Here is a 69,915-nt window from a genome sequence, read left to right as displayed (position 1 = left end):
CATGGAGAAAGGCCACCTCGGTAAGCAGCGGCAGCCGCTCTGCGTGACCGAGGCGCGGGTGCCCCCCCCCCCCCCCAGGAGCGGCGAGGCAGAAGGGACCGTGGAGATTATTTCCAGGTGAAGCCTTCCTGGTCAACCCCGCCAGTCTGCTGCAGGCCGCGGCCTCGTGCCGGCTCAGGGCCTCCATGGCCGCCGCCCGCCCCGCGTGTGCGGATATTCGACTGTGTGGGGCATCGCAGCCGAGCCCGATCCTGCCGCGCAGGTCCGCGGGCTGTCACCGTTCCCGCAGGCATCGCCAGATATCAATCACACTGATTCTCTGCTGCTCCCGATGCGCTGGGGGCCTATATTAATCGCTCAATTTATCCCTAAAACAGATGATCCAGTTATTATCACATTGCTGTCTGTGGGAGCTTGCTGTGCGCAAATTGGCCTGCCGCGTTTGCTACATTACAACAGTGACCACACTTCAAAAAAAATAGTCTGTCACTGGCTTTGCGACCAATGTTCCGTACAATTTGCTTTTGGGACCGCACAATCCATTCAATTTAAAACTTAAGTTTATTTCAATTTAAAAGCTGGCTCGCTGGCTGCGCGGGATCCCTCAGGGTGCAGCGAGGCCGCTACGCTGCGCGGCCATGTATGGGACGTCCTGAGGCGGTGACGGACGCAGCAGAATTACAATTTCTCCCTTTCTACTAATAATCTGTTTCATTCACAAGACCACGATCAGGTGGGCAGCGTGGGACACGTGGAGATGCTACACAGGTCAAACCTGCTGGCCATCGTAGGCGGAGGGAGCAATCCCAAGTTTTCCGAGATCTCAGGTACGCACGGATTCTCAAATCCCGGTTTACATTCAGCTTCGAACTGCTTAAAATTAGTAACAGGATTGCCAGGGTGTTAAGAGACAGGGACACACGGGGTTAGATACAGAGTAAAGCTCCCTCTACACTGTCCCATCAAACACTCCCAGAGCAGGTACAGCATGGGTTAGATACAGAGTAAAGCTCCCTCTACACTGTCCCATCAAACACTCCCAGGGCAGGTACAGCACGGGTTAGATACAGAGTAAAGCTCCCTCTACACTGTCCCATCAAACACTCCCAGGGCAGGTACAGCACGGGTTAGATACAGAGTAAAGCTCCCTCTACACTGTCCCACCAAACACTCCCAGGGCAGGTACAGCATGGGTTAGATACAGAGTAAAGCTCCCTCTACACTGTCCCATCAAACACTCCCGGGGCAGGTACAGCACGGGTTAGATACAGAGTAAAGCTCCCTTTACATGAGTCCTGTGTTGAGTGTGTGTCTCTCCCTCTCTTTTCCATGCAGTGTTAGTGTGGGATGACGCCCGTGAGGGGAAAGAGTCGAAGGAGAAACTCGTCTTGGAGTTCACCTTCACGAAGCCCGTGCTCGCTGTCCGGATGCGACACGACAAGTAAGTCTCCGTGCTTTGCCTCCTTTGAGATGCGTGGCTGTCCCTGAGTGGCCTTCACATCATTCAGTTACTGCGGGACTGCACACTGCGTCTGCGCTCACTCGGAGGCCGAACTCCAAACCATCGTCAACACCTTCACCGAAGCGTACAATAGCATGGGCCTTGCACTAAACATCCGTAAGACAAAGGTCCTCTACCAACCTGTCCCTGCCACACAGTACTGCCCCCCAATTATCAAAATCCACGACAAGGCCTTGGACAACGTGGACCACTTTCCATACCTCGGGAGCCTACTGTCAACAAGGGCAGACGTCGATGACGGAAGTCCAACACCGCCTTCAGTGTGCCAGTGCAGCCTTCGGTCGCCTGAGGAAGAGAGTGTTTGAAGACCAGGCCCTCAAACCCGGCACGAAGCTCATGGTCTACAGAGCAGCAGTGATACCCGCCCTGCTGTATGCCTCAGAGACATGGACCATGTACAGCAGGCACCTCAAAGCACTGGAGAGGTCCCACCAACCCTGCCTCCGCAAGATCCTGCAAATCCATTGGCAGGATAGGCGCACCGACGTCAGTGTTCCCGCTCAGGCCAACATCCCCAGCATCGAAGCTTTGACCACGCTCGATCAGCTCCGATGGACGGGCCACATTGTCCGCATGCCCGATACGAGACTCCCAAAACAAGCGCTCTACTCGGAGCTCCGACACGGCAAGAGAGCCCCAGGTGGGCAGAGGAAACGCTTCAAGGACAACCCTCAAAGCCTCCTTGGAAAAAGTGTAACATCCCCACCGACACCTGGGAATCCCTGGCCCAAGACCGCACAAAGTGGAGGAGAAGCATCCGGGAAGGCGCCGAACACCTCGAGTCTCTTCGCCGGGAGCAAGCGGAAGCCAAGCGCAGGCAGCGCAAGGAGCGCACGTCAACCCAAGCACCCCACCCACCCGCCCCTTCAACCACCGTCTGCCCCACCTGTGACAGAGACTGTAGGTCCCGCATTGGACACACCAGTCACCTGAGAACTCATTTTTAATGTGGAAGCAAGTCATCCTCGGCTCCGAGGGACTGCCTAAGACGAAGAACGTGGGACTCCAGCTCAGCCCCCTTGAGTATGAAGACCTTTCTCCCGTGACATGAGGGGGGGATCACAGCTTAAAGTTCGGTTGCCACTTGCCCCACGAGCGGTGTGATCGAGCCTCGCTGCTCGGTGTTGCTGTCTGAACGTCCCGTGTTGGTGGGGCGAGGTACGATTAGCGTCAGAGGAACGAAAGATTCACATTTCTCCAGCGCCTTTCCCCACCTCAGGACGTCCCAAAGTGCTTCACAGCCAGTGAAGGACTTTTTCTGAAGTGTGGTCACTGTTGAAATGTAGGAAACGCGGCAGCCAATTTGCGCACAGCAAGCTCCCACAAACACCAATGTGATAATGACCAGATCATATGTTGGTTGAGAGATAAGTATTGGTCCCAGGGCACCGGGGAGAACTCCGCCCGCACCCCGCCCTCCCCCCCCACCCCGCTCTTCTTCCAATAGTGGCCGTGGGATCTTTTACATCCACCTGAGAGGGCAGACGGGGCCTCGGTTTAATGTCTCATCCAAAAGTCTCATCTCGTTAGTACCGCCCCTCCGACAGTGCGGCGCTCCCTCAGTACCGCCCCTCCGACAGTGCGGCGCTCCCTCAGTACCGCCCCTCCGACAGTGCGGCGCTCCCTCAGTACCGCCCCTCCCACAGTGCGGCGCTCCCTCAGTACTGCCCCTCCGACAGTGCAGCGCTCCCTCAGCACCGCCCCTCCGACAGTGCGGCGCTCCCTCAGTACCGTCCCTCCGACAGTGCGGCGCTCCCTCAGTACCGTCCCTCCGACAGTGCGGCGCTCCCTTAGTACCGCCCCTCCAACAGTGCGGCGCTCCCTCAGTACCGCCCCTCCGACAGTGCGGCGCTCCCTCAGTACCGCCCCTCCGAAAGTGTGGCGCGCCCTCAGTACCGCTCCTCCAACAGTGCAACGCTCCCTCAGTATCGTCCCTCCGACACTGCGGCGCTCCCTCAGTATTGCTCCATCCAACAGTGCGGCCTAGAGTGCTGGTATGGCTTGAGTCTCTGGAGTGGGGGCTCGGACCCGCGACCTTCTGACTCGGAGGAGAGAGAGTGAGACCAAGTGATCCCGGGCCAGGGGCAAGTGGTCAGAGGTCGTTCGGACTGTATCAGGATTGCTCCGCCTTTAAGTCCCCTTATTTTCTCCCTTCTGAATTGCAGGATTATCATCGTGCTGTGCCACAGGATCTACGTGTACACGTTCCCGGACAACCCCACCAAGCTGTTTGAGTTCGACACCCGGGAGAACACGAAAGGTAGCGACCGGCGACCCACAGCCCTGCGCACGGGGGTCAGAGGGCGAAGTTTAATTGGGAACCGGCGTTGGTTTGCAGTGCGGGGCTGCTCGTTAGAAATCTAGCCACAATCTGTTACTCTCTCCCTGCCCGCCCCTTCCAAAAAAGGCTGTGGTTACTGTGGGAGAATTGGAGGGAAATCTAACGGAGAGGATTTCGAATGTTGCACTCGTTCCAGGAGCGGACCCCATTCACCGGAACGACACCAGGGGGCTGAAGGGGTTAAATCCCGAGGACATGCTGCACAGACTGGGCTTGTGTTCCCTTGAGTGTAGAAGATTAAGGGGCGATCTGATCGAGGTGTTTGAGATGATTAAAGGATTCGATCGAGAGAGAAACTATTTCCTCTGGTGGGGGGAGTCCAGAACCTTCAAATTAGAGCCAGGCCGTTCAGGGGTGATGTCAGGAAGCACTTCTTCACACAAAGGGTGGTGGGAATCTGGAACTCTCCCCCCCAAAGAGCTGTTGAGGCTGGGGGTCAATTGGAAATTTCAAAACTGAGATCAATAGATTTTTGTTGGGTGAGGGGATTGAGGGTTATGGAACCAAGGTGGGTGGATTGAGTTACGATACAGATCAGCCGTGATCTCACTGAATGGTGGAACAGGTTCGAGGGGCTGAACGGCCTCCTCCTGTTCCTAATGTAACAGGTTCGAGGGGCTGAATGGCCTCCTCCTGTTCCTAATGTAACAGGCTCGAGGGGCTGAATGGCCTCCTCCTGTTCCTAATGTAACAGGCTCGAGGGGGCTGAACGGCCTCCTCCTGTTCCTAATGTAACAGGCTCGAGGGGGCTGAACGGCCTCCTCCTGTTCCTAATGTAACAGGTTCGAGGGGCTGAATGGCCTCCTCCTGTTCCTAATGTAACAGGCTCGAGGGGCTGAATGGCCTCCTCCTGTTCCTAATGTAACAGGCTCGAGGGGGCTGAACGGCCTCCTCCTGTTCCTAATGTAACAGGCTCGAGGGGCTGAACGGCCTCCTCCTGTTCCTAATGTAACAGGTTCGAGGGGCTGAACGGCCTCCTCCTGTTCCTAATGTAACAGGCTCAAGGGGCTGAACGGCCTCCTCCTGTTCCTAATGTAACAGGCTCGAGGGGCTGAATGGCCTCCTCCTGTTCCTAATGTAACAGGCTCGAGGGGGCTGAATGGCCTCCTCCTGTTCCTAATGTAACAGGCTCGAGGGGCTGAACGGCCTCCTCCTGTTCCTAATGTAACAGGCTCGAGGGGCTGAATGGCCTCTTACTGTTCCTAATGTAACAGGCTCGAGGGGCTGAATGGCCTCCTCCTGTTCCTAATGTAACAGGCTCGAGGGGCTTAACGGCCTCCTCCTGTTCCTAATGTAACAGGCTCGAGGGGCTGAACGGCCTCCTCCTGTTCCTAATGTAACAGGTTCGAGGGGCTGAACGGCCTCCTCCTGTTCCTAATGTAACAGGCTCGAGGGGGCTGAATGGCCTCCTCCTGTTCCTAATGTAACAGGCTCGAGGGGGCTGAACGGCCTCCTCCTGTTCCTAATGTAACAGGATCGAGGGGGCTGAATGGCCTCCTCCTGTTCCTAATGTAACAGGTTCAAGGGGCTGAACGGCCTCCTCCTGTTCCTAATGTAACAGGCTCGAGGGGCTGAATGGCCTCCTCCTGTTCCTAATGTAACAGGCTCGAGGGGGCTGAACGGCCTCCTCCTGTTCCTAATGTAACAGGCTCGAGGGGGCTGAATGGCCTCCTCCTGTTCCTAATGTAACAGGTTCAAGGGGCTGAACGGCCTCCTCCTGTTCCTAATGTAACAGGCTCGAGGGGGCTGAACGGCCTCCTCCTGTTCCTAATGTAACAGGCTCGAGGGGCTGAACAGCCTCCTCCTGTTCCTAATGTAATAGGCTCGAGGGGGCTGAACGGCCTCCTCCTGTTCCTAATGTAACAGGCTCGAGGGGGCTGAACGGCCTCCTCCTGTTCCTAATGTAACAGGCTCGAGGGGCTGAACGGCCTCCTCCTGTTCCTAATGTAACAGGCTCGAGGGGCTTAACGGCCTCCTCCTGTTCCTAATGTAACAGGCCCGAGGGGCTGAATGGCCTCCTCCTGTTCCTACTATCGGAAGGGAATAAGCTAGCCACGGAAAGAGCGACAGCCAAGATTCAGTCGAGAGGTGTCAGGCCGAGAACGAGAGGTTAAAGTTAAAAAAAAAGAGGCTGAGACGGAGGATTCTGGGAGAATCGAATCGCGGTTTTCCAAGGTCTGAAAGGTTTTGATAGTGAGCGATTGTTCCGATTGGTTGGTGGATCAGTAGCGAGCGGGCGCTGGAGGATTGAAGGGGGGTGTAGTTAGAACCTAGGGCAATTCGAACAGGGGTGCTTCACTGCCTCATTAACGGGGCCCCTGAGGCCGGGGGGGGAGGGGGCGAAGATCGTTTACAAAGGGGAATGGGATCAGTGTTTGAAAAAGTGTTTTGTAAAAGGGGCGGGGAAGATGAGAGCGGAGCCGAGGGCCTCCGGAGGGCGAGCTAGCACAGGCGCCGCTGCGATGGGCTGAATGGCCTCCTTGTGTGCTGCTGATCGACTCGGAGGAACGTGGATGCGAGGGAGAGGAGACGAGTGAACGCTGGAGACTCGCAGCAGGGCAGTCGACCTCGAGGGAGGGTGTGGTGGGGGGGGGCCAGGTGGGAGACGAATCTCAGGCGTGTGGGCTTTGAGCGGAGACACTGTATGATTGATTGGCAGCGATGTGGACACTGTGCCAAGTTAAACCGTTGACCGGAGGATGAGGGGGGTGGGATTGCCTTGAGGACCCAGGTGTGAGGCCGGCTGCTCGACTACTGGGGGCATCACGCCGGGTGTGAGACCCGCTCGCTCGGCACGGGCGGCCCAGGGACGGAGCCTGGGCCTTTCCCACTCTGGGCGTGCGGGGCTCAGTCCCACACCGGCGGGGGACTGTGGCTGGGCCTGCGGTGTTGCTGACGAGCCGGGGAAGGGGGGAGCCCGGGGTCGGCCGTCCGGTGTCGCGCTGTTGGACTCTGAGATCTTGTGTCTGGTTACAGGTCTGTGCGACCTGTGCCCGAGCGTGGAGAGGCAGCTCCTCATCTTCCCCGGACACAAGTGCGGGAGCCTTCAGCTCGTGGTAAGTGAGGTTGGGACCCCCCGCCCTGCCCACTCTCACCCCTTTCCCTCCCCTCCCCTCTCCACCCTCACCCCTTCCTCTCCCCTCTCCCTCTCCACCCTCACCCCTTCCCCTCTCCCTCTCCCTCTCCACCCTCACCCCTCCCCTCTCCACCCTCACCCCTCCCCTCTCCACCCTCACCCTGACCACCCTCACCCCTCCCCCCACCCTGCCCACCCTCACCTTCACCCCTTGCCCTCCCCTCTCCCTCTCCACTCTCACCCCCTCCCCTCACCACTCTCACCTCTCCCCTCTCCCTCTCCACTCTCACCCCTTCCCCTCTCCTGTCCACCCTCACCCCTCCCCTCCCCTCTCCACCCTCACCTCTTCCTCTCCCCTCTCCTCTCCACCCTCACCCCTCCCCTCTCCCTCTCCACCCTCACCCCGTCCCCTCCCCTCATCCTCTCTACCCTCACCCCTTCCCCTCTCCCTTTCCACCCTCACCCCATCCCCTCCCCTCATCCTCTCCACCCTCATCCCTTCCCGTCTCCCCCTCACTTCCTCATCCCACCCCATCCCCCTCACATTCCACCCTCCATATACTTGAGCTCATCCAAAACTCTGCTGGCCCGAGTCCTAACTCGCACCGAGTCCCGTTCACCCATCACCCCTACTGACCTACATCGGCTCCCGGTCCGGCGACGCCTCGATTTCAAAATTCTCATCCTTGTTTTCAAATCCCTCCGCGGCCTCCTCGCTCCTCCCTATCGCTGTAACCTCCTCCAGCCCCTACAACCCTCCGAGAGCTCTGCGCTCCTCCAATTCCGGCCTCTTGCGCACCCCTCCGATTTTGGCGACCGCGCCAGGGCCCCAAGCTCTGGAATTCCCTCCCTAAACCTCTCCGCTTCTCTCTCTCCTCCTTTAAGACGCTCCTTAAAACTGACCTCATTGACCGAGCTTTTGGTCACCTGCCCCTAATATCTCCTCATGTGGCTCGCGGTCAGATTTACTCTCCAGTGAAACGACTTGGGATGTTAAAGGCGCTATATAAATGCGGGTTGTTGATGGGAGTTCTGCTCTGTGCACTTTTGAACCATCGCGTCAAGGTTTGTGACCCGGGGGAATCCCAACCTGGGGAGGGGCACAGAGGTGGGGGTATGGGGCGATACCAGGGAGAGAGAATCTCGGGGAAATGGGCAGAACTGGGCGAGCTGCAGGACCTGAGAAATTAGCCCGACCACACGCGCCCCCCTGCCTCCCCACACCCCCCCCCCCCCACAACTGGCCATTCCACATTCACCAGCTTAGAAGCCGCTGCTCGACTATGTGGGGCATCGCGGAGCGAGGCTGTTCCTGCCTCCTTGCCTGATTGGATAGCAATCGGGGCTCGGGGAGGGGGGGAGTGAAGGAGGGTGAGGAACCCTGCCTGATTTCTCCACCAATCCCCCCGCCCCGCCGCTCCCCTTTTCCTAGCCCAAGGGCCCCTGCCCCTTCTACTGCCCTCCCCCCGAGAGTTTTAAGATGGAGCGAACCTTGGGGGCACTGGGCGGGAAGGGAACGGACGAGTTAATCCTTAAAATGGAAAAATTTGCAAGACTTTGGGGAAAGAGCAGGGGGGGAGTGGGATTAATTGGAGAGCTGGTTCAAAGAGCTGGCACAGGAACGATGGGCCAAATGGCTGTGATTGTAAGTCTCTCTGTGTGTTTGGCTCCTAGGATTTGTCGAACACTAAACCCGGCACCTCCTCGGCCCCCTTCACCATCAACGCCCACCAGAGCGAGATCGCCTGCATCGCCCTCAATCAACAAGGCAATGTCGTCGCTTCCGCTTCCAAGAAGGTATCGGCGGGAGAGCGAGCAGCTCCAGAGACGGGCCTCGCCCGACGGCGCGCCCACCAGATCCTCGACTGTCGCCCCTCCCTGCAACCGCCCGGGGACACTGACTCCGCTGGGGGGCGGCTTCCTGCCTCCACCAGCTGGCTGTCCAGTGCGAGGCCCAGGAGGATATTTGATCACACTCACACACTCGCACTCTCACACACACTCGCGCACTCTCCTGCGCACTCTCCCGCGCACTCTCTCGCGCACTCTCTCACACTCTCACACACTCTCTCTCTCGTGCACTCTCACACTCTCTCTCTCACTCTCTCTCACACACTCTCACACACTCTCTCTCACACTCTCTCACACACTCTCTCTCACACACTCTCTCACACTCACTCTCTCTCACACACTCTCGCACTCTCTCTCCGCACTCTCAATTTCAATTCAATTCAATTCAAATCGCTTTATTGGCATGACAAGTTACATCTTATGTTGCCAAAGCATCGAAAAACATTCATGTTTGTACACAAAAATACAGATCTATCCATACTCTCTCTTGCTCTCTCTCTCGCTCGCTCTCGCACTCTCTCTCTCGCACTCTCTCTCTCGCACTCTCTCTCTCGCACTCTCTCTCTCGCACTCTCTCTCATGCACTCTCTCTCTCACGCACTCTCTCACGCACTCACACGACAGATCCGTTTCACATCTGTGCGTTCAGTTCCGAGGAGAGCAGGAATCGGCGAGGGTCCCAACGGTGAATGCGTGAGAGGAGCGACAGACGGGGAGGCGGACGCGATGCACCTCCCCGCCCCCCCGGTCGAACAGCCCGCTGACGCTCACTGCCGAGAATGGCGAGCTGAGCGAGGTCGCGGAGTGCGGGGGGGGTCTCGCTGGCGAAGGAGGGGAGGCCGGGTGGGCCGGGGAAGGAGGCCGTCGCCCTGGGGGAGTGGAGCGGGGAGTTGTGTGAAGCCTCCCGCAGTCGCAGGTCACAGTCTCCCGTTGTGTTTTACAGGGCACTCTGATCCGGCTGTTCGACACCCAGACCAAGGAGAAGCTGGTGGAACTGAGGAGGGGCACGGACCCCGCCACCCTGTACTGGTGAGAAAGGGCGGCCTTGGATGAATATTCGGGCTGCGGGGAAAGTGCAGGGGGAAGCGGTGACCTAAGAAAACTACTAGGCACTTGGTCTAAGCGTTAAACAAGGCTTTAATCAACTGTTTTACAACATGGAGATCGAGTTGTGTCCTTCAATCGTTCCTGTTAAGGAATGTCCTGAGCAAGCTGGGCCCGTGCCTGAGTATTTATACTCTCCCTGGACAGCGCCACCCGCAGGCCGCCCAGTTTTATTTCATAAGTAATTTCCCATGAATGACCAGATTCATATCGAGCGGGATTAATCGGACAGCTCCTTCAAGGAGCCAGCACAGGCGCGATGGGCCGAGTGGGATCCTCCTGTGCTGTGCGGTTCTGCGATATCTGACCTGCCGGGATCGGCGCCCACCCGGAGCTGTCCCCTGAGGGCGGGAGGGAAGGAGAAGTCATTCTGGAGCGCGGTCCCGGGATTTATTTAATTTATTCATTTTCATTTCCTGATTGGCAAGATGTAACGAGTGGTGTGCCACAGGGTTCAGTGCCGGGGCCTCAACTTTTTTACAATTCATAGAAATGACACGGAAGAAGGGACCGAAGGTCTGGTGGCTAAATCTGCTGATGACACAAAGATAGGTAGGAAAGTAAATTGTGAAGAGGACATAAGGAGGCTACAAAACGATATGGATAGGTTAAGTGAGCGGGCAAAGATCTGGCAGATGGAGTATAATGTGGGAAAATGTGAAGTTGTCCATTTTGACAGGAAGAATAAAAAAGAAGCATGTTATCTCAATGGGGCCGAGTGGCCTGCTCCTGCTCCTAATTCTTATGTTCGTATTTTTTTATTCAATCGTGGGATGTGGGCGTCGCTGGCAAGGCCGGCATTTATTGCCCATCCCTAGTCGCCCTCGAGAAGGTGGTGGTGAGCCGCCTCCTTGAACCGCTGCAGTCCCGTGCGGTGAAGGTGCTCCCACAGCGCTGTTAGGGAGGGAGTTCCAGGATTTTGACCCAGCGACGATGAAGGAACGGCCGATATATTTCCAAGTCAGGGTGGTGTGTGTGACTCGGAGGGGAACTTGGAGGTGGCGGTGTTCCCGTGCGCCTGCTGCCCTTGTCCTTCCAGGTGGAAGAGGTCGCGGGTTTGGGAGGTGCTGCCGAAGAAGCCTTGGCGAGTTGCTGCAGTGCATCTTGTCGATGGTACACACTGCAGCCACGGTGCGCCGGTGGTGGAGGGAGTGAATGTTTAAGGTGGTGGACGGGGTGCCGATCGAGCGGGCTGCTTTGTCCTGGATGGTGTCGAGCTTCGCGAGTGTTGTTGGAGCTGCAACTCATCCAGGCAAGTGGAGAGTGTTCCATCACACTCCTGACTTGTGCCTTGTAGATGGTGGAAAGGCTTTGGGGAGTCAGGAGGTGAGACACTCGCCGCAGAATACCCAGCCTCTGACCTGCTCTTGTAGCCACAGTATTTATGTGGCTGGTCCAGTTAAGTTTCTGGTCAATGGTGACCCCCCCAGGATGTTGATGGTGGGGGATTCGGCGATGGTAATGCTGTTGAATGTCAAGGGGCGGTGGTTAGACTCTCGCTTAGAGTCATAGTCATCGAGTCATAGAGTTATACAGCACAGAAAGAGGCCCTTCGGCCCATCGTGTCCGCGCCGGCCATCAAGCCCCGTCTATTCTAATCCCATTTTCCAGCACTTGGTCTGTAGCCTTGTATGCTATGGCGTTTCAAGTGCTCATCTAAATGCTTCTTGAATGTTGTGAGGGTTCCTGCCTCTACCACCCTTTCAGGCAGTGAGTTCCAGATTCCAACTGCCCTCTGGGTGAAAAAGTTTTTCCTCAAATCCCCTCTAAACCTCCTGCCCCTTACCTTGAAACTATGCCCCCTGGTTATTGACCCCTCGACTAAGGGGCAAAGTTCCTTTCTATCTATGCCACTCGTAATTTTGTACACCTCAATCAGGTCCCCCCCTCAGCCTTCTCTGCTCTAAGGAAAACAACCCCAGCCTGTCCAGTCTCTCTTCATAGCTGAAGTGCTCCAGCCCAGGTAACATCCCGGTGAATCTCCTCTGCACCCTCTCCAATGCAATCACATCCTTCCTATAGTGTGGCGACCAGAACTGCACACAGTATTCCAGCTGTGGCCTAACTAGCGTTTTGTACAGCTCCATCATAACCTCCCTGTTCTTATATTCTATGCCTCGGCTAATGAAGGCAAGTATCCCAAGCTTGTTGGAGACAGTCATTGCCTGGCACTTGTGTGGTGCGAATGTTACCTGCCACTTATCAGCCCGAGCCAGAACGTCGTCCAGGTCTTGCTGCACGCGGGCATGGACTGCTTCATTATCTGAGGAGTTGTGAATGGCGCTGACGGTGATTCTCCCTCCTTGTATCTGTAGCATTAACTTCAGCCACGACTCGTCCTTTCTCTGTGCATCAAGTGACAAGGGAACCGTCCACGTCTTCGCCCTCAAGGACACCAAGTTAAACCGCAGATCGGCGTAAGTCACTCGCTCCGCAGCGGGCGATGGGACACGGACACCGCGGGGGGGGGGTGCGGGGTGGTGGGGAGGGAGTTACGTCGAGGGGCTGCGGCACACCCCAAGTGGCCAGCGCGCGCTCTGCTCTCGCGGGTGTCGGCGTGAGGAGCGCGAGACTTTTTAACGCCATTTTTTTTTGGTAACTTTATTCGGCAGGCTGGCGAGAGTGGGCAAAGTGGGCCCAGTGATCGGGCAGTACGTGGATTCACAGTGGAGTTTGGCCAGTTTCACCGTGCCGGCAGAGTGCGCCTGCATCTGCGCCTTCGGGAAGAATACCTCCAAGAACGTCAACTCAGTGATAGGTACGGAGGACGCGGGGGGGAGACCGGGGAGAACGCCCCCCTGCTCTTCTTCCAACAGCGGTTGTGGGATCTTTTACATCCACCAGAGAGGGCAGACGGGGCCTCGGATTTAACGTCTCATCCAAAAGACGGCACCTCCAACAGTGCGGCGCTCCCTCAGTACCGCCCCTCCGACAGTGCGGCGCTCCCTCGGTACCGCCCCTCCGACAGAGCGGCGCTCCCTCGGTACCGCCCCTCCGACAGAGCGGCGCTACCTCGGTACCGCCCCTCCGACGGTGCGGCGCTCCCTCGGTACCGCCCCTCCGACGGTGCGGCGCTCCCTCGGTACCGCCCCTCCGACGGTGCGGCGCTCCCTCGGTACCGCCCCTCCGACGGTGCGGCGCTCCCTCGGTACCGCCCCTCCGACGGTGCGGCGCTCCCTCGGTACCGCCCCTCCGACGGTGCGGCGCTCCCTCGGTACCGCCCCTCCGACGGTGCGGCGCTCCCTCGGTACCGCCCCTCCGACGGTGCGGCGCTCCCTCGGTACCGCCCCTCCGACGGTGCGGCGCTCCCTCGGTACCGCCCCTCCGACGGTGCGGCGCTCCCTCGGTACCGCCCCTCCGACGGTGCGGCGCTCCCTCGGTACCGCCCCTCCGACGGTGCGGCGCTCCCTCGGTACCGCCCCTCCGACGGTGCGGCGCTCCCTCGGTACCGCCCCTCCGACGGTGCGGCGCTCCCTCGGTACCGCCCCTCCGACGGTGCGGCGCTCCCTCGGTACCGCCCCTCCGACGGTGCGGCGCTCCCTCGGTACCGCCCCTCCGACGGTGCGGCGCTCCCTCGGTACCGCCCCTCCGACGGTGCGGCGCTCCCTCGGTACCGCCCCTCCGACGGTGCGGCGCTCCCTCGGTACCGCCCCTCCGACGGTGCGGCGCTCCCTCAGCGAGACCCAGACCCTTTGAGCTGACGATCTCCCCTCTCCTTGGTGAACACCTGCTAGCCGTGTGGGGCGGGAGGGTGCGGGTGAGAGGGGGGCTTCCTCGCCCCACACCCCACTTGACGTCGATCCGATCTCCGTCTTCTAACCTCCTCTTTCCTCCCCCTCCAGCGATCTGTGTTGACGGAACTTTCCACAAGTACGTTTTCACTCCGGACGGGAACTGCAACCGTGAGGCTTTCGACGTCTACCTGGACATCTGTGACGACGATGATTTCTAGAACACGCCCTAGGACCCTCGACACCCATCCCCCCCCCCCCCACCAACCCCCCACTCCCCCCCCCCCCGCACTGTGTCAACAGCAGCTACTCGAAGGATTGATGTGAAATGCAGAAAGACACACGGAGGGGGACGACAGCTCGACGATGCCAGCCACGACCGACGTCTCCTTGACTGTCTGGGGTCCTACGACAAGTGGGCTTGTAGAGGGAGCTTTACTCTGTATCTAACCCGTGCTGTTCCTGCCCTGGGAGTGTTTGATGGGACAGTGTAGAGGGAGCTTTACTCTGTATCTAACCCGTGCTGTACCTGCCCTGGGAGTGTTTGATGGGACAGTGTAGAGGGAGCTTTACTCTGTATCTAACCCGTGCTGTACCTGCCCTGGGAGTGTTTGATGGGACAGTGTAGAGGGAGCTTTACTCTGTATCTAACCCGTGCTGTTCCTGCCCTGGGAGTGTTTGATGGGACAGTGCAGAGGGAGCTTTACTCTGTATCTAACCCGTGCTGCACCTGCCCTGGGAGTGTTTGATGGGACAGTGTAGAGGGAGCTTTACTCTGTATCTAACCCCGTGCTGCACCTGCCCTGGGAGTGTTTGATGGGACAGTGTAGAGGGAGCTTTACTCTGTATCTAACCCGTGCTGTACCTGTCCTGGGAGTGTTTGATGGGACAGTGTAGAGGGAGCTTTACTCTGTATCTAACCCCGTGCTGCACCTGCCCTGGGAGTGTTTGATGGGACAGTGTAGAGGGAGCTTTACTCTGTATCTAACCCGTGCTGTACCTGCCCTGGGAGTGTTTGATGGGACAGTGTAGAGGGAGCTTTACTCTGTATCTAACCCCGTGCTGTACCTGCCCTGGGAGTGTTTGATGGGGTCAGTGTAGAGGGAGCTTTACTCTGTATCTAACCTGTGCTGTACCTGCCCTGGGAGTGTTTGATGGGACAGTGTAGAGGGAGCTTTACTCTGTATCTAACCTGTGCTGTACCTGCCCTGGGAGTGTTTGATGGGACAGTGTAGAGGGAGCTTTACTCTGTATCTAACCCGTGCTGTACCTGCCCTGGGAGTGTTTGATGGGGACAGTGTAGAGGGAGCTTTACTCTGTATCTAACCCGTGCTGTACCTGCCCTGGGAGTGTTTGATGGGACAGTGTAGAGGGAGCTTTACTCTGTATCTAACCCGTGCTGTACCTGCCCTGGGAGTGTTTGATGGGACAGTGTAGAGGGAGCTTTACTCTGTATCTAACCTGTGCTGTACCTGCCCTGGGAGTGTTTGATGGGACAGTGTAGAGGGAGCTTTACTCTGTATCTAACCCGTGCTGTACCTGCCCTGGGAGTGTTTGATGGGGACAGTGTAGAGGGAGCTTTACTCTGTATCTAACCCGTGCTGTACCTGCCCTGGGAGTGTTTGATGGGACAGTGTAGAGGGTTCTTTACTCTGTATCTAACCCGTGATGTACCTGCCCTGGGAGTGTTTGATGGGACAGTGTAGAGGGAGCTTTACTCTGTATCTAACCCGTGCTGTACCTGCCCTGGGAGTGTTTGATGGGACAGTGTAGAGGGAGCTTTACTCTGTATCTAACCCGTGCTGTACCTGCCCTGGGAGTGTTTGATGGGACAGTGTAGAGGGAGCTTTACTCTGTATCTAACCCGTGCTGTACCTGCCCTGGGAGTGTTTGATGGGACAGTGTAGAGGGAGCTTTACTCTGTATCTAACCCGTGCTGTACCTGCCCTGGGAGTGTTTGATGGGACAGTGTAGAGGGAGCTTTACTCTGTATCTAACCCGTGCTGTACCTGCCCTGGGAGTGTTTGATGGGACAGTGTAGAGGGAGCTTTACTCTGTATCTAACCCGTGCTGTACCTGCCCTGGGAGTGTTTGATGGGACAGTGTAGAGGGAGCTTTACTCTGTATCTAACCCGTGCTGTACCTGCCCTGGGAGTGTTTGATGGGACAGTGTAGAGGGAGCTTTACTCTGTATCTAACCCGTGCTGTACCTGCCCTGGGAGTGTTTGATGGGGACAGTGTAGAGGGAGCTTTACTCTGTATCTAACCCGTGCTGTACCTGCCCTGGGAGTGTTTGATGGGACAGTGTAGAGGGAGCTTTACTCTGTATCTAACCCGTGCTGTACCTGCCCTGGGAGTGTTTGATGGGACAGTGTAGAGGGAGCTTTACTCTGTATCTAACCTGTGTGCTCCTCCATGGCTCGGGGAGGTTTGATCTGTTGATGTGATTTTTGTTTCTATTTAAACCTTCCTTTCCCTTTGCAATCTGAGTTGGCCTAGTCCTCCGATAAGCCTAACTCTAGTAGTTAGCTCTGCTCCCCTTATCGTGTGTGACGGCCAAACTCCCGATGCTGTGACTGCGCTGTTAATAGAATTGCAATTGTTCGTCATCTTCTGATGTGTTTGTCTCTTGGAATGGAATGAATCTTTTCAACAAAATGTTTTGAAGCACATTATTTGAAAGATTAAAAAGGCCATCAATATAAGAGAGTCACCAATAAATCCAATAGGGAATTGAGAAGAAACTTCTTTCCCCAGAGAGTGGTGAGAATGTGGAACTCGCTCCCACAGGGAGTGATCGAGGCGAATAGTATCGATGCATTTAAGGGGAGGCTGGACAAACATCTGAGGGAGAAGGGAATCGAGGGTTACGCTGATAGATTTAGATGAGGAAAGACGGGAGGAGGCTCGAGTGGAGAATAAACGTAGGGATGGACTGGTTGGCCTGGTTCTGTGCTGTAAACCATATGTAATCCCATGTAATCATTGTTCACTCAAGCAGACTATCTCCCAGATTACTTTGCACAGACTTGCCTGTACTACGGGGACTGAGCAAGGGGTTGGAGTAGGCTGGGTGAGATATTAAAAGGTGCAGAGAGTGAGCGGGAGAGTGGGATTAGACTGGGTGGGATATTAAAGGGTACGTGGATTGAGGGGGAGAGCGCCTCACTCTCCGAGGCGCAGTACTGATGAAGCGCCGCACTGTGGGAGGGGCAGTACTGATGAAGCGCCGCACTGTGGGAGGGGCAGTAGTGAGGGAGTGCCGCACTGTTGGCCGGGCAGTACTGAGGGAGCACCGCACTGTCGAAGGGGCAGTACTGAGGGAGAACTGCACTGTCTGAGGGGCGGTACTGAGGGAGCGCCGCACTGTTGGCCGGGCAGTACTGAGGGAGCACCGCACTGTCGAAGGGGCAGTACTGAGGGAGCGCCGCACTGTCGGAGGGGCGGTACTGAGGGAGCGCCGCACTGTCGGAGGGGTGGTACTGAGGGAGCGCCGCACTGTCGGAGCGGCAGTACTGAAGGAGCACTGCACTGTCGGAGGGGCGGTACTGAGTGAGCGCCGCACTGTCGGAGGGGCAGTACTGAGGGAGCGCATCACTGTCGGAGGGGCAGTACTGAGGGAGCGCACACTGTCGAAGGGGCAGTACTGAGGTAGCGCGCACTGTCGGAGGAGCGGTACTGAGGGAGCACCGCACTGTCGGAGGGGCAGTACTGAGGGAGCGCCGCACTGTCGGAGGGGCAGTACTGAGTGAGCGCGCACTGTCGGAGGGGCGTTGCTGAGTGAGCTCCGCACTGTCGGAGGGGCGGTACTGAGTGAGCGCCGCACTGTCGGAGGGGCGGTACTGAGGGAGCGCCGCACTGTCGGAGGGGCGGTACTGAGTGAGCGCCTCACTGTCGGAGGGGCGGTACTGAGTGAGCGCCTCACTGTCGGAGGGGCGGTACTGAGTGAGCGCCGCACAGTCGGAGGGGCGGTACTGAGTGAGCGCCGCACTGTCGGAGGGGCGGTACTGAGTGAGCGCCGCACTGTCGGAGGGGCGGTACTGAGTGAGCGCCGCACTGTCGGAGGGGCGGTACTGAGGGAGCGCCGCACTGTCGGAGGGGCGGTACTGAGGGAGCACCGCACTGTCGAAGGGGCAGTACTGAGGGAGCGCACACTGTCGAAGGGGCAGTGCTGAGGGAGCGCGCACTGTCGGAGGAGCGGTACTGAGGGAGCACCGCACTGTCGAAGGGGCAGTACTGAGGGAGCGCACACTGTCGAAGGGGCAGTACTGAGGGAGCGCGCACTGTCGGAGGAGCGGTACTGAGGGAGCGCCGCACTGTCGGAGGGGCAGTACTGAGGGAGCGCCGCACTGTCGGAGGGGCAGTACTGAGTGAGCGCCGCACTGTCGGAGGGACAGTACTGAGTGAGCGCCGCACTGTCGGAGGGGCAGTACTGAGTGAGCGCCGCACTGTCGGAGGTGCCGTCTTTCAGATGAGACATTAAATCGAGGCCCTGTCTGCCCCCTCAGGTGGACATAAAATATCCCATGGCCACTATTTCAAAGAAGAGTTCTCCCCAGTGGCCTGGGGCCAATATTTATCCCTCAACCAACATCAATAAAGAATGATTATCTGGCCATCATCACATTGATGTTTGTGAAAGCTTGCTGTGCGCAAATTGGCTGCTGCGTTTCCGACATTACAACAGTGACCGCACTTCAAAAAAAAAAGTACTTCATTGGCTGTGGAGCGCTTTGGGACATCCTGAGGTTGGTGAAAGGCTCCGGAGAAATGCGAGTCTGCATTCTGTGTTTGTGCTGCTTGTAAGTCTTTTTGTTTTTTGCACTCCGGGTGGTATTGTATCATTTAAAAAACAAACCTTTATTTGGTGGTGAGCAATATAATGCTGAGCTGGAATTAAAAGCAGCAAGTGCTGGGAGCAGCCTGTGTGTGTGTGTTGGGAGTGGATGGACTGCCTGCTGTGTTCGGTGGTGGGGCAGGGGGCGGGGCCTGGGTGGCCGCCAACGGAAGTACGTCACGGTGAATAGGCTCTATCTACCGGAGCGGGCGGCGGAAGTGATGTAATTGCGAAGGCGGCGGTTTGGATTTGGGCGCGGGTTGCCGTGGCGACCGAGCCGGGGTGGGGGCGGCCTGGGGCAGGGCACTGAGGCCAAGTGGGTGGGGGTACTGAGGCCAAGTGGGTGGGGGTACTGAGGCAAAGTGGGGGGTGCCGAGGCAAAGTGGGTGGAAAATGGGGGTGCCGAGGCAAAGTGGGGGGTGCCGAGGCAAGGTTGTGGAGGGCAGGATCAGTGAGACCGCTGGCGGGTCCCCCCCTTCCGGAGATCCGGAGCCACCCGAGATTCTAGGGACTTCATTAGGAACAGGAGGAGGCCGTTCAGCCCCCTCGAGCCTGTTCCATTAGGAACAGGAGGAGGCCATTCAGCCCCTCGAGGCTGTTGCACTAGGAACAGGAGGAGGCCGTTGAGCCCCTCGAGCCTATTACATTAGGAACAGGAGGAGGCCATTCAGCCCTTCGAGCCTGTTGCACAGGAACAGGAGGAGGCCATTCAGCCCCTCGAGCCTGTTACATTAGGAACAGGAGGAGGCCATTCAGCCCCTCGAGCCTGTTACATTAGGAACAGGAGGAGGCCATTCAGCCCCTTGAGCCTGTTACATTAGGAACAGGAGGAGGCCGTTCAGCCCCCTCGAGCCTGTTACATTAGGAACAGGAGGAGGCCGTTCAGCCCCCTCGAGCCTGTTACATTAGGAACAGGAGGAGGCCGTTCAGCCCCCTCGAGCCTGTTACATTAGGAACAGGAGGAGGTCGCTCAGCCCCCTCGAGCCTGTTACATTAGGAACAGGAGGAGGCCGTTCAGCCCCCTCGAAGCTGTTACATTAGGAACAGGAGGAGGCCATTCAGCCCCTCGAGGCTGTTGCACTAGGAACAGGAGGAGGCCGTTGAGCCCCTCGAGCCTATTACATTAGGAACAGGAGGAGGCCATTCAGCCCCTCGAGCCTTTTGAACAGGAGGAGGCCGTTCAGCCCCCTCGAGCCTGTTCCATTAGGAACAGGAGGAGGCCATTCAGCCCCTCGAGGCTGCTGCACAGGAACAGGAGGAGGCCGTTCAGCCCCTCGAGCCTATTACATTAGGAACAGGAGGAGGCCATTCAGCCCCTCGAGCCTGTTGCACAGGAGGAGGCCGTTCAGACCCTCGAGCCTATTACATTATGAACAGGAGGAGGCCATTCAGCCCCTCGAGCCTGTTGCACAGGAACAGGAGGAGGCCATTCAGCCCCTCGAGCCTGTTACATTAGGAGCAGGAGGAGGCCATTCAGCCCCTCGCGCCTGTTACACAGGAACAGGAGGAGGCCGTTCAGCCCCTCGAGCCTGTTACATTAGGAACAGGAGGAGGTCGTTCAGCCCCTCGAGCCTGTTACATTAGGAACAGGAGGAGGCCGTTCAGCCCCCTCGAGCCTGTTACATTAGGAACAGGAGAAGGCCATTCAGCCCCCTCGAGCCTGTTACATTAGGAACAGGAGGAGGCCGTTCAGCCCCTCGAGCCTGTTACATTAGGAACAGGAGGAGGCCATTCAGCCCCTCGAGCCTGTTACATTAGGAACAGGAGGAGGCCGTTCAGCCCCTTGAGCCTGTTACACAGGAACAGGAGGAGGCCGTTCAGCCCCTCGAGCCTGTTACATTAGGAACAGGAGGAGGCCGTTCAGCCCCCTCGAGCCTGTTACATTAGGAACAGGAGGAGGCCGTTCAGCCCCTCGAGCCTGTTACATTAGGAACAGGAGGAGGTCGTTCAGCCCCTCGAGCCTGTTACATTAGGAACAGGAGGAGGCCGTTCAGCCCCTCGAGCCTGTTACATTAGGAACAGGAGGATGCCGTTCAGCCCCTCGAGCCAGTTACACAGGAACAGGAGGAGGCCGTTCAGCCCCCTCGAGCCTGTTACATTAGGAACAGGAGGAGGCCGTTCAGCCCCTCGAGCCTGTTACATTAGGAACAGGAGGAGGCCGTTCAGCCCCTCGAGCCTGTTACATTAGGAACAGGAGGAGGCCGTTCAGCCCCTCGAGCCTGTTACATTAGGAACAGGAGGAGGCCGTTCAGCCCCCTCGAGCCTGTTACATTAGGAACAGGAGGGGGCCGTTCAGCCCCTCGAGCCTGTTACATTAGGAACAGGAGGAGGCCGTTCAGCCCCCTCGAGCCTGTTACATTAGGAACAGGAGGAGGCCGTTCAGCCCCCTCGAGCCTGTTACATTAGGAACAGGAGGAGGCTGTTCAGCCCATCGAGCCTGTTACACAGGAACAGGAGGAGGTCGTTCAGCCCCTCGAGCCTGTTACATTAGGAACGGGGAGGCCATTCAGCCCCTCTAGTCTGTTCACCATCTTGAAAGGTCCAATTGACCCCCAGCCTCGACAGCTTTTTGGGGGAGAGTTCCAGATTTCCACCACCTTTGTTTGCCTCCCTAAACCAGACTGATACCTGGGATGGCAGGAATGACGTATGAGGAGAGATTGGGTCGATTGGGCTTATACTCGCTGGAGTTTAGAAGAATGAGAGGGGATCTCATTGAAACTTATAAAATTCTAACAGGACTGGACAGACTAAATGCAGGAAGGATGTTCCCGATGGTCGGGGAGTCCAGAACCAGGGGTCACAGTCTAAGGATAAGGGGTAAGCCATTTAGGACAGAGATGAGGAGGAATTTCTTCACCCAGAGAGTGGTGAACCTGTGGAATTCTCTACCACAGAAGGCAGTGGAGGCCAGTTCAATAAATATATTCAAGAAGGAGTTAGATATATTTCTTAAGGCTAAAGGGATCAAGGGATATGGGGAGAAGGCAGGGACAGGGTACTGAATTTAGATGATCAGCCATGATCTCATTGAATGGCGGAGCAGGCGCGAGGGGCCGAATGGCCGACTCCTGCTCCTATCTTCTATGTTTCTCTCCGCCTCTCTCTCTCTCCTCCTTTAAGACGCTCCTTAAAACCTGCCTCTTTTGACCGAGCTTTTGGTCACCGGGCCCCAATATCTCCTGATGTGGCTCGGTGTCGAATTCTGTTTGATAATCGCTCCTGCGAAGCACCTTGGGACGTTTTACTCTGTTGAAGGCGCGGTATAAAACGAGAGAGCGTCAGTCCACGCCCGACACCGGGAAGTGTTATCAGACTGATAATAAAAGTGCTGCAATAAAAGGCTCCTGGCAAAATCCGAGCAAGATCAATATTATTTCACACATATTGGAACGAGCGCAACAGTTCTGAGGCAGTGAAAGGCGTCGTAGATAAGCAGAGGGAGGGACGGAGTCCACCTGTTGGCAGAGGCCGGGTTAATCTTGTGACTGTTAAACCGAAACTAATTTAGAAAGGGTGCGGCAGCCTGAGCTTCTTGAACTTCAGTGTCGAGGAGCCGATAGAGCTGTTGGAGGGAGCATCCTGCTTTCCAATGGCTTCCACCGCTCCAGGTAGGGACCCGCGGATCGAGAGTAGATACAGAACACGTGCAATTTATATAACAAATATGGGCCGATACTCTCTGGAGTTTAGAAGAATGAGAGGTTGAGACATAGAAGTTTCTGAGGGGGGGGATTGACAGGGTAGATGCTGAGAGGCTGTTTCCCTCCTGGCTGGAGAGTCTAGAACCAGGGGTCACAGTACAGGGGGCATAAGATCAACGGAGAGGACTTATAAATTGGCCAGCAAAAGCAGTAATCCAGAGGATTGGGAGCAGTTTAGGATTCAACAAAGGAGGACAAAGGGATTAATTAAGAAAGGGAAAATAGAATATGAGAGTAAGCTTGCAGTGAACATAAAAACTGACTGTAAAAGCTTTTATAGATATGTGAAGAGAAAAAGATTGGTGAAGTCAAGCGTAGGTCCCTTGCAGTCAGAATCAGGGGAATTTATAATGGGGAACAAAGAAATGGCAGACCAATTAAATACATACTTTGGTTCTGTCTTCACAAAGGAGGACACAAATAACCTCCCAGAAATGTCGGGGAACATAGGGTCTGATGAAAGGGAGAAACTGAAAGAAATCAGCATTAGTAGGGAAATGGTGTTAGGGAAATTGATGGGATTGAAGGCCGATAAATCCCCAGGGCCTGATAATCTACATCCCAGGGTACTTAAGGAAGTGGCCCTCGAAATAGTAGATGCATTGCTGATCATCTTCCAACATTCGATGGAATCTGGAACAGTACCCATGGATTGGAGGGTAGCGAAAGTTACCCCACTGTTCAAAAAAGGTGGTAGAGAAAAAGCGGGGAATTATAGACCGGTAAGCCTGACATCGGTAGTGGGGAAAATGCTAGAGTCCATTATAAAAGATGTAATAGCAGAGCACTTGGAAAACAGTGACAGGATCGGACAAAGTCAACATGGATTTACAAAAGGTAAATCGTGCTTGACTAATCTGCTGGAATTTTTTGAGGATGTAACTAGTAAAATAGATAAGGGAGAGCCAGTGGATGTGGTGTATTTGGACTTTCAGAAGGCTTTCGATAAGGTCTCGCATAAGAGATTAGCGTGTAAAGTTAAAGCACATGGGATTGGGGGCAAGGTATTGACTTGGATAGAGAACTGGTTGGCAGATAGAAAGCAAAGAGTTGGAATAAATGGATCTTTCACCGAGTGGCAGGCAGTGACTAGTGGGGTACTGCGTGCAGGATCGGCCCTTGGACCCCAGCTAGTCACAATATATATTAATGATCTAGACAAGGGAACTAGATGTAATATCTCCAAATTTGCAGACGACACAAAGCTGGGTGGGCGTGTGTGCTGTGAGGAGGATGCCGAGAATCTCTAGGATGATTTGGACAGGCTGGGTGATTGGGCAGATGTATGGCAGATGCAGTATAATGTGGATAAATGCGAGGTTATCCACTTTGGTGGCAAAAACAGGAAGGCAGATTATTATCTGAACGGCAATAGATTGGGAGAAGGGGAAGTGCAACAAGACCTGGGTGTCCTTGTGCACCAGTCGCTGAAGGTAAGCATGCAGGTGCAGCAGGCGGTTAAGAAGGCAAATGGTATGTTGGCCTTCGTAGCGAGAGGATTCGAGTACAGGAACAAGGATGTCTTGCTGCAGTTGTACAGGGCCTTGGTGAGACCACACCTTGAGTATTGTGTGCAGTTTTGGTCGCCTTATCTGAGGAAGGACGTTCTTGCCATGGAGGGAGTGCAGCGAAGATTCACCAGACTGATACCTGGGATGGCAGGAATGACGTATGAGGAGAGATTGGGTCGATTGGGCTTATACTCGCTGTAGTTTAGAAGAATGAGAGGGGATTTCATTGAAACTTATAAACTTCTGACAGGACTAGACAGACTAGATGCAGGAAGGATGTTCCCGATGGCGGGGGAGTCCAGAACCAGGGGTCACAGTCTAAGGATAAGGGGTAAGCCATTTAGGACTGAGATGAGGAGGAATTTCTTCACCCAGAGAGTGGTGAACCTGTGGAATTCTCTACCACAAAAGGCAGTTGAGGCCAATTCATTAAATATATTCAAGAAGGAGTTGGATATATTTCTTAAGGCTAAAGGGATCAAGGGGTATGGGGAGAAAGCAGGGACAGGGTACTGAATTTGGATGATCAGCCATGATCTCATTAAATGGCGGAGCAGGCTCGAGGGGCCGAATGGCCGACTCCTGCTCCTATCTTCGATGTTTCTCTCCGCCTCTCTCTCTCCTCCTTTAAGACGCTCCTTAAAACCTGCCTCTTTTGACCGAGCTTTTGGTCACCGGGCCCCAATATCTCCTGATGTTGCTTGGTGTCAAATTGTGTTTGATAATCGCTCCTGCGAAGCACCTTGGGACGTTTTACTATGTTAAAGGCGCGGTATAAAACGAGAGAGCGTCAGTCCACGCCCGAGACCGGGAAGTGTTATCAGACTGATAATAAAAGTGCTGCAATAAAAGGCTCCTGGCAAAATCCGAGCAAGATCAATATTAGTTCACACATGTTGGAACGAGCGCAACAGTCCTGAGGCGGTGAAAGGCGTCGTAGATAAGCAGAGTGGGGGACAGAGTCCACCTGTTGGCAGAGTCCGGGTTAACCTTGGGACTGTTAAACCGAAACTAATTTAGAAAGGCTGGGGCAGCCTGAGGATCTTGAACTTCAGTGTCGAGGAGAAGATCGAGCTGTTGGAGGGAGCACCCTGCTTTCCAATGGCTTCCACCACTCCAGGTAGGGACCCGCGGATCGAGAGTAGATACAGAACACGTGCAATTTATATAACAAATATGGGCCGATACTCTCTGGAGTTTAGAAGAATGAGAGGTTGAGACATAGAAGTTTCTGAGGGGGGGGGGGATTGACAGGGTCGATGCTGAGAGGCTGTTTCCCCCCTGGCTGGAGAGTCTAGAACCAGGGGTCACAGTCTCAGGATAAGGGGTCGGCCATTGAGGACTGAGATGAGGAGGAATTTCTTCACTCAGAGGGCGGTGAATCTTTGGAATTCTCTCCCCCAGAGGGCTGTGGAGGCTCAGTCGTTGAGTATATTCAAGGCTGAGATCGAGAGATTTTTGGACTCTCGGGGAATCGAGGGATATGGGAATCAGAGCAGACTCGAGGGGCCGAATGGCCGACTCCTGCTCCTAATTCTGATGTTCTTACGCGAGAGACATTCCGGGTGTTCCTGGGGCGCGATGTTTTCGAAAGTTTCAAGTGCAGAGTCTTGGACGCTGAGTTTGAGGGACACGGGAAGATTAGGGAGAGTCCTTGAGCTGGGCGAAGACGAGGTGAGTGACTGCCTCATCAAGCACGGTGCCCCGAGCCTCAACATTGAGCTTCTGCACAATAGAAGCCAATGGCAAATGGTGTCTGGTCTGGAGAGGTCACTTGCAGCACTGGGACCCCAGCAGAGCCCAGGTAAGAACCCCCCAACCCCGCACCCTCTGTGCCGCTGGATTTAGTCAGGAGCCCCCTCGGCCACGGGCCAGGTAATACACAAATCACTAAATGTAGGCTAACAAGCCAGTCAAAACAAGCAAACCAGGCACTGGCGTTTATTTCTAGAGGGATAGAATTGAAAAGTGATGAAGTTATGCCAAACCTGTATGGAACCTTGGTTAGACTGCATTGGAGCACCGTGCACAGTTCTGGTCTCCATATACCTTGGTTAGACCGCACTTGGAGCACCGTGCACAGTTCTGGTCTCCATATACCTTGGTTAGACCACACTTGGAGCACTGCGCACAGTTCTGGTCTCCATATACTTTGGTTAGACCACACTTGGAGCACTGTGCACAGTTCTGGTCTCCACATACCTTGGTTAGACCACACTTGGAGCACTGCGCACAGCTCTGGTCTCCATCTACCTTGGTTAGACCACACTTGGAGCACTGTGCACAGTTCTGGTCTCCATATACCTCGGTTAGACCACACTTGGAGCACTGCGCACAGTTCAGGTCTCCATATACCTTGGTTACACCACACTTGGAGCACTGTGCACAGTTCAGGTCTCCATATGCCCTGGTTAGACCACACTTGGAGCACCGTGCACAGTTCTGGTCTCCATATACCTTGGTTAGTCCACACTTGGAGCACTGTGCACAGTTCAGGTCTCCATATACCTTGGTTAGACCACACTTGGAGCACTGTGCACTGTTCTGGTCTCCATATACCTTGGTTAGACCACACTTGGAGCACTGTGCACAGTCCTGGTCTCCATATACCTTGGTTAGACCACACTTGGAGCACTGCGCACAGTTCTGGTCTCCATATACCTTGGTTAGACCACACTTGGAGCACTGTGCACAGTTCTGGTCTCCATATACCTGGGTTAGACCACAGTTGGAGCACTGTGCACAGTTCAGGTCTCCATATACCTTGGTTAGACCGCACTTGGAGCACTGTGCACAGTTCTGGTCTCCCTATACTTTGGTTAGACCACACTTGGAGCACTGCGCACAGTTGTGGTCTCCATATTACAGAAAGGATATTGAGGCACTGGAGAGGGTGCAGAGAAGGATGATAGTGGCTACATATCAGGAAAGGATGAACAGGCTGGGTCTCTTTTTCTCTCGAAAAGAGGAGGCTGAGGGGGTGACCTAATAGAGGTCTTTAATATTGTGAAAGGTTTTGAGAGAGTGGATACAGAGAGAGTGTTTCCACTTGTGGGGAAGAGCATAACTAGAGGCCGTCAATATACGGTAGTCACCAAGAAATCCAATGGGGAATTCAGGAGAAACTTCTTTACCCAGAGAGTGGTGAGAATGTGGAACTCGCTACCACAGGGAGAGGTTCAGGCGAATAGTATAGATGCCTTTAAGGGGAGGCTGGACAAGCATCTGAGGGAGAAGGGAATGGAGGTTATGGTGATAGAGTTAGATGAGGAAAGACGGGAGGAGGCTCGAGTGGAGCATAAATGCCGGCATGGACTGGTTGGGCCGAATGGCCTGTTTCTGTGCCGTACATCCTGTGCAATCCTATGAAATGGCAGTGGCTTCACTGGGTGAGGAACCGAGCGTTCATGTCCCAGGGTGCCGCACGCAGTGGCAGGAATGGGGTCGGGCGAGACTCGGAGGATCTGGCTGGAAGGGAGGTCAGAGGGCGACTTTCCAGAGAGTTTTAAAGGAATCTCTCTCTCTCTCTCTCTCTCAGTTTCTGTCTCTCTCTCTCTCTCTCTCTCAATCCTGGCAGCTGTGTCGTGTCAGAAGTAGAAAAAATCTGACGCAAGACTGGGGGTTAAAGTTCCAATATCTCAGGTTCCAGGAACTGTGGGTGTTGAGAGACCGTCAGTGAATCATAAAAATATATTTTTTAATTTTTATTCGTTTATGGGATGTGGGCGTCGCTGGCAAGGTTCAGCATTTATTGCCCATCCCTAATCGTCCTTGAGAAGGTGGTGGTGAGCCACCTTCTTGAACCGCTGCAGTCCGTGTGGTGAAGGTGCTCCCACAGCGCTGTTAGGGAGGGAGTTCCCGGATTTTGACCCAGCGACGATGAAGGAACGGCCAATATATTTCCAAGTCAGGATGGTGTGTGTGACTTGGAGGGGAACTTGGAGGTGGCGGTGTTCCCGTGCGCCTGCTGCCCTTGTCCTTCTAGGTGGAAGGGGTCGCGGGTTTAGGGGGTGCTGCCGAAGAAGCCTTGGCGAGTTGCTGCAGTGCATCTTGTAGATGGTCCACACTGCAGCCACGGTGCGCCGGTGGTGGAGGGAGTGAATGTTTAAGGTGGTGGACGGGGTGCCGATCAAGCGGGCTGTTTTGTCCTGGATGGTGTCGAGCTTCTCGAGTGTTGTTGGAGCTGCAACTCATCCAGGCAAGTGGAGAGTATTCCATCACACTCCTGACTTGTGCCTTGTAGATGGTGGAAAAGCTTTGGGGAATCAGGAGGTGAGACACTCGCCACAGAATACCCAGCCTCTGACCTGCTCTTGTAGCCACAGTATTTATGTGGCTGGTCCAGTTAAGTTTCTGGTCAATGGTGACCCCCAGGATGTTGATGGTGGGGGATTCGGCGATGGTAATGCCGTTGAATGTCAAGGGGCGGTGGTTAGACTCTCTCTTGTTGGAGATAGTCATTGTGCGGCGCGAATGTTACCTGCCACTTATCAGCCCAAGCCTGAATGTTACCCAGGTCTTGTTGCAGGCGGGCACGGACTGCTTCATTATCTGAGGAGTTGTGAGTGGCGCTGAACACTACAATCATCAGCGAACATCCCCACTTCTGACCTTACGTTGGAGGGAAGGTCATTGATGAAGCAGCTGAAGATGGTTGGGCCAAGGACACTGCCCTGAGGAACTCCTGCAGCGATGTCCTGGGGCTTTGATGATTGACCTCCAACCACCACAACAATCTCCCTTTGTGCTAGGTATCACTTTACCATAGTACAACGTCTCAAGGCAGATCAGACGAAGTTTGACACCGAGCCACGTAAGGAGATATTAGAGACAGGTGACCGAAAGCTTGGTCAAAGAGGTCAGTTTTAAGGAGCGTCTTAAAGGAGGAGAGAGAGAGGGCATGTATCGTTCTGTCAAATCCCCTTCCTCAATTGCAGTTCTGATTTCTCTCCACAGATGCCATCGATAGTGCAGCACAGCGACCAAACCGCACCGACCCTGAGGTACTGCGTTCCTTTTGACGAATGTTCTATATTCGCGTTTCAGAGAGGTTCTGCTCCGAGTCGTTTTCCCGCCGTCCGGAGGGAGAGGGGAGGGGTGGGTGTTAACCTGTGCCAGGGTGTGGCTGATTCCTCACCCACCCCCCCCCCCTTCCCATCCTAGGGACTCAGGATCCCAACTAGAATCATAGAATCGTCGAAATTTACAGCGCAGAAGGAGGCCATTCGGCCCATCGTGTCCGTGCCGGCCGACAAAGAGCTCTCCAGCCTAATCCCACTGTCCAGCTCTCGGTCCGTAGCCCTGTGGGTTACGGCACTTCGAGTGCGTATCCAAGTACTTTTAAAATGTGATGAGGGTTTCTACCTCGACCCCCCTTTCAGGCAGTGAGTTCCAGACCCCCCACCACCCTCTGGGTGAAGAAAGTTCTCCTCAACACCCCTTAACTTTCTCTGCTCTAAGGAGAACAATCCCAACTTCTCCAATCTCTCCACATCACTGAAGTCCCTCATCCCCGGTACCATTCTGGTCAATCTCCCCTTAACCTTCTCTGCTCTAAGGAGAACAACCCCAGCTTCTCCAGTCTCTCCACATCACTGAAGTCCCTCATCCCTGGTACCATTCTGGTCAATCTCCCCTTAACCTTCTCTGCTCTAAGGAGAACAATCCCAGCTTCTCCAGTCTCTCCACATCACTGAAGTCCCTCATCCCTGGTACCATTCTGGTCAATCTCCCCTTAACCTTCTCTGCTCTAAGGAGAACAATCCCAGCTTCTCCAGTCTCTCCACATCACTGAAGTCCCTCATCCCTGGTACCATTCTGGTCAATCTCCCCTTAACCTTCTCTGCTCTAAGGAGAACAACCCCAGCTTCTCCAGTCTCTCCACATCACTGAAGTCCCTCATCCCTGGTACCATTCTGGTCAATCTCCCCTTAACCTTCTCTGCTCTAAGGAGAACAACCCCAGCTTCTCCAGTCTCTCCACATCACTGAAGTCCCTCATCCCTGGAACCATTCTGGTCAATCTCCCCTTAACCTTCTCTGCTCTAAGGAGAACAATCCCAGCTTCTCCAGTCTCTCCACATCACTGAAGTCCCTCATCCCTGGAATCATTCTTGTAAATCTTTTCTGCATCCTCTCTAAGGCCTTCACATCCTTCCTAAAGTGCGGTGCCCAGAACTGGACACAAGACTGCAGTTGAGGCCGAACCAGTGTTTTATAAAGGTTCATCATAATTTACACACTTTTGTACTCTATACCTCTATTTGTGCAGCCCAGGATCCCGTGAGTCTTTTTAATGTGTGTTTTATACAGTTAAAGCAAAGCCTCCCTGCTCTTGTATTCTATGCCTCGTCTAATAAAGGAAAATATCCCATACGCTTTCTTAACCACCTTATCTACCTGTCCTGCTACCGAATAAACACGGAATTAGGCTGGTTAGCTCTCTTTCGGCCAGCACAGACACGATGGGCCGAACGGCCTCCCTCCATGCCGTAACTTTCAATGATTCGGTGATTCACCATTGCGAATTTCTCCTCCATCTTGTGAACAGGACCAGTACGACATGTCTGGAGATCGGCTCGCATTTCTGCTTTGCGAAAAGGAGGGAAGAAAGGGTGTGGAAAAGGACCTCTGCAATGTGAGACGACTCCTGAAGGAATTTCACTTTTCCATTAGCGAGTGCATCGACCCCAAAGAGGAGGTAAGACTGAGTATCTTTAACCCTTTAGTTACCAGTATCATCGAATACAATGGGAGCCCGGTCGTTGCCGTGGGCGGTGAGGCCCCTCCGACAGTGAGGCGCACCCTCAGTACCGCCCCTCTGACAGTGCGGCGCTCCCTCAGTACCGTCCCTCCGACAGTGCGGCGCTCCCTCAGTACCGTCCCTCCGACAGTGCGGCGCTCCGTCATTATCGTCCCTCCGACAGTGCGGCGCTCCCTCAGTTCTGCCCCTCCGACAGTGCGGCGCTCCCTCAGTACCGCCCCTCCGACAGTGCGGCGCTCCCTCAGTACCGCCCCTCCGACAGTGCGGCGCTCCCTCAGTACCGACCCTCCGACAGTGCGGCGCTCCCTCAGAACTGCCCCTCCGACAGTGCGGCGCTCGGTCATTACCGCCCCTCCGACAGTGCGGCGCTCCCTCAGTACCGCCCCTCCGACAGTGCGGCGCTCCCTCAGTTCTGCCCCTCCGACAGTGCGGCGCTCCCTCAGTACCGCCCCTCCGACAGTGCGGCGCTCGGTCATTACCTTCCCTCCGACAGTGCGGCGCTCCCTCAGTACCGCCCCTCAGACAGTGCGGCGCTCCCTCAGTACCGCCCCTCAGACAGTGCGGCGCTCCCTCAGTACCGACCCTCCGACAGTGCGGCGCTCCCTCAGAACTGCCCCTCCGACAGTGCGGCGCTCGGTCATTACCGCCCCTCCGACAGTGCGGCGCTCCCTCAGTACCGCCCCTCCGACAGTGCGGCGCTCCCTCAGTTCTGCCCCTCCGACAGTGCAGCGCTCCCTCAGTACCGCCCCTCCGACAGTGCGGCGCTCGGTCATTACCTTCCCTCCGACAGTGCGGCGCTCCCTCAGTACCGCCCCTCAGACAGTGCGGCGCTCCCTCAGTACCGCCCCTCCGACAGTGCGGCACTGCACCGGAGTGTCAGCCTAGATCTGTGTTCTCGAGACTCTGCAGTGGGGCTCGAATCCAGAACCTTCTGACTCAGAGGCGAGGGTGCTGCCCACTGAGCCAAGGCTGACACATTACGAACTGTCCCACTGTGTACTTTGAGGAAGCGCGGCTCCTGAATGAGAGTTCACCCTCCCAGTCATTCTGCAAGCTCCCTGATTCGCCTTTATACCTTGCTACTTTTTGTGCAGGCGATAATCCCACAGCTGAAGATGTTCCGAGATGACATCAACAGGACTCCTAAAGTCAGCTGTATTTTCGTCTTCATCATGGCGCACGGCAAGATGGGAAAGATATTCGCATCTGATGGAGGGGAAGTTGAATTGGAGGACATCATTTCCCTCTTCGATAATGCCAACTGCCCGGTGCTCCAACTCAAACCCAAAGTGTTTGTGATCCAAGCGTGCAGGGGAAGTAAGCAGATATACTGCCTCCAATCTCCGAATACAAATAGCTGTCCCAGGAGGCTCAGTGTAGAGGGAGCTTTACTCTGTATCTAACCCCGTGCTGTTCCTGCCCTGGGAGTGTTTGATGGGGATAGTGTAGAGGGAACTTTACTATGTATCTAACCCGTGCTATACCTGTCCTGGGAGTGTTTGATGGGACAGTGTAGAGGGAGCTTTACTCTGTATCTAATCCCGTGCTGTACCTGCCCTGGGAGTGTTTGATGGGACAGTGTAGAGGGAGCTTTACTCTGTATCTAACCCGTGCTGTACCTGCCCTGGGAGTGTTTGATGGGGACAATGTAGAGGGAGCTTTACTCTGTATCTAACTCGTGCTGTACCTGCCCTGGGAGTGTTTGATGGGACAGTGTAGAGGGAGCTTTACTCTGTATCTAACCCGTGCTATACCTGTCCTGGGAGTGTTTGATGGGACAGTGTAGAGGGAGCTTTACTCTGTATCTAACCCGTGCTGTACGTGCCCTGGGAGTGTTTGATGGGACAGTGTAGAGGGAGCTTTACTCTGTATCTAACCCATGTTGTGCCTGCCCTGGGAGTGTTTGATGGGACAATGTAGAGGGAGCTTTTCTCTGTATCTAACCCCGTGCTTTACCTGCCCTGGGACTGTTTGGTGGGACTGTGTAGAGACAGCTTTACTCTGTATCTAACCTGTGCTGTACCTGCCCTGGGAGTGTTTGATGGGACAGTGTAGAGGGAGCTTTACTCTCTATCTTACCCGTGCTGTACCAGCCCTTGAAGTTTTCAGTACGAATATAGCAATAACATATCTGAGGTGTGAGAAATCAGTGGAAAACTAAATGAGGTTTCAAAGTAAGAAAATGAAGAGGACAAAATATTGACTTTAAAAATATAACATTTTTCATGTCTTGCGGATCTCCTGTGGCATTGCTCATAAGCAGTGTGCATTCTGGTGGGAGATGGTCACATTTCAGCTGAGTTTAACCTGGTCCGTCCCTATAAGGTCACTGCTCAGGGACACCCCGTGGAGCACTGATCTAATTAGGCCCCAACTGAGGTCAGTTCGATGCTAACTGCCAAGTTTCCATAGCTTGGCGGTTGCTGGTAAGTTCCAGCTAATGTCTGTGGGGAGACTCCGAAGAATCAGTGGCAATTTTCAGAGGATTACATAGGATATACGGCACAGGCAGAGGCCGTTTGGCCCAATCAGTCCTTGCCGGCGATATGCTCCACCCGAGCCTCCTCCCATCTTCCCTCATCTCACCCCATCACCATCTCCTTCTATTCCTTTCTCCCTCGTGTGTTTATCCAGCTTCCCCTTAAATGTATCTGTGCTATTCACCTCGACCACTCCCTGTGGTAGTGAGTTTCACATTCTCACTACTCTGGGTAAAGAAGTTTCTCCTGAATTCTCGATTCGATTTATTAGTGACTCTCTTATATTGACGGCCCCTAGTTCTGGTCTCCCCCACAAGTGGAAACATCTTCTCTACGTCTACCCTATCGAACTCTTTCATAATCTTAAAGACCTCGATCAGGTCACCCCTCAGCCTTCTCTCTTCAAGAGAAAAGAGCCCCAGCCTGTTCATCTTTTCCTGATGGGTGTACCCTCGCATTTCTGGTATCATCCTTGTAAATCATTTTTGCACCTTCTCCAGTGACTATATATCATTTTTTAATATGGAGACCGGAACTGTGCACAGTGCTCCAAGTGTGGTCTAAGCAAGGTATATGGAGACCAGAACTGTGCACAGTGCTCCAAGTGTGGTCTAACCAAGGTATGTGGAGACCAGAACTGTGCACGGTGCTCCAAGTGTGGTCTAACCAAGGTATATGGAGACCAGAACTGTGCACGGTGCTCCAAGTGTGGTCTAACCAAGGTATGTGGAGACCAGAACTGTGCACAGTGCATCCAGGAGAGCTTTTTGAGCCAGCATGTAGCAATTCCTACAAGAGAGGGGGCGGTACTGGACCTAATTCTAGGAAATGTAGCCGGGCAAATGGTAGAAGTGTCAGTAGGAGAGCATTTTGGTGACAGTGACCATAATTCGGTGAGATTTAAGATAGTCATAGAAAAGAACAAAGATGGACCGGAAATAAAGGTTCTAAATTGGGGGAAGGCTGATTTTAATATGATAAGGCAGGATCTGGCCAAAGTGGACTGGGATCAGCTACTTGTAGGAAAATCCACATCAGAGCAATGGGAGTCTTTTAGAAAGGAAATAGAGAGAGTACAACGCCAACATGTTCCTGTAAGGTCAAGGGTGGGACCAACAAACCCAGGGAACCCTGGCTGTCAAGGGATATACAAGAATGGATTAGGAAAAAAAGGGAGGCTTTTGGCAGATACAAAGGACTACAAACAGTGGAAGCCCTGGAAGAGTATAGAACGTGCAGGGGGGTATTTAAAAAAGAAATGAGGAGAGCGAAGAGGGGGCATGAAAAAACACTGGCAGGCAAAATAAAGGAAAATCCCAAGGTGTTTTATAAGTATACTAGCTGGGGGGGCCCGGCGTTGCCAAGGCTTTTTTGTAAAACGGCAGTTTACAGGGCCGCACGGTTTACGGCCGGCTGCTGCCGCTCCCCCGCTCTGTGTCTCAGGCCGAGCGGTTGTGAGGCCCAGCCTGAGTGACCTCAACTCACCTCCCGCTCCGGCGGGCCGGGAGCGGGATACTGTGCCGGAGCCACACTGTGGGGGTTTGTTGTGCTGGTGCTGTCGCTGTCGGTATTTTAAAAATGGCGGCGATGTTTCGGGAGGCTGCAGGATTAGGCCCGCCCACACATGGAATGAAACGCCCCCCGTGATGCAAGAGAGAGAGAGAGGGAAGGAGAGAGAGACAGAGCGAGAGAGGGAAGGAGAGAGAGACAGAGAGAGAGAGGGAAGGAGAGAGAGACAGAAAGAGAGAGAGAGGGAAGGAGAGAGAGACAGAAAGAGACAGAGAGGGAAGGAGAGAGAGAGACTGGGGGAGAGAGAGAGAGAGAGACTGGGGGAGAGAGAGAGAGAACGACTGAGGGGGGGGAGAGAGAGAGAGAGAGAGAGAGAGAGAGAGAAATTAGTATTGAGAGGGAGGAGGTACTAGCAGTTTTAGCAGGCTTAAAAGTGGATAAATCCCCAGGCCCTGACGGGACATATTCCAGGCTGCTGTGTGAGGCAAGGGAGGAGATTGCAGGGGCTCTGACACAAATTTTCAGAACCTCTCTGGCCACAGGGGAGGTGCCAGAGGACTGGAGAACAGCTAAGGTAGTACCATTGTTCAAGAAGGGTAGTAGGGATAAACCAGGGAATTACAGGCCAGTGAGCCTAACTTCAGTGGAAGGGAAATCATTGGAAAAACTTCTGAGGGACAGAATTAGTCTCCTCTTGGAGAGGCAGGGATAGTCAGTGTTGTGTATGTAATATGTGTGCTACTTTGAACCTATGGACAGGACTGCACTACTTGTTGGGCGTAGTGATACGCAGTACCACTCCTGGCCATAGGGGTATAAATAGTACTGTGAGTACTGATCTCCCCTCAGTTCCCGCCTGTGGGCATGAAGTAAAGACCTACGTGTAGTCCCTACCTCCAACCAGTAAAGACCTGTTTGAGTTATACGTTTAAGTCTTTGTGTTAATTGTTCAATACAATACACATACTTAACACTGGCGACGAGGATGGGATTACCCTGCGGCAGTTATTCCACGGCGGCTTCGTCCACAGACAGGACGTTGAAGAGAGGTTTCAAATCTCACCACCCCACTGGAAGCGACAGGCATTAGGACCCTGAAGCCTCCATCAGCGACTGAAAACGGGAGGACAGAAGACATCCTGCAGCTTTTTCAACCTCGGTGGTGGGTAAGCCAAGCAGCGTTGGCTGCAAAGACAGGGCTGGGGGAAGTCGGAGGTAGAAGGGCGATCGATCGAAATCCCTGATAAGGGCCGCACTCGGGCTGGAAGGCGCAGCGTCGGCAGACACTGAAGGCGCGAGAGCCGCGGTGAAAAGCGCGGGCCATCGATCACGGCGGAGATAAGGGCCGCACTCGGGGCTGAAGGGAGACGGCGTCGGGGGACGGGTGAAGACCGCCAAGCGCGGGAAAACCGCCATTTTGTGGGCGGAGGACGACGGCAAGAGCGGGAAGCCGCCATCTTGGATAGCAGTAAAAAAAAAAAAATCTGAGAAATTGCAAATCTGATAAAGTACTACAATGCCTAAACACGGGAATATTAGCAACTTTGATAGTGACATCGAAGATTGGGCCATATATGTTGAACGAGTTAAAAATTATTGTAAGGCCAATAAAATTCGTGAGGCTGATAAAGCACTAACATTATTAAATTTAATGGGTGCGAAGACATACGGGCAATTGAAACACCTGTTATCACCAGATGAACCGGCGGATAAGACGTTCGATGAGATTGTTACTGTCCTGAAAGATCATCTAAACCCCACGCCGCTGATGCTAGCGGAACGATTTAAATTTTACGACAGAAGGCAGCTACAGCATGAAAGCAATGCTGATTATTTGCTGGAATTGCGTAAATTAGCGAAATATTGCCAGTTTGGAACGGGACTGACAGAGGCACTTCGAGACAAATTTGTGTGTGGTTTATTTAAACAGGATACACAAAAGCGACTGCTCGAGGAGAATGAGCTGACGCTTGAGAAGGCGGTCACTATGGCAGCAGCACACGAAGCCGCAGCGAGAGGCACGGCAGTAATGCAGCTACGGTCACCGGAGCTCAGTGCACACAAATTGGGTGTGAGTTCTGGCAAATGTTATCGTTGTGGAAAGACAACGCATGATCAGAACCAGTGTTGGTTTAAAAACCAAGAATGTAGAACTTGTGGTAGGCTTGGACATATAGCTAGAGTATGCAGGTCAGGGAAGAAGACCAGCAACAAGAAGTCACCGCAAGGAAAATACGCAAAGGTACACAAGGTGACCGAACAGGAGTCCGATTCAGACGCTAGCAGTAATGAACTGGCTAGCTTAAGCTGTAATGAACTGGCTAGCTTAAGAGTACTCAACGCTGGTAAGGGTGCAGACCTCCAGACAATTTGGGTCACTCTTCAGATAGAAGGAGTCCAAGTAAAACTGGAATTGGACACTGGATCGGCACTGACGGTCATAAATAAGAAAGATTACGGAAAGTTATTCCAACATATTCCCCTACAGGATACGGGGATTATATTGAAAACATACACGGGGCAAAGAGTGTACCCCATCGGGAAAATAGAGGTTGCAGTGGTCCACAAGGGCGAAGACAGTCAAATAATGGACTTATATGTGATATCTGAAGGAGGTTCTCCACTACTAGGACGGGAGTGGATTAGGAAAATGAATATGGACTGGCATTTCCTACAAACAATAACGAGTGAGAACTCGGTGAAGATAGTCGGCCCAGACTTTGGAACGGATGATGGTAAGCCCAACTCAGGTGCAAAAGACAAAGTTTCAGCACAGAATTCCACTGAGCAACAACAACATAGTTTAACTGTGGATTCTGAGTCTGGCAAGTCTACTGATGTGCCCATTTCTGAGGGACACCGGGCTCGAACTCAACTCCATTTCAAACTACAACAGCAATTAGAACAAATGCTTCGCCGTTGTGAGCAAGAGTTGAATGCAACGAAAGAGTTCTTTGATATAGAGTTGGAGAATCTGGAAAGACAACAGAAGCAGCTGATGGAGAAAATGGAGCAGGAGCACACAAAACGTCTGATGTCAGAGGAGTTAACGGTCAGCCAACTCCTGCATATGCTGAAGGACAGGACTCTGAAATGGGAAAAACTTGAACACGAACTTCAATATTCAAACGAAAGGGGTTCGGAGCTCTCAAAGGTTATTGGAAGAGCTGAGGTGGCAACACAGACTGAGATGACTGCAACAGAGCAGCCCTTGGATGCCAAAAGTACGCTGACTCACGTCAACGTAGAACAACAGATCGCTGAAACAGCTGCTCCGGTAGAGGGATTGAATAGTCCGATCAATCAATCTCCAAAAGAAGTTGAAGTAGTAAAATCTCAAATGAGGTCATTAGTAAACGACTTGCTGAAAGCCCAGAAAAAGCTGGATGAAGAGGTACGCATGAAGAAGTCTCTTCAGGAAAGATGTCTGGACTTGGAACAAAAGCTGGCTAACGCCCAGCTGGGTATGGAGGAAATAGAAGACCCTCTCGCTGGCCTAGATCAGGACGACACCGAATATTACTATGTCCTGTCCTGCCCAACTTGTAACTTCGACTCCCACCATACAGAAATCATGGAGGAGCACCGAAAGTCTACGGAACATCGGGAGAAGGTGGCTCTACTACGGAAAAAGGAGGGAGAGAAGGAGGAACTGCGCATGCAGCTGGCAGCTGACAGTGGAGCCCAGAGAGTCTCCAAGAAGCAGAAAAGGAAAAGTCGAAACAGAAGATGACCCATCTGAACCATTATTACCTCTACCAGATCACACACGTGGTCCCTCCGAACGGAGCCAATTCAGTTCGGAAGTTCAAACTGTTAAATCCATGGAAGGACTATTGAATGAGTCACTCCAGCAACGTGAACCGACTCCACCACAGAGATTGAATCTGTGAACTGTTTTCCGCAGAGACTGAATCTGTGATCTGTTTTGACATGAAGTTATCTATGTTATTCTGTTATGTAAACCTGAAGTTATATATGTATATATGTTATTACGTTATGTTAAATGGGGAGATGACTGTAAAGCTAGGAAGGGAGGAATGTTGTGTATGTAATATGTGTGCTACTTTGAACCTATGGACAGGACTGCACTACTTGTTGGGCGTAGTGATACGCAGTACCACTCCTGGCCATAGGGGTATAAATAGTACTGTGGGTACTGATCTCCCCTCAGTTCCCGCCTGTGGGCATGAAGTAAAGACCTACGTGTAGTCCCTACCTCCAACCAGTAAAGACCTGTTTGAGTTATACGTTTAAGTCTTTGTGTTAATTGTTCAATACAATACACATACTTAACAGTCAGCATGGCTTTGTCAGGGGGAGATCATGTCTGACCAATTTGACTGAATTTTTCAAGGGGGTGACTAGGTGTGTGGGTGAGGGTAGTGCTGTTGATGTGGTCCACATGGACTTCAGTAAGGCTTTTGACAAAAGTCCCACATGGGAGACTGGTCAAGAAGGTAAGAACCCATGGGATCCAGGGCAATTTGGCACATTGGATCCAAAATTGGCTTAGTGGCAGGAGGCAGAGGGTGATGGTCGAAGGTTGTTTTTATGACTGGAAGCCTGTGGCCAGTGGTGTACCGCAGGGATCGGTGCTGGGTCCTTTGCTGTTTGTAGTGTACATTAATGATTTAGATATGAATGTAGGAGGTATGATCAGTAAGTTCGCAGATGACACGAAAATTGGTGGAGTGGTAAATAGCGAGAAGGGAAGCCTCAGGCTACAGGACGATATAGACGGAATGGTTAGATGGGCAGAACAATGGCAAATGGAATTTAACCCTGAAAAGTGTGAGGTGATGCATTTTGGGAAGACTAACAAGGCAAGGGAATACACAATGAATGGTAGGACCCTAGGAAAGACATAGGATCAGAGGGACCTTGGTGTGCATGTACATAGATCCTTGAAGGCAGCAGGACAGATAAATAAGGTGGTTAAAAAAGCATATGGGATACATGCCTTCATTAGCCGAGGCATAGAATATAAGAGCAGGGAGGTTATGATGGAGCTGTACAAAACGCTAGTTAGGCCACAGCTGGAATACTGTGTGCAGTTCTGGTCGCCACACTATAGGAAGGATGTGATTGCATTGGAGAGGGTGCAGAGGAGATTCAGAGGGTGTTACCTGGGCTGGAGTGCTTCAGCTATGAAGAGAAGACTGGACAGGCTGGGGTTGTTTTCCTTAGAGCAGAGAAGGCTGAGGGGGGACCTGATTGAGGTGTACAAAATTATGAGGGGCATCGATAGGGTAGATAGAAAGGAACTTTTCCCCTTAGTAGAGGGGTCAATAACCAGGGAGCATAGTTTCAAGGTAAGGGGCAGGAGGTTTAGAGGGGATTTGAGGAAAAACGTTTTCACCCAGAGGGCAGTTGGAATCTGGAACTCACTGCCTGAAAGGGTGGTAGAGGCAGGAACCCTCACAACATTCAAGAAGCATTTAGATGAGCACTTGAAACACCACAGCATACAAGGCTACGGACCAAGTGCTGGAAAATGGGATTAGAATAGACAGGGCTTGATGGCCGGCGCGGACACGATGGGCCGAAGGGTCTCTTTCTGTGCTGTATAACTCTATGACTCTATTATTATTTGGACAGCAAAAATAGACCCAGGTGTGACGTTCCGGTCAGCGGTTGAAGAAATTGAGGAAAAGAGACTGCCGACATTGTCGGACACATTTACTGTGTACCCTGCTCAACCCGGTTAGTACATTACATTCTGTCTGGCTCCCCCCCCCACCGCCCCACTCCACCCCAAGCGGTCCAGCACTAGCTTCCACGGGTGTGAGCTGCCGCCTAGTACCTCCTTTGCGCAGGACTTTCTCGTGTGCGCTAGGGAGATGACGTTTCGCCTTGGAGGGCACCGCCCTCCGTTCCTGATGCCCATGCACGTTGTGGTCAGGCAGTCGGAGGGGCAGTACTGAGGGAGCGCCGCACTGTCGGAGGGGCAGTACTGAGGGAGCGCCGCACGGTTGGAGGGGCGGTACTGAGGGAGCGCCGCACTGTCGGAGGGGCAGTACTGAGGGAGCGCCGCACGGTCGGAGGGCGGTACTGAGGGAGCGCCGCACTGTCGGAGGGGCAGTACTGAGGGAGCGCCGCACTGTCGGAGGGGCGGTACTGTGGGAGCGCCGCACTGTCGGAGGGGCGGCGCTGAGGGAGCTCCGCACTGTCGGAGGGGCGGTACTGAGGGAGCGCCGCACTGTCGGAGGGGCGGTACTGAGGGAGCGCCGCACTGTCGGAGGGGCAGTACTGAGGGAGCGCCGCACTGTCGGAGGGGCGGTACTGAGGGAGCGCCGCACTGTCGGAGGGGCGGTACTGAGGGAGCGCCGCACTGTCGGAGGGGCGGTAATGAGGGAGTGCCGCGCGGTCGGAGGGGCGGTACTGAGGGAGCGCCGCGCTGTCGGAGGGGCGGTACTGAGGGAGTGCCGCGCGGTCGGAGGGGCAGTACTGAGGGAGCGCCACACTGTCGGAGGGGCGGTACTGAGGGAGCGCCGCACTGTCGGAGGGGCGGTACTGAGGGAGCGTCGGAGGGGCGGTACTGAGGGAGCACCGCACTGTCGGAGGGGCGGTACTGAGGGAGCACCGCACTGTCGGAGGGGCGGTACTGAGGGAGCGCCGCACTGTCGGAGGGGCGGTAATGAGGGAGTGCCGCGCGGTCGGAGGGGCGGTACTGAGGGAGCGCCGCGCTGTCGGAGGGGCGGTACTGAGGGAGTGCCGCGCGGTCGGAGGGGCAGTACTGAGGGAGCGCCACACTGTCGGAGGGGCGGTACTGAGGGAGCGCCGCACTGTCGGAGGGGCGGTACTGAGGGAGCGTCGGAGGGGCGGTACTGAGGGAGCACCGCACTGTCGGAGGGGCGGTACTGAGGGAGCGCCGCACTGTCGGAGGGGCAGTGCTGAGGGAGCGCCGCACTGTCGGAGGGGCAGTGCTGAGGGAGCGCCGCACTGTCGGAGGGGCGGTACTGAGGGAGCGCCGCACTGTCGGAGGGGCGGTACTGAGGGAGCGCCGCACTGTCGGAGGGACGGTACTGAGGGAGCGCCGCACTGTCGGAGGGGCGGTACTGAGGGAGCGCCGCACTGTCGGAGGGGCGGTACTGAGGGAGGGCCGCACTGTCGGAGGGGCGGTACTGAGGGAGCGCCGCACTGTCGGAGGGGCGGTACTGAGGGAGCGCCGCACTGTCGGAGGGGCGGTACTGAGGGAGCGCCGCACTGTCGGAGGGGCGGTACTGAGGGAGCGCCGCACTGTCGGAGGGGCGGTACTGAGGGAGCGCCGCACTGTCGGAGGGGCGGTACTGAGGGAGCGCCGCACTGTCGGAGGGGCGGTACTGAGGGAGCGCCGCACTGTCGGAGGGGCGGTACTGAGGGGGCGCCGCACTGTCGGAGGGGCGGTACTGAGGGAGCGCCACACTGTCGGAGGGGCGGTACTGAGGGGGCGCCGCACTGTCGGAGGGGCGGTACTGAGGGGGCGCCACACTGTCGGGGGGGCGGTACTGAGGGAGCGCCGCACTGTCGGAGGGGCGGTACTGAGGGAGCGCCGCACTGTCGGAGGGGCGGTACTGAGGGAGCGCCGCACTGTCGGAGGGGCAGTACTGAGGGAGCGCCGCACTGTCGGAGGGGCGGTACTGAGGGAGCGCCGCACTGTCGGTGGGGCGGTACTGAGGGAGCGCCGCACTGTCGGAGGGGCGGTACTGAGGGAGCGCCGCACTGTCGGAGGGGCGGTACTGAGGGAGCGCCTGTGATGAAATATATTCCATTCATCACTGCCTGTTTTCTGTGTCTTCTAACTGCCTGCTTTCTGTGTCTTTTCCCTTCCCCCAGTCCTCATGTATTATGCATTGGAATGTGCTGGAACTGGTTGTGTGCAGGGCTCCGCCCATACCTGGCTCCTTTGTAATCTAACTTCAGTCCGGCATCAGCCTCCTGAAGGTAGACATCTCTCTATTTTACGTGTTATGTTCTGAGTTAATAAAAGCCTTACTTTTGTTCTGCTAACTTCGAGTCTCGGAATAATTGAGGCACATCAATTTTATTAACTCAATTTTCAACACTATGGATCAACTCCTGAAACCCGAACGTTTGGATTTGGATCAACATGCTCCGGACACATCAGCACGCTTCGGACACTGGTTTGACTGTATGGAATTCTTCCTGGACAATTCCGCAGCCGTCAAAGACGCTACGGACACTGCGAAGATGAGACTCGGAATGCTACGGAATTGGGTAAGCCACCGGGTTTACCCCCTCATCCAAGACGCCGATACGTACCTGGCCGCCTGCAACACCTTAAAGGCGCATTACCAGCAGCCTACGAATGAGGTGTATGCTAGGCATCTACTCGCTACTCGCGCACAGCGACCTGGGGAATCGGTGGAGGAGTTCCTAAGCATCCTGAAAAAGCTTGGCAAGGACTGTAAGTGCCGAGATGTAAAAGCCGCAGTGTACACCGACGAGCTTGTTCGCGATGCCTTTATCACAGGCCTCAGCTCCACTCACATCCGGCAAAGACTGCTGGAAAAAACGGGGTTGGACCTGAAACAGGCTGCGGACACCGCGCGGTCCCTGGAGATGGCCCAGAGAAACTCGGACGCCTACTCTTCAGCCCGCGCCGCCCACGCCGCCACGTGTGCGCCGAGGGCGCCGCCATCTTGGAAGGCATCTTCCCCGCCCGGCAGCCCGACACCGGCGGGGCCCAGCTCTCCCCCCAGAAGCCCTACGACAGCCGCGACGCGTCAAGGACCCAACTGCTACTTCTGCGGGCAGCCAAAGCACACCAGAAACCTGTGCCCGGCGAAAGGCACCACCTGCTTTAAGTGCGGTAAGAAGGGGCACTTTGGGAAGGTGTGCAGAGGGAACCCCGCCGGAAAACCAACCGCCGGAAAACCCGCCACCGCCGCGTGTGCGCCGTGGGAGCGGCCATCTTGGACGCCATCTTGCCCGACCTCGTGGGGTCCGCCATCTTATGAGCAGACAGCGTGGACGCCATCTTGTCTCGATCAGGGCCCTACAGTGGCATCGGTCACAGTGGACCAGACCAGGCCGCATCCGCTATCCAAATCAATGGTGGACATCGAGGTAAACGGGTGCCGGGTTAAATGCTTAATTGACAGTGGAAGCACGGAGAGTTTTATCCACCCTGAACTGGCACAACAACTCTCCCTAAAGGTGGTCCCTGCTCAGGGTACCATCTCTATGGCCGATAAAACCCAGACATCGACCATTCTGGGTTACTGCACGGTACAATTGTGCATTAACGGAACTGTGTATGATAATTTTAAAGTATTAATCATGAAGAATCTATGTGCGAGCGTGATCTTGGGTTTGGATTTCCAGTGCAACCACCAAAGCATCACGCTCAAGTACGGTGGGTCCCAGCCGCCCCTCACAGTGTGCGGTCTGGCTACCCTGAAGGTAAAGCCGCCTTCGCTATTCGCGAACCTTACCCCTAACTGCCCGCCAATAGCGACCAAAAGCAGGAGGTACAGCTGGGAGGACAGGCGGTTTATCGCGACCGAGGTAGACAGGCTCCTGAAAGAGCGCATTATTGAACACAGCAACAGCCCGTGGCGCGCCCAAGTGGTAGTGGTAAGGGGTAGCGAGAAGAAACGGATGGTGATCGACTATAGTCAAACGATCAACAGGTACACCCTACTAGACGCCTACCCGCTACCCCGCATATCAGAAATGGTGAACCAAATCGCCCAATACCGGGTGTTCTCCACCATCGACCTCAAGTCAGCGTACCACCAGCTCCCTATCAGACCAGAGGACCGCCCGTACACCGCCTTCGAGGCGAACGGACGCCTCTACCAATTCCTCAGAGTCCCCTTTGGGGTGACGAACGGGGTCTCGGTCTTTCAGAGGGAGATGGATCGCATGGTCGATGACCACCACTTGCAGGCAACCTTCCCCTACCTCGACAACGTCACCATCTGCGGTCACAACCAGCAGGATCACGACTCGAACCTCGAGAGGTTCCTGAAAACCGCACAAAAACTCAACCTCACCTATAACGAGGACAAGTGCGTTTTCAACACCACGCGCCTCTGCATACTGGGCAGCGTGGTGGAGAATGGGGAAATCGGACCAGACCCCGACCGATTGCGCCCCCTACGGGAGCTGCCCCTGCCCAACACTCCCAAAGCCCTGAAAAGGTGCCTGGGGTTATTTTCTTACTATTCCCAATGGGTCCCCAACTACTCCGACAAAGCCCGCCCCCTCTTGAAAGCATCCTCTTTTCCGCTCTCTGCTGAGGCCCACGCCGCCTTCAAAAGCATTAAGCAGGATATTGAGCGGGCCACGCTACAGGCAGTGGACGAGAACACTCCATTTCAAGTGGAAAGTGATGCGTCCGACTTCGCCTTGGCGGCCACCCTCAACCAGGCGGGGCGGCCCGTAGCTTTCTTCTCGAGGACCCTCCAAGGCCCCGAGATCAGACACTCCTCCGTGGAAAAGGAGGCCCAAGCCATCGTGGAGGCAGTGCGCCACTGGCGCCACTACCTAGCCGGCAAACGCTTCACCCTACTTACCGACCAGCGATCGGTAGCGTTTATGTTCAACAATAAACAGAGGGGGAAGATTAAAAATGATAAGATTCTTAGGTGGCGGATCGAGCTCTCCACTTTCGAGTACGACATCATTTACCGGCCAGGGGCCCTTAACGAATCCCCTGACGCCCTCTCACGAGGGATGTGTGCCAGCGCCACCGAGGATCGGCTACAGACCCTCCACAACGACCTCTGCCACCCAGGGGTCACGCGGCTGTTCCACTTCATAAAGTCCCGTAACTTACCCTACTCGATTGAGGAAGTTCGGTCTCTGACCAGGAACTGCCGCACTTGCGCTGAGTGCAAGCCTCGGTTCTACCGCCCAGATAGAGCCCACTTAATCAAAGCTACACGGCCCTTCGAGCGGCTCAGCTTAGATTTCAAGGGCCCCCTCCCGTCCGTCGACCGCAATGTTTACTTCCTGAACATTGTGGACGAATACTCCCGTTTCCCATTCGCCTTCCCCTGCCCAGACATGACCAGCGCCACGGTCATTAAATGCCTCAACAGCCTGTTCTGCCTGTTCGGTATGCCGAGCTATATCCACACGGATAGGGGGGCGTCCTTCATGAGTGAAGAGCTACGCCAGTACATGCTGTCCAAGGGGATCGCCACGAGCCGTACCACCAGCTACAACCCCCGGGGTAACGGCCAGGTGGAGCGAGAGAACGGGACAGTGTGGAAAGCAGTCACTCTAGCTCTAAGGACCAAGGGCCTCCCTATCTCCCGCTGGCAGGAAGTCCTCTCGGATGTGCTCCATTCGATACGGTCGCTATTGTGTACGGCCACTAATACCACGCCTCATGAACGAATGTTTGTCTTTCCCCGGAAATCCACCTCGGGCGTATCCATGCCGTCATGGCTCTCCACCCCAGGTCCGGTACTCGTGCGAAGGCATGTGAGGGGCCACAAGACGGACCCTCTCGTGGAGCCAGTACACCTACTCCACGCCAACCCCCAATACGCATATGTCCGGCACGCCGACGGAAGGGAGGACACCGTGTCCATAAAAGACGTCGCCCCAGCCGGCATCAACAACAACCACGGCAATAGCAGCGACGACGATCACAGCAACCCTTACCCACCCACTATTCTTTCATCACCCCCGGAAGAACATCGACCAACGGCACCCCCACCAACTACCCCTTCAACAACCCCGGCGGCACCCCCGGCAGAGACCCAGGAGGCTACCGGGGACACTCAGCCGACACCCGCGGCACCACAACAGCCACGTCGGTCGCAGAGGACTATCAAACCCCCGAACAGACTAAATCTATAGAAGGGGTGAATGTGATGAAATATATTCCATTCATCACTGCCTGTTTTCTGTGTCTTCTAACTGCCTGCTTTCTGTGTCTTTTCCCTTCCCCCAGTCCTCATGTATTATGCATTGGAATGTGCTGGAACTGGTTGTGTGCAGGGCTCCGCCCATACCTGGCTCCTTTGTAATCTAACTTCAGTCCGGCATCAGCCTCCTGAAGGTAGACATCTCTCTATTTTACGTGTTATGTTCTGAGTTAATAAAAGCCTTACTTTTGTTCTGCTAACTTCGAGTCTCGGAATAATTGAGGCACATCAGCGCCGCACTGTCGGAGGGGCAGTACTGAGGGAGCGCCGCACTGTCGGAGGGGCAGTACTGAGGGAGCGCCGCACTGTCGGAGGGGAGGTACTGAGCGAGCGCCGCACTGTCGGAGGGGCGGTACTGAGGGAGCGCCGCACTGTCGGAGGGGCGGTACTGAGGGAGGGCCGCACTGTCGGAGGGGCGGTACTGAGGGAGCGCCGCACTGTCGGAGGGGCGGTACTGAGGGAGCGCCGCACTGTCGGAGGGGCGGTACTGAGGGAGCGCCGCACTGTCGGAGGGGCGGTACTGAGGGAGCGCCGCACTGTCGGAGGGGCGGTACTGAGGGAGCGCCGCACTGTCGGAGGGGCGGTACTGAGGGAGCGCCGCACTGTCGGAGGGGCGGTACTGAGGGAGCGCCTGTGATGAAATATATTCCATTCATCACTGCCTGTTTTCTGTGTCTTCTAACTGCCTGCTTTCTGTGTCTTTTCCCTTCCCCCAGTCCTCATGTATTATGCATTGGAATGTGCTGGAACTGGTTGTGTGCAGGGCTCCGCCCATACCTGGCTCCTTTGTAATCTAACTTCAGTCCGGCATCAGCCTCCTGAAGGTAGACATCTCTCTATTTTACGTGTTATGTTCTGAGTTAATAAAAGCCTTACTTTTGTTCTGCTAACTTCGAGTCTCGGAATAATTGAGGCACATCAATTTTATTAACTCAATTTTCAACACTATGGATCAACTCCTGAAACCCGAACGTTTGGATTTGGATCAACATGCTCCGGACACATCAGCACGCTTCGGACACTGGTTTGACTGTATGGAATTCTTCCTGGACAATTCCGCAGCCGTCAAAGACGCTACGGACACTGCGAAGATGAGACTCGGAATGCTACGGAATTGGGTAAGCCACCGGGTTTACCCCCTCATCCAAGACGCCGATACGTACCTGGCCGCCTGCAACACCTTAAAGGCGCATTACCAGCAGCCTACGAATGAGGTGTATGCTAGGCATCTACTCGCTACTCGCGCACAGCGACCTGGGGAATCGGTGGAGGAGTTCCTAAGCATCCTGAAAAAGCTTGGCAAGGACTGTAAGTGCCGAGATGTAAAAGCCGCAGTGTACACCGACGAGCTTGTTCGCGATGCCTTTATCACAGGCCTCAGCTCCACTCACATCCGGCAAAGACTGCTGGAAAAAACGGGGTTGGACCTGAAACAGGCTGCGGACACCGCGCGGTCCCTGGAGATGGCCCAGAGAAACTCGGACGCCTACTCTTCAGCCCGCGCCGCCCACGCCGCCACGTGTGCGCCGAGGGCGCCGCCATCTTGGAAGGCATCTTCCCCGCCCGGCAGCCCGACACCGGCGGGGCCCAGCTCTCCCCCCAGAAGCCCTACGACAGCCGCGACGCGTCAAGGACCCAACTGCTACTTCTGCGGGCAGCCAAAGCACACCAGAAACCTGTGCCCGGCGAAAGGCACCACCTGCTTTAAGTGCGGTAAGAAGGGGCACTTTGGGAAGGTGTGCAGAGGGAACCCCGCCGGAAAACCAACCGCCGGAAAACCCGCCACCGCCGCGTGTGCGCCGTGGGAGCGGCCATCTTGGACGCCATCTTGCCCGACCTCGTGGGGTCCGCCATCTTATGAGCAGACAGCGTGGACGCCATCTTGTCTCGATCAGGGCCCTACAGTGGCATCGGTCACAGTGGACCAGACCAGGCCGCATCCGCTATCCAAATCAATGGTGGACATCGAGGTAAACGGGTGCCGGGTTAAATGCTTAATTGACAGTGGAAGCACGGAGAGTTTTATCCACCCTGAACTGGCACAACAACTCTCCCTAAAGGTGGTCCCTGCTCAGGGTACCATCTCTATGGCCGATAAAACCCAGACATCGACCATTCTGGGTTACTGCACGGTACAATTGTGCATTAACGGAACTGTGTATGATAATTTTAAAGTATTAATCATGAAGAATCTATGTGCGAGCGTGATCTTGGGTTTGGATTTCCAGTGCAACCACCAAAGCATCACGCTCAAGTACGGTGGGTCCCAGCCGCCCCTCACAGTGTGCGGTCTGGCTACCCTGAAGGTAAAGCCGCCTTCGCTATTCGCGAACCTTACCCCTAACTGCCCGCCAATAGCGACCAAAAGCAGGAGGTACAGCTGGGAGGACAGGCGGTTTATCGCGACCGAGGTAGACAGGCTCCTGAAAGAGCGCATTATTGAACACAGCAACAGCCCGTGGCGCGCCCAAGTGGTAGTGGTAAGGGGTAGCGAGAAGAAACGGATGGTGATCGACTATAGTCAAACGATCAACAGGTACACCCTACTAGACGCCTACCCGCTACCCCGCATATCAGAAATGGTGAACCAAATCGCCCAATACCGGGTGTTCTCCACCATCGACCTCAAGTCAGCGTACCACCAGCTCCCTATCAGACCAGAGGACCGCCCGTACACCGCCTTCGAGGCGAACGGACGCCTCTACCAATTCCTCAGAGTCCCCTTTGGGGTGACGAACGGGGTCTCGGTCTTTCAGAGGGAGATGGATCGCATGGTCGATGACCACCACTTGCAGGCAACCTTCCCCTACCTCGACAACGTCACCATCTGCGGTCACAACCAGCAGGATCACGACTCGAACCTCGAGAGGTTCCTGAAAACCGCACAAAAACTCAACCTCACCTATAACGAGGACAAGTGCGTTTTCAACACCACGCGCCTCTGCATACTGGGCAGCGTGGTGGAGAATGGGGAAATCGGACCAGACCCCGACCGATTGCGCCCCCTACGGGAGCTGCCCCTGCCCAACACTCCCAAAGCCCTGAAAAGGTGCCTGGGGTTATTTTCTTACTATTCCCAATGGGTCCCCAACTACTCCGACAAAGCCCGCCCCCTCTTGAAAGCATCCTCTTTTCCGCTCTCTGCTGAGGCCCACGCCGCCTTCAAAAGCATTAAGCAGGATATTGAGCGGGCCACGCTACAGGCAGTGGACGAGAACACTCCATTTCAAGTGGAAAGTGATGCGTCCGACTTCGCCTTGGCGGCCACCCTCAACCAGGCGGGGCGGCCCGTAGCTTTCTTCTCGAGGACCCTCCAAGGCCCCGAGATCAGACACTCCTCCGTGGAAAAGGAGGCCCAAGCCATCGTGGAGGCAGTGCGCCACTGGCGCCACTACCTAGCCGGCAAACGCTTCACCCTACTTACCGACCAGCGATCGGTAGCGTTTATGTTCAACAATAAACAGAGGGGGAAGATTAAAAATGATAAGATTCTTAGGTGGCGGATCGAGCTCTCCACTTTCGAGTACGACATCATTTACCGGCCAGGGGCCCTTAACGAATCCCCTGACGCCCTCTCACGAGGGATGTGTGCCAGCGCCACCGAGGATCGGCTACAGACCCTCCACAACGACCTCTGCCACCCAGGGGTCACGCGGCTGTTCCACTTCATAAAGTCCCGTAACTTACCCTACTCGATTGAGGAAGTTCGGTCTCTGACCAGGAACTGCCGCACTTGCGCTGAGTGCAAGCCTCGGTTCTACCGCCCAGATAGAGCCCACTTAATCAAAGCTACACGGCCCTTCGAGCGGCTCAGCTTAGATTTCAAGGGCCCCCTCCCGTCCGTCGACCGCAATGTTTACTTCCTGAACATTGTGGACGAATACTCCCGTTTCCCATTCGCCTTCCCCTGCCCAGACATGACCAGCGCCACGGTCATTAAATGCCTCAACAGCCTGTTCTGCCTGTTCGGTATGCCGAGCTATATCCACACGGATAGGGGGGCGTCCTTCATGAGTGAAGAGCTACGCCAGTACATGCTGTCCAAGGGGATCGCCACGAGCCGTACCACCAGCTACAACCCCCGGGGTAACGGCCAGGTGGAGCGAGAGAACGGGACAGTGTGGAAAGCAGTCACTCTAGCTCTAAGGACCAAGGGCCTCCCTATCTCCCGCTGGCAGGAAGTCCTCTCGGATGTGCTCCATTCGATACGGTCGCTATTGTGTACGGCCACTAATACCACGCCTCATGAACGAATGTTTGTCTTTCCCCGGAAATCCACCTCGGGCGTATCCATGCCGTCATGGCTCTCCACCCCAGGTCCGGTACTCGTGCGAAGGCATGTGAGGGGCCACAAGACGGACCCTCTCGTGGAGCCAGTACACCTACTCCACGCCAACCCCCAATACGCATATGTCCGGCACGCCGACGGAAGGGAGGACACCGTGTCCATAAAAGACGTCGCCCCAGCCGGCATCAACAACAACCACGGCAATAGCAGCGACGACGATCACAGCAACCCTTACCCACCCACTATTCTTTCATCACCCCCGGAAGAACATCGACCAACGGCACCCCCACCAACTACCCCTTCAACAACCCCGGCGGCACCCCCGGCAGAGACCCAGGAGGCTACCGGGGACACTCAGCCGACACCCGCGGCACCACAACAGCCACGTCGGTCGCAGAGGACTATCAAACCCCCGAACAGACTAAATCTATAGAAGGGGTGAATGTGATGAAATATATTCCATTCATCACTGCCTGTTTTCTGTGTCTTCTAACTGCCTGCTTTCTGTGTCTTTTCCCTTCCCCCAGTCCTCATGTATTATGCATTGGAATGTGCTGGAACTGGTTGTGTGCAGGGCTCCGCCCATACCTGGCTCCTTTGTAATCTAACTTCAGTCCGGCATCAGCCTCCTGAAGGTAGACATCTCTCTATTTTACGTGTTATGTTCTGAGTTAATAAAAGCCTTACTTTTGTTCTGCTAACTTCGAGTCTCGGAATAATTGAGGCACATCAGCGCCGCACTGTCGGAGGGGCAGTACTGAGGGAGCGCCGCACTGTCGGAGGGGCAGTACTGAGGGAGCGCCGCACTGTCGGAGGGGAGGTACTGAGCGAGCGCCGCACTGTCGGAGGGGCGGTACTGAGGGAGCGCCGCACTGTCGGAGGGGCGGTACTGAGGGAGGGCCGCACTGTCGGAGGGGCGGTACTGAGGGAGCGCCGCACTGTCGGAGGGGCGGTACTGAGGGAGCGCCGCACTGTCGGAGGGGCGGTACTGAGGGAGCGCCGCACTGTCGGAGGGGCGGTACTGAGGGAGCGCCGCACTGTCGGAGGGGCGGTACTGAGGGAGCGCCGCACTGTCGGAGGGGCGGTACTGAGGGAGCGCCGCACTGTCGGAGGGGCGGTACTGAGGGAGCGCCTGTGATGAAATATATTCCATTCATCACTGCCTGTTTTCTGTGTCTTCTAACTGCCTGCTTTCTGTGTCTTTTCCCTTCCCCCAGTCCTCATGTATTATGCATTGGAATGTGCTGGAACTGGTTGTGTGCAGGGCTCCGCCCATACCTGGCTCCTTTGTAATCTAACTTCAGTCCGGCATCAGCCTCCTGAAGGTAGACATCTCTCTATTTTACGTGTTATGTTCTGAGTTAATAAAAGCCTTACTTTTGTTCTGCTAACTTCGAGTCTCGGAATAATTGAGGCACATCAATTTTATTAACTCAATTTTCAACACTATGGATCAACTCCTGAAACCCGAACGTTTGGATTTGGATCAACATGCTCCGGACACATCAGCACGCTTCGGACACTGGTTTGACTGTATGGAATTCTTCCTGGACAATTCCGCAGCCGTCAAAGACGCTACGGACACTGCGAAGATGAGACTCGGAATGCTACGGAATTGGGTAAGCCACCGGGTTTACCCCCTCATCCAAGACGCCGATACGTACCTGGCCGCCTGCAACACCTTAAAGGCGCATTACCAGCAGCCTACGAATGAGGTGTATGCTAGGCATCTACTCGCTACTCGCGCACAGCGACCTGGGGAATCGGTGGAGGAGTTCCTAAGCATCCTGAAAAAGCTTGGCAAGGACTGTAAGTGCCGAGATGTAAAAGCCGCAGTGTACACCGACGAGCTTGTTCGCGATGCCTTTATCACAGGCCTCAGCTCCACTCACATCCGGCAAAGACTGCTGGAAAAAACGGGGTTGGACCTGAAACAGGCTGCGGACACCGCGCGGTCCCTGGAGATGGCCCAGAGAAACTCGGACGCCTACTCTTCAGCCCGCGCCGCCCACGCCGCCACGTGTGCGCCGAGGGCGCCGCCATCTTGGAAGGCATCTTCCCCGCCCGGCAGCCCGACACCGGCGGGGCCCAGCTCTCCCCCCAGAAGCCCTACGACAGCCGCGACGCGTCAAGGACCCAACTGCTACTTCTGCGGGCAGCCAAAGCACACCAGAAACCTGTGCCCGGCGAAAGGCACCACCTGCTTTAAGTGCGGTAAGAAGGGGCACTTTGGGAAGGTGTGCAGAGGGAACCCCGCCGGAAAACCAACCGCCGGAAAACCCGCCACCGCCGCGTGTGCGCCGTGGGAGCGGCCATCTTGGACGCCATCTTGCCCGACCTCGTGGGGTCCGCCATCTTATGAGCAGACAGCGTGGACGCCATCTTGTCTCGATCAGGGCCCTACAGTGGCATCGGTCACAGTGGACCAGACCAGGCCGCATCCGCTATCCAAATCAATGGTGGACATCGAGGTAAACGGGTGCCGGGTTAAATGCTTAATTGACAGTGGAAGCACGGAGAGTTTTATCCACCCTGAACTGGCACAACAACTCTCCCTAAAGGTGGTCCCTGCTCAGGGTACCATCTCTATGGCCGATAAAACCCAGACATCGACCATTCTGGGTTACTGCACGGTACAATTGTGCATTAACGGAACTGTGTATGATAATTTTAAAGTATTAATCATGAAGAATCTATGTGCGAGCGTGATCTTGGGTTTGGATTTCCAGTGCAACCACCAAAGCATCACGCTCAAGTACGGTGGGTCCCAGCCGCCCCTCACAGTGTGCGGTCTGGCTACCCTGAAGGTAAAGCCGCCTTCGCTATTCGCGAACCTTACCCCTAACTGCCCGCCAATAGCGACCAAAAGCAGGAGGTACAGCTGGGAGGACAGGCGGTTTATCGCGACCGAGGTAGACAGGCTCCTGAAAGAGCGCATTATTGAACACAGCAACAGCCCGTGGCGCGCCCAAGTGGTAGTGGTAAGGGGTAGCGAGAAGAAACGGATGGTGATCGACTATAGTCAAACGATCAACAGGTACACCCTACTAGACGCCTACCCGCTACCCCGCATATCAGAAATGGTGAACCAAATCGCCCAATACCGGGTGTTCTCCACCATCGACCTCAAGTCAGCGTACCACCAGCTCCCTATCAGACCAGAGGACCGCCCGTACACCGCCTTCGAGGCGAACGGACGCCTCTACCAATTCCTCAGAGTCCCCTTTGGGGTGACGAACGGGGTCTCGGTCTTTCAGAGGGAGATGGATCGCATGGTCGATGACCACCACTTGCAGGCAACCTTCCCCTACCTCGACAACGTCACCATCTGCGGTCACAACCAGCAGGATCACGACTCGAACCTCGAGAGGTTCCTGAAAACCGCACAAAAACTCAACCTCACCTATAACGAGGACAAGTGCGTTTTCAACACCACGCGCCTCTGCATACTGGGCAGCGTGGTGGAGAATGGGGAAATCGGACCAGACCCCGACCGATTGCGCCCCCTACGGGAGCTGCCCCTGCCCAACACTCCCAAAGCCCTGAAAAGGTGCCTGGGGTTATTTTCTTACTATTCCCAATGGGTCCCCAACTACTCCGACAAAGCCCGCCCCCTCTTGAAAGCATCCTCTTTTCCGCTCTCTGCTGAGGCCCACGCCGCCTTCAAAAGCATTAAGCAGGATATTGAGCGGGCCACGCTACAGGCAGTGGACGAGAACACTCCATTTCAAGTGGAAAGTGATGCGTCCGACTTCGCCTTGGCGGCCACCCTCAACCAGGCGGGGCGGCCCGTAGCTTTCTTCTCGAGGACCCTCCAAGGCCCCGAGATCAGACACTCCTCCGTGGAAAAGGAGGCCCAAGCCATCGTGGAGGCAGTGCGCCACTGGCGCCACTACCTAGCCGGCAAACGCTTCACCCTACTTACCGACCAGCGATCGGTAGCGTTTATGTTCAACAATAAACAGAGGGGGAAGATTAAAAATGATAAGATTCTTAGGTGGCGGATCGAGCTCTCCACTTTCGAGTACGACATCATTTACCGGCCAGGGGCCCTTAACGAATCCCCTGACGCCCTCTCACGAGGGATGTGTGCCAGCGCCACCGAGGATCGGCTACAGACCCTCCACAACGACCTCTGCCACCCAGGGGTCACGCGGCTGTTCCACTTCATAAAGTCCCGTAACTTACCCTACTCGATTGAGGAAGTTCGGTCTCTGACCAGGAACTGCCGCACTTGCGCTGAGTGCAAGCCTCGGTTCTACCGCCCAGATAGAGCCCACTTAATCAAAGCTACACGGCCCTTCGAGCGGCTCAGCTTAGATTTCAAGGGCCCCCTCCCGTCCGTCGACCGCAATGTTTACTTCCTGAACATTGTGGACGAATACTCCCGTTTCCCATTCGCCTTCCCCTGCCCAGACATGACCAGCGCCACGGTCATTAAATGCCTCAACAGCCTGTTCTGCCTGTTCGGTATGCCGAGCTATATCCACACGGATAGGGGGGCGTCCTTCATGAGTGAAGAGCTACGCCAGTACATGCTGTCCAAGGGGATCGCCACGAGCCGTACCACCAGCTACAACCCCCGGGGTAACGGCCAGGTGGAGCGAGAGAACGGGACAGTGTGGAAAGCAGTCACTCTAGCTCTAAGGACCAAGGGCCTCCCTATCTCCCGCTGGCAGGAAGTCCTCTCGGATGTGCTCCATTCGATACGGTCGCTATTGTGTACGGCCACTAATACCACGCCTCATGAACGAATGTTTGTCTTTCCCCGGAAATCCACCTCGGGCGTATCCATGCCGTCATGGCTCTCCACCCCAGGTCCGGTACTCGTGCGAAGGCATGTGAGGGGCCACAAGACGGACCCTCTCGTGGAGCCAGTACACCTACTCCACGCCAACCCCCAATACGCATATGTCCGGCACGCCGACGGAAGGGAGGACACCGTGTCCATAAAAGACGTCGCCCCAGCCGGCATCAACAACAACCACGGCAATAGCAGCGACGACGATCACAGCAACCCTTACCCACCCACTATTCTTTCATCACCCCCGGAAGAACATCGACCAACGGCACCCCCACCAACTACCCCTTCAACAACCCCGGCGGCACCCCCGGCAGAGACCCAGGAGGCTACCGGGGACACTCAGCCGACACCCGCGGCACCACAACAGCCACGTCGGTCGCAGAGGACTATCAAACCCCCGAACAGACTAAATCTATAGAAGGGGTGAATGTGATGAAATATATTCCATTCATCACTGCCTGTTTTCTGTGTCTTCTAACTGCCTGCTTTCTGTGTCTTTTCCCTTCCCCCAGTCCTCATGTATTATGCATTGGAATGTGCTGGAACTGGTTGTGTGCAGGGCTCCGCCCATACCTGGCTCCTTTGTAATCTAACTTCAGTCCGGCATCAGCCTCCTGAAGGTAGACATCTCTCTATTTTACGTGTTATGTTCTGAGTTAATAAAAGCCTTACTTTTGTTCTGCTAACTTCGAGTCTCGGAATAATTGAGGCACATCAGCGCCGCACTGTCGGAGGGGCAGTACTGAGGGAGCGCCGCACTGTCGGAGGGGCAGTACTGAGGGAGCGCCGCACTGTCGGAGGGGAGGTACTGAGCGAGCGCCGCACTGTCGGAGGGGCGGTACTGAGGGAGCGCCGCACTGTCGGAGGGGCGGTACTGAGGGAGGGCCGCACTGTCGGAGGGGCGGTACTGAGGGAGCGCCGCACTGTCGGAGGGGCGGTACTGAGGGAGCGCCGCACTGTCGGAGGGGCGGTACTGAGGGAGCGCCGCACTGTCGGAGGGGCGGTACTGAGGGAGCGCCGCACTGTCGGAGGGGCGGTACTGAGGGAGCGCCGCACTGTCGGAGGGGCGGTACTGAGGGAGCGCCGCACTGTCGGAGGGGCGGTACTGAGGGAGCGCCTGTGATGAAATATATTCCATTCATCACTGCCTGTTTTCTGTGTCTTCTAACTGCCTGCTTTCTGTGTCTTTTCCCTTCCCCCAGTCCTCATGTATTATGCATTGGAATGTGCTGGAACTGGTTGTGTGCAGGGCTCCGCCCATACCTGGCTCCTTTGTAATCTAACTTCAGTCCGGCATCAGCCTCCTGAAGGTAGACATCTCTCTATTTTACGTGTTATGTTCTGAGTTAATAAAAGCCTTACTTTTGTTCTGCTAACTTCGAGTCTCGGAATAATTGAGGCACATCAATTTTATTAACTCAATTTTCAACACTATGGATCAACTCCTGAAACCCGAACGTTTGGATTTGGATCAACATGCTCCGGACACATCAGCACGCTTCGGACACTGGTTTGACTGTATGGAATTCTTCCTGGACAATTCCGCAGCCGTCAAAGACGCTACGGACACTGCGAAGATGAGACTCGGAATGCTACGGAATTGGGTAAGCCACCGGGTTTACCCCCTCATCCAAGACGCCGATACGTACCTGGCCGCCTGCAACACCTTAAAGGCGCATTACCAGCAGCCTACGAATGAGGTGTATGCTAGGCATCTACTCGCTACTCGCGCACAGCGACCTGGGGAATCGGTGGAGGAGTTCCTAAGCATCCTGAAAAAGCTTGGCAAGGACTGTAAGTGCCGAGATGTAAAAGCCGCAGTGTACACCGACGAGCTTGTTCGCGATGCCTTTATCACAGGCCTCAGCTCCACTCACATCCGGCAAAGACTGCTGGAAAAAACGGGGTTGGACCTGAAACAGGCTGCGGACACCGCGCGGTCCCTGGAGATGGCCCAGAGAAACTCGGACGCCTACTCTTCAGCCCGCGCCGCCCACGCCGCCACGTGTGCGCCGAGGGCGCCGCCATCTTGGAAGGCATCTTCCCCGCCCGGCAGCCCGACACCGGCGGGGCCCAGCTCTCCCCCCAGAAGCCCTACGACAGCCGCGACGCGTCAAGGACCCAACTGCTACTTCTGCGGGCAGCCAAAGCACACCAGAAACCTGTGCCCGGCGAAAGGCACCACCTGCTTTAAGTGCGGTAAGAAGGGGCACTTTGGGAAGGTGTGCAGAGGGAACCCCGCCGGAAAACCAACCGCCGGAAAACCCGCCACCGCCGCGTGTGCGCCGTGGGAGCGGCCATCTTGGACGCCATCTTGCCCGACCTCGTGGGGTCCGCCATCTTATGAGCAGACAGCGTGGACGCCATCTTGTCTCGATCAGGGCCCTACAGTGGCATCGGTCACAGTGGACCAGACCAGGCCGCATCCGCTATCCAAATCAATGGTGGACATCGAGGTAAACGGGTGCCGGGTTAAATGCTTAATTGACAGTGGAAGCACGGAGAGTTTTATCCACCCTGAACTGGCACAACAACTCTCCCTAAAGGTGGTCCCTGCTCAGGGTACCATCTCTATGGCCGATAAAACCCAGACATCGACCATTCTGGGTTACTGCACGGTACAATTGTGCATTAACGGAACTGTGTATGATAATTTTAAAGTATTAATCATGAAGAATCTATGTGCGAGCGTGATCTTGGGTTTGGATTTCCAGTGCAACCACCAAAGCATCACGCTCAAGTACGGTGGGTCCCAGCCGCCCCTCACAGTGTGCGGTCTGGCTACCCTGAAGGTAAAGCCGCCTTCGCTATTCGCGAACCTTACCCCTAACTGCCCGCCAATAGCGACCAAAAGCAGGAGGTACAGCTGGGAGGACAGGCGGTTTATCGCGACCGAGGTAGACAGGCTCCTGAAAGAGCGCATTATTGAACACAGCAACAGCCCGTGGCGCGCCCAAGTGGTAGTGGTAAGGGGTAGCGAGAAGAAACGGATGGTGATCGACTATAGTCAAACGATCAACAGGTACACCCTACTAGACGCCTACCCGCTACCCCGCATATCAGAAATGGTGAACCAAATCGCCCAATACCGGGTGTTCTCCACCATCGACCTCAAGTCAGCGTACCACCAGCTCCCTATCAGACCAGAGGACCGCCCGTACACCGCCTTCGAGGCGAACGGACGCCTCTACCAATTCCTCAGAGTCCCCTTTGGGGTGACGAACGGGGTCTCGGTCTTTCAGAGGGAGATGGATCGCATGGTCGATGACCACCACTTGCAGGCAACCTTCCCCTACCTCGACAACGTCACCATCTGCGGTCACAACCAGCAGGATCACGACTCGAACCTCGAGAGGTTCCTGAAAACCGCACAAAAACTCAACCTCACCTATAACGAGGACAAGTGCGTTTTCAACACCACGCGCCTCTGCATACTGGGCAGCGTGGTGGAGAATGGGGAAATCGGACCAGACCCCGACCGATTGCGCCCCCTACGGGAGCTGCCCCTGCCCAACACTCCCAAAGCCCTGAAAAGGTGCCTGGGGTTATTTTCTTACTATTCCCAATGGGTCCCCAACTACTCCGACAAAGCCCGCCCCCTCTTGAAAGCATCCTCTTTTCCGCTCTCTGCTGAGGCCCACGCCGCCTTCAAAAGCATTAAGCAGGATATTGAGCGGGCCACGCTACAGGCAGTGGACGAGAACACTCCATTTCAAGTGGAAAGTGATGCGTCCGACTTCGCCTTGGCGGCCACCCTCAACCAGGCGGGGCGGCCCGTAGCTTTCTTCTCGAGGACCCTCCAAGGCCCCGAGATCAGACACTCCTCCGTGGAAAAGGAGGCCCAAGCCATCGTGGAGGCAGTGCGCCACTGGCGCCACTACCTAGCCGGCAAACGCTTCACCCTACTTACCGACCAGCGATCGGTAGCGTTTATGTTCAACAATAAACAGAGGGGGAAGATTAAAAATGATAAGATTCTTAGGTGGCGGATCGAGCTCTCCACTTTCGAGTACGACATCATTTACCGGCCAGGGGCCCTTAACGAATCCCCTGACGCCCTCTCACGAGGGATGTGTGCCAGCGCCACCGAGGATCGGCTACAGACCCTCCACAACGACCTCTGCCACCCAGGGGTCACGCGGCTGTTCCACTTCATAAAGTCCCGTAACTTACCCTACTCGATTGAGGAAGTTCGGTCTCTGACCAGGAACTGCCGCACTTGCGCTGAGTGCAAGCCTCGGTTCTACCGCCCAGATAGAGCCCACTTAATCAAAGCTACACGGCCCTTCGAGCGGCTCAGCTTAGATTTCAAGGGCCCCCTCCCGTCCGTCGACCGCAATGTTTACTTCCTGAACATTGTGGACGAATACTCCCGTTTCCCATTCGCCTTCCCCTGCCCAGACATGACCAGCGCCACGGTCATTAAATGCCTCAACAGCCTGTTCTGCCTGTTCGGTATGCCGAGCTATATCCACACGGATAGGGGGGCGTCCTTCATGAGTGAAGAGCTACGCCAGTACATGCTGTCCAAGGGGATCGCCACGAGCCGTACCACCAGCTACAACCCCCGGGGTAACGGCCAGGTGGAGCGAGAGAACGGGACAGTGTGGAAAGCAGTCACTCTAGCTCTAAGGACCAAGGGCCTCCCTATCTCCCGCTGGCAGGAAGTCCTCTCGGATGTGCTCCATTCGATACGGTCGCTATTGTGTACGGCCACTAATACCACGCCTCATGAACGAATGTTTGTCTTTCCCCGGAAATCCACCTCGGGCGTATCCATGCCGTCATGGCTCTCCACCCCAGGTCCGGTACTCGTGCGAAGGCATGTGAGGGGCCACAAGACGGACCCTCTCGTGGAGCCAGTACACCTACTCCACGCCAACCCCCAATACGCATATGTCCGGCACGCCGACGGAAGGGAGGACACCGTGTCCATAAAAGACGTCGCCCCAGCCGGCATCAACAACAACCACGGCAATAGCAGCGACGACGATCACAGCAACCCTTACCCACCCACTATTCTTTCATCACCCCCGGAAGAACATCGACCAACGGCACCCCCACCAACTACCCCTTCAACAACCCCGGCGGCACCCCCGGCAGAGACCCAGGAGGCTACCGGGGACACTCAGCCGACACCCGCGGCACCACAACAGCCACGTCGGTCGCAGAGGACTATCAAACCCCCGAACAGACTAAATCTATAGAAGGGGTGAATGTGATGAAATATATTCCATTCATCACTGCCTGTTTTCTGTGTCTTCTAACTGCCTGCTTTCTGTGTCTTTTCCCTTCCCCCAGTCCTCATGTATTATGCATTGGAATGTGCTGGAACTGGTTGTGTGCAGGGCTCCGCCCATACCTGGCTCCTTTGTAATCTAACTTCAGTCCGGCATCAGCCTCCTGAAGGTAGACATCTCTCTATTTTACGTGTTATGTTCTGAGTTAATAAAAGCCTTACTTTTGTTCTGCTAACTTCGAGTCTCGGAATAATTGAGGCACATCAGCGCCGCACTGTCGGAGGGGCAGTACTGAGGGAGCGCCGCACTGTCGGAGGGGCAGTACTGAGGGAGCGCCGCACTGTCGGAGGGGAGGTACTGAGCGAGCGCCGCACTGTCGGAGGGGCGGTACTGAGGGAGCGCCGCACTGTCGGAGGGGCGGTACTGAGGGAGGGCCGCACTGTCGGAGGGGCGGTACTGAGGGAGCGCCGCACTGTCGGAGGGGCGGTACTGAGGGAGCGCCGCACTGTCGGAGGGGCGGTACTGAGGGAGCGCCGCACTGTCGGAGGGGCGGTACTGAGGGAGCGCCGCACTGTCGGAGGGGCGGTACTGAGGGAGCGCCGCACTGTCGGAGGGGCGGTACTGAGGGAGCGCCGCACTGTCGGAGGGGCGGTACTGAGGGAGCGCCGCACTGTCGGAGGGGCGGTACTGAGGGAGCGCCTGTGATGAAATATATTCCATTCATCACTGCCTGTTTTCTGTGTCTTCTAACTGCCTGCTTTCTGTGTCTTTTCCCTTCCCCCAGTCCTCATGTATTATGCATTGGAATGTGCTGGAACTGGTTGTGTGCAGGGCTCCGCCCATACCTGGCTCCTTTGTAATCTAACTTCAGTCCGGCATCAGCCTCCTGAAGGTAGACATCTCTCTATTTTACGTGTTATGTTCTGAGTTAATAAAAGCCTTACTTTTGTTCTGCTAACTTCGAGTCTCGGAATAATTGAGGCACATCAATTTTATTAACTCAATTTTCAACACTATGGATCAACTCCTGAAACCCGAACGTTTGGATTTGGATCAACATGCTCCGGACACATCAGCACGCTTCGGACACTGGTTTGACTGTATGGAATTCTTCCTGGACAATTCCGCAGCCGTCAAAGACGCTACGGACACTGCGAAGATGAGACTCGGAATGCTACGGAATTGGGTAAGCCACCGGGTTTACCCCCTCATCCAAGACGCCGATACGTACCTGGCCGCCTGCAACACCTTAAAGGCGCATTACCAGCAGCCTACGAATGAGGTGTATGCTAGGCATCTACTCGCTACTCGCGCACAGCGACCTGGGGAATCGGTGGAGGAGTTCCTAAGCATCCTGAAAAAGCTTGGCAAGGACTGTAAGTGCCGAGATGTAAAAGCCGCAGTGTACACCGACGAGCTTGTTCGCGATGCCTTTATCACAGGCCTCAGCTCCACTCACATCCGGCAAAGACTGCTGGAAAAAACGGGGTTGGACCTGAAACAGGCTGCGGACACCGCGCGGTCCCTGGAGATGGCCCAGAGAAACTCGGACGCCTACTCTTCAGCCCGCGCCGCCCACGCCGCCACGTGTGCGCCGAGGGCGCCGCCATCTTGGAAGGCATCTTCCCCGCCCGGCAGCCCGACACCGGCGGGGCCCAGCTCTCCCCCCAGAAGCCCTACGACAGCCGCGACGCGTCAAGGACCCAACTGCTACTTCTGCGGGCAGCCAAAGCACACCAGAAACCTGTGCCCGGCGAAAGGCACCACCTGCTTTAAGTGCGGTAAGAAGGGGCACTTTGGGAAGGTGTGCAGAGGGAACCCCGCCGGAAAACCAACCGCCGGAAAACCCGCCACCGCCGCGTGTGCGCCGTGGGAGCGGCCATCTTGGACGCCATCTTGCCCGACCTCGTGGGGTCCGCCATCTTATGAGCAGACAGCGTGGACGCCATCTTGTCTCGATCAGGGCCCTACAGTGGCATCGGTCACAGTGGACCAGACCAGGCCGCATCCGCTATCCAAATCAATGGTGGACATCGAGGTAAACGGGTGCCGGGTTAAATGCTTAATTGACAGTGGAAGCACGGAGAGTTTTATCCACCCTGAACTGGCACAACAACTCTCCCTAAAGGTGGTCCCTGCTCAGGGTACCATCTCTATGGCCGATAAAACCCAGACATCGACCATTCTGGGTTACTGCACGGTACAATTGTGCATTAACGGAACTGTGTATGATAATTTTAAAGTATTAATCATGAAGAATCTATGTGCGAGCGTGATCTTGGGTTTGGATTTCCAGTGCAACCACCAAAGCATCACGCTCAAGTACGGTGGGTCCCAGCCGCCCCTCACAGTGTGCGGTCTGGCTACCCTGAAGGTAAAGCCGCCTTCGCTATTCGCGAACCTTACCCCTAACTGCCCGCCAATAGCGACCAAAAGCAGGAGGTACAGCTGGGAGGACAGGCGGTTTATCGCGACCGAGGTAGACAGGCTCCTGAAAGAGCGCATTATTGAACACAGCAACAGCCCGTGGCGCGCCCAAGTGGTAGTGGTAAGGGGTAGCGAGAAGAAACGGATGGTGATCGACTATAGTCAAACGATCAACAGGTACACCCTACTAGACGCCTACCCGCTACCCCGCATATCAGAAATGGTGAACCAAATCGCCCAATACCGGGTGTTCTCCACCATCGACCTCAAGTCAGCGTACCACCAGCTCCCTATCAGACCAGAGGACCGCCCGTACACCGCCTTCGAGGCGAACGGACGCCTCTACCAATTCCTCAGAGTCCCCTTTGGGGTGACGAACGGGGTCTCGGTCTTTCAGAGGGAGATGGATCGCATGGTCGATGACCACCACTTGCAGGCAACCTTCCCCTACCTCGACAACGTCACCATCTGCGGTCACAACCAGCAGGATCACGACTCGAACCTCGAGAGGTTCCTGAAAACCGCACAAAAACTCAACCTCACCTATAACGAGGACAAGTGCGTTTTCAACACCACGCGCCTCTGCATACTGGGCAGCGTGGTGGAGAATGGGGAAATCGGACCAGACCCCGACCGATTGCGCCCCCTACGGGAGCTGCCCCTGCCCAACACTCCCAAAGCCCTGAAAAGGTGCCTGGGGTTATTTTCTTACTATTCCCAATGGGTCCCCAACTACTCCGACAAAGCCCGCCCCCTCTTGAAAGCATCCTCTTTTCCGCTCTCTGCTGAGGCCCACGCCGCCTTCAAAAGCATTAAGCAGGATATTGAGCGGGCCACGCTACAGGCAGTGGACGAGAACACTCCATTTCAAGTGGAAAGTGATGCGTCCGACTTCGCCTTGGCGGCCACCCTCAACCAGGCGGGGCGGCCCGTAGCTTTCTTCTCGAGGACCCTCCAAGGCCCCGAGATCAGACACTCCTCCGTGGAAAAGGAGGCCCAAGCCATCGTGGAGGCAGTGCGCCACTGGCGCCACTACCTAGCCGGCAAACGCTTCACCCTACTTACCGACCAGCGATCGGTAGCATTTATGTTCAACAATAAACAGAGGGGGAAGATTAAAAATGATAAGATTCTTAGGTGGCGGATCGAGCTCTCCACTTTCGAGTACGACATCATTTACCGGCCAGGGGCCCTTAACGAATCCCCTGACGCCCTCTCACGAGGGATGTGTGCCAGCGCCACCGAGGATCGGCTACAGACCCTCCACAACGACCTCTGCCACCCAGGGGTCACGCGGCTGTTCCACTTCATAAAGTCCCGTAACTTACCCTACTCGATTGAGGAAGTTCGGTCTCTGACCAGGAACTGCCGCACTTGCGCTGAGTGCAAGCCTCGGTTCTACCGCCCAGATAGAGCCCACTTAATCAAAGCTACACGGCCCTTCGAGCGGCTCAGCTTAGATTTCAAGGGCCCCCTCCCGTCCGTCGACCGCAATGTTTACTTCCTGAACATTGTGGACGAATACTCCCGTTTCCCATTCGCCTTCCCCTGCCCAGACATGACCAGCGCCACGGTCATTAAATGCCTCAACAGCCTGTTCTGCCTGTTCGGTATGCCGAGCTATATCCACACGGATAGGGGGGCGTCCTTCATGAGTGAAGAGCTACGCCAGTACATGCTGTCCAAGGGGATCGCCACGAGCCGTACCACCAGCTACAACCCCCGGGGTAACGGCCAGGTGGAGCGAGAGAACGGGACAGTGTGGAAAGCAGTCACTCTAGCTCTAAGGACCAAGGGCCTCCCTATCTCCCGCTGGCAGGAAGTCCTCTCGGATGTGCTCCATTCGATACGGTCGCTATTGTGTACGGCCACTAATACCACGCCTCATGAACGAATGTTTGTCTTTCCCCGGAAATCCACCTCGGGCGTATCCATGCCGTCATGGCTCTCCACCCCAGGTCCGGTACTCGTGCGAAGGCATGTGAGGGGCCACAAGACGGACCCTCTCGTGGAGCCAGTACACCTACTCCACGCCAACCCCCAATACGCATATGTCCGGCACGCCGACGGAAGGGAGGACACCGTGTCCATAAAAGACGTCGCCCCAGCCGGCATCAACAACAACCACGGCAATAGCAGCGACGACGATCACAGCAACCCTTACCCACCCACTATTCTTTCATCACCCCCGGAAGAACATCGACCAACGGCACCCCCACCAACTACCCCTTCAACAACCCCGGCGGCACCCCCGGCAGAGACCCAGGAGGCTACCGGGGACACTCAGCCGACACCCGCGGCACCACAACAGCCACGTCGGTCGCAGAGGACTATCAAACCCCCGAACAGACTAAATCTATAGAAGGGGTGAATGTGATGAAATATATTCCATTCATCACTGCCTGTTTTCTGTGTCTTCTAACTGCCTGCTTTCTGTGTCTTTTCCCTTCCCCCAGTCCTCATGTATTATGCATTGGAATGTGCTGGAACTGGTTGTGTGCAGGGCTCCGCCCATACCTGGCTCCTTTGTAATCTAACTTCAGTCCGGCATCAGCCTCCTGAAGGTAGACATCTCTCTATTTTACGTGTTATGTTCTGAGTTAATAAAAGCCTTACTTTTGTTCTGCTAACTTCGAGTCTCGGAATAATTGAGGCACATCAGCGCCGCACTGTCGGAGGGGCAGTACTGAGGGAGCGCCGCACTGTCGGAGGGGCAGTACTGAGGGAGCGCCGCACTGTCGGAGGGGAGGTACTGAGCGAGCGCCGCACTGTCGGAGGGGCAGTACTGAGGGAGTGCCGCACTGTCGGAGGGGAGGTACTGAGGGAGCGCAGTCGGAGAATTGAAGTGTTGAGTTTTAAGTCACGCTCCAAACATCCTCTTTGCATTGATAAATCTCGATATGCGATTGTGTTGACAGAGTACGTGGCTTACCGGGACCCTGACACTGGGTCACTGTTGCTCACAAAGATGCTGGATGTGTTTGAACGTTTTGGGAGGAGTTTGCACCTATATGACCTGTTTGTCAAGGTGAGTAAAAGCTACGACACGCCTGCTGTTACTCTTTGAAATAGAACCACGGGATCTTCTACGTCCACCTGAGGCGGCAGACTGGGCCTCGGTTTAACGTCTCACCCCGAAAGATGGCCCCTCCGACAGTGTGGGGCTCCCTCAGTACTGACGCTCCAACAGTGTGTCGCTCCCCCAGTGCCACCCCTCCAACAGTGTGTCGCTCCCCCAGTGCCGCCCCTCCGACAGTGTGGCGCTCCCTCAGTACAGCCCCATCCAACAGTGCGGTGCTCCCTCAGTACTGTCCTCCGACAGTGCGGGGCTCCCTCAGTACTGACGCTCCAACAGTGTGTCGCTCCCCCAGTGCCGCCCCTCCGACAGTGTGGCGCTCCCTCAGTACTGTCCTCCGACAGTGCGGCGCTCCCTCAGTACTGTCCCTCCGACAGTGTGGCGCTCCCTCAGTACTGTCCTCCGACAGTGCGGTGCTCCCTCAGTACAGCCCCATCCAACAGTGCGGTGCTCCCTCAGTACTGTCCCTCCGACAGTGCGGTGCTCCCTCAGTACTGTCCTCCGACAGTGCGGTGCTCCCTCAGTACTGTCCTCCGACAGTGCGGCGCTTCCTCAGTACTGTCCTCCGACAGTGCGGTGCTCCCTCAGTACTGTCCTCCGACAGTGCGGCGCTCCCTCAGTACTGTCCTCCGACAGTGCGGCGCTCCCTCAGTACTGTCCTCCGACAGTGCGGCGCTTCCTCAGTACTGTCCTCCGACAGTGCGGTGCTTCCTCAGTACTGCCCCTCCGACAGTGCGGCGCTCCCTCAGTACAGCCCCATCCAACAGTGCGGTGCTCCCTCAGTACTGTCCCTCCGACAGTGCGGTGCTCCCTCAGTACTGTCCTCCGACAGTGCGGCGCTTCCTCAGTACTGTCCTCCGACAGTGCGGTGCTTCCTCAGTACTGTCCTCCGACAGTGCGGTGCTTCCTCAGTACTGCCCCTCCGACAGTGCGGCGCTCCCTCAGTACTGTCCTCCGACAGTGCGGTGCTCCCTCAGTACTGTCCTCCGACAGTGCGGCGCTCCCTCAGTACTGTCCTCCGACAGTGCGGCGCTCCCTCAGTACCGCCCCTCCGACAGTGCGGTGCTTCCTCAGTACTGTCCCTCCGACAGTGCGGCGCTTCCTCAGTACCGCCCCTCCGACAGTGCGGTGCTCCCTCAGTACTGTCCCTCCAACAGTGCGGCGCTTCCTCAGTACTGCCCCTCCGACAGTGCGGCACTTCCTCAGTACTGTCCCTCCGACAGTGCGGCGCTTCCTCAGTACCACCCCTCCGACAGTGCGGCGCTTCCTCAGTACTGTCCCTCCGACAGTGCGGCGCTTCCTCAGTACTGTCCCTCCGACAGTGCGGCGCTTCCTCAGTACCGCCCCTCCGACAGTGCGGCGCTTCCTCAGTACTGTCCCTCCGACAGTGCGGTGCTCCCTCAGTACTGTCCTCCGACAGTGCGGCGCTTCCTCAGTACTGTCCCTCCGACAGTGCGGCGCTTCCTCAGTACCGCCCCTCCGACAGTGCGGTGCTCCCTCAGTACTGCCCCTCCAACAGTGCTGCACTCCCTCAGTGCTGCCCCTCCGACAGTGCGGCTCTCCCTCAGTACTCCCCCTCCGACAGTGCGGCTCTCCCTCAGTACTGCCCCTCCGACAGTGCGGCGCTCCCTCAGTACTGCCTTACCATCAGTGCGGTGCTCCCTCAGTACTGCCCCTCCGACAGTGCGGCGCTCCCTCAGTACCGCCCCTCCGACAGTGCGGCGCTCCCTCAGTACCGCCCCTCCAACAGTGCGGCACTCCCTCAGTACCGCCCCTCCGACAGTGCGGTGCTCCCTCAGTACTGGCCCTCTGACAGTGTGGCACTCCCTCAGTACTGCCCCTCCGACGGTGCGACGCTCCCTCAGTACCGCCCCTCCGACAGTGCGGTGCTCCCTCAGTACCCTAGAAAGGAATAGAAGGAGATGGTGATGGGGTGAGATGACGAGGGGTGGGAGGAGGCTGGTGTGGAGCATTAACACTGGCACGGACCAGTGAGGCCGAATGGCCTGTTGCTTTGTGAATTCTAGGCTTACGAGGGGAGAGCTTACGGAAAGTGCTGTTAAGCTGTGAAATGTTGGGGGATGAAGCTCAGACTGTAATGGGGACCCTTCGCTGCGTCAAGAGATGTATCGGTGCCCAATGTTCGTGCTGAACTTTATTTAAGTGATCCATTCTCGATGACAATGCAGGTGAACCAGAAAATGACGAGGGAAGAGATTAAACTGCGTGGGAAAAATGTTAAGACGGTACTGATGATGGAGTCCACGCTGACCAAGGCTGTGTACCTCACCCAGTGAAAGATCGCGATCGCTCGGCTCTGACCCCAGGGTCGAACTGTTCCCCAGCAGCCGGGAAAGGAAAGCAAAATTCTACGGAGGCTGGTAAACGGAAATAAAAATACAAAATTCTGGAATCGGTCAGCTGGTCCAGACTGCATCTGCAGAGCGAGAAAGAGTGTTAACGTTTCAGGTCGATGCGGTGGAATATGCATTTTGACTCTGTTTAAATTTACTTCTAAATAAATGCGATTTACGTTTTTAACCTGATATGCAGTCTCTTACAGTGTCATTTGTGCATCAATTGGACAGCTCAGAGACGGACAGAATTTGAGGCATCTCCTAATAGTTTGAATGAGTTCATCAGCGATTTAAGGAGGTTATACCTGTCAGGAGATACAGGGGGGGGATGTGAGGAAAAACCTTCTTATGCAGCGAGTGATGAGGACCTGGAACTCGCTGCCGACAGAAGTGGTGGAAGCGGAGACACTCGATGTTTTCAAGGGGAGAGTGGAAAGGCACTCGAGGGGAATAAACTTGCAGGAATACGGGGATACAGCGTGGGAATGGGACTGACTGGATTGGTCTACAGAGAGCCGGCACGGACTCGATGGGCCGATTGGCCTCCTTCTGTGCCGTTATGACTCTTGAAAAGAGAAGGCTGAGGGGTGACCTAATAGAGGTCATTAAAACGATGAGAGGTTTTGATAGAGTGGATACGGAGAGAGTGTTTCCACTTGTGGGGAAGAGCAATCCAGAGGCCATCAATATAAGATCGTCAGCAAGAAATCCAATTGGGAATTCAGAAGAAACTTCTTTCCCCAGAGAGTGGTGAGAATGTGGAACTCGCTACCACAGGGAGTGGTCGAGGCGAATAGTATCGATGCATTTAAGGGGAGGCTGGACAAGCCTATGAGGGAGAAGGGAAGAGAGGATTATGCTGATAGGGTTAGAGGAGGAAAGACGGGAGGAGGCTCGAATGGAGGATAAATACTGGCATGGACTGGTGGGGCTGAATGGACAGTTTCTGTGCTGTAAACCATATGTAATCCCATGTAACCATTGTTCACTCACGCAGACTACCTCCCTGATTACTTTCCACAGACTTGCCTGTACTACGGGGACTGAGCAAGGGGTTGGAGTAGGCTGGGTGAGATATTAAAAGGTGCAGAGAGTGAGTGGGAGAGTGGGATTAGACTGGGTGGGATATTAAAGGGTGCGGGGAGTGAGGGGGAGAGTGGGATTAGACTGGGTGGGATATTAAAGGGTGCGGGGAGTGAGGGGGAGAGTGGGATTAGACTGGGTGGGATATTAAAGGGTGCGGGGAGTGAGGGGGAGAGTGGGATTAGACTGGGTGGGATATTAAAGGGTATGTGGGGTGAGGGGGAGAGTGGGATTAGACTGGGTGAGATATTAAAGGGTACGGGGAGTGAGGGGAGAGTGGGATTAGACTGGGTGGGATATTAAAGGGTACGGGGAGTGAGG

At 55.4% G+C, this 69,915-nt stretch overlaps 2 protein-coding genes across 7 annotated transcripts in view; both read left to right on the top strand.

Annotated features, from left to right (window-relative positions):
* The window catches only part of wdr45 (WD repeat domain 45), a 16,213-nt gene extending 1,654 nt beyond the window's left edge, over nt 1-14,559 (top strand). For all 4 annotated transcript variants that reach the window (XM_085978837.1, XM_085978838.1, XM_085978836.1 and 1 more), the window contains 10 exons: nt 1-20; nt 723-827; nt 1,336-1,441; nt 3,688-3,782; nt 6,840-6,919; nt 8,614-8,736; nt 9,734-9,819; nt 12,210-12,311; nt 12,507-12,652; nt 13,737-14,559. The exon at nt 1-20 is cut by the window's left edge and continues 55 nt beyond it. In XM_085978837.1, the coding sequence (XP_085834963.1) occupies nt 1-20; nt 723-827; nt 1,336-1,441; nt 3,688-3,782; nt 6,840-6,919; nt 8,614-8,736; nt 9,734-9,819; nt 12,210-12,311; nt 12,507-12,652; nt 13,737-13,846 (973 nt within the window). In that variant the 3' untranslated portion in view covers nt 13,847-14,559. The remainder of the gene's footprint in view (nt 21-722; nt 828-1,335; nt 1,442-3,687; nt 3,783-6,839; nt 6,920-8,613; nt 8,737-9,733; nt 9,820-12,209; nt 12,312-12,506; nt 12,653-13,736) is intronic.
* A 10,088-nt stretch (nt 14,560-24,647) lies between these two features.
* LOC147086686 (caspase-14-like) lies at nt 24,648-68,700 on the top strand. Of its 3 annotated transcripts, XM_085978832.1 has the most exons (7): nt 24,675-24,797; nt 28,634-28,680; nt 30,227-30,376; nt 31,534-31,756; nt 40,030-40,134; nt 65,997-66,106; nt 68,344-68,700. In XM_085978832.1, exons 1-7 carry the CDS (start codon nt 24,779-24,781, stop codon nt 68,449-68,451), a joined length of 762 nt encoding a protein of 253 aa, XP_085834958.1. In that variant the 5' UTR covers nt 24,675-24,778; the 3' UTR covers nt 68,452-68,700. The 3 variants fall into 3 exon arrangements, with proteins under 3 accessions (XP_085834959.1, XP_085834960.1, XP_085834958.1); XM_085978833.1 differs by lacking the exons at nt 65,997-66,106; nt 68,344-68,700 and adding an exon at nt 42,247-42,718 and having other exon boundaries at nt 24,648-24,797; XM_085978834.1 differs by lacking the exon at nt 40,030-40,134 and having other exon boundaries at nt 24,661-24,797.
* Nucleotides 68,701-69,915: the final 1,215 nt, after the last annotated feature.

Source organism: Somniosus microcephalus, unplaced genomic scaffold (genome assembly GCF_052327205.1).
Source record: "Somniosus microcephalus isolate GS21.2 unplaced genomic scaffold, FLI_Smic_1.0 unresolved_chr7, whole genome shotgun sequence".
NCBI classification, from domain to species: Eukaryota; Metazoa; Chordata; class Chondrichthyes; order Squaliformes; family Somniosidae; genus Somniosus; species Somniosus microcephalus.
This window is presented reverse-complemented; position numbering and strand designations above follow the sequence as displayed.

Excerpts from the sequence above, each read along its gene's own strand:
- LOC147086686 (XM_085978832.1), top strand. Across the intron at positions 28,681-30,226 it reads CAAACCGCACCGACCCTGAG|GACCAGTACGACATGTCTGG; the intron begins GTACTGCGTTCC and ends TCTTGTGAACAG. Across the intron at positions 66,107-68,343 it reads TATATGACCTGTTTGTCAAG|GTGAACCAGAAAATGACGAG; the intron begins GTGAGTAAAAGC and ends ATGACAATGCAG.